The 71,346-nt window shown below is 45.0% G+C and overlaps 3 protein-coding genes and 2 long non-coding RNA genes across 7 annotated transcripts; 3 read left to right on the top strand and 2 right to left on the bottom strand.

The window, feature by feature from the left end:
- Positions 1-8,675: 8,675 nt before the first annotated feature.
- LOC128403830 (loricrin-like) lies at positions 8,676-10,177 on the top strand. Its single transcript, XM_053368928.1, has 2 exons — positions 8,676-8,808; positions 8,863-10,177. Exons 1-2 carry the CDS (start codon positions 8,697-8,699, stop codon positions 9,831-9,833), a joined length of 1,083 nt encoding a protein of 360 aa, XP_053224903.1. The 5' UTR covers positions 8,676-8,696; the 3' UTR covers positions 9,834-10,177.
- Positions 10,178-17,575: 7,398 nt separating this feature from the next.
- LOC128404012 (uncharacterized) lies at positions 17,576-18,888 on the bottom strand. Of its 2 annotated transcripts, none has more exons than XR_008328035.1 (2): positions 18,313-18,888; positions 17,576-17,808 (listed from the first exon to the last, which is right to left on the bottom strand). It is a non-coding gene; the product is annotated as an uncharacterized LOC128404012 (long non-coding RNA). The 2 variants fall into 2 exon arrangements; XR_008328036.1 differs by having other exon boundaries at positions 17,576-17,803.
- Positions 18,889-21,709: 2,821 nt separating this feature from the next.
- LOC128404011 (uncharacterized) lies at positions 21,710-26,937 on the bottom strand. The gene is made up of 3 exons (XR_008328034.1): positions 26,849-26,937; positions 24,072-24,190; positions 21,710-22,299 (listed from the first exon to the last, which is right to left on the bottom strand). It is a non-coding gene; the product is annotated as an uncharacterized LOC128404011 (long non-coding RNA).
- LOC128404009 (loricrin-like) lies at positions 26,925-49,641 on the top strand. 2 transcript variants are annotated; one of them, XM_053369254.1, is made up of 2 exons: positions 26,925-26,977; positions 48,538-49,641. In XM_053369254.1, exon 2 carries the CDS (start codon positions 48,566-48,568, stop codon positions 49,343-49,345), a length of 780 nt encoding a protein of 259 aa, XP_053225229.1. In that variant the 5' UTR covers positions 26,925-26,977; positions 48,538-48,565; the 3' UTR covers positions 49,346-49,641. The 2 variants fall into 2 exon arrangements, with proteins under 2 accessions (XP_053225229.1, XP_053225230.1); XM_053369255.1 differs by lacking the exon at positions 26,925-26,977 and adding an exon at positions 46,909-47,025.
- A 14,972-nt stretch (positions 49,642-64,613) lies between these two features.
- Positions 64,614-68,418, top strand: LOC128404010 (loricrin-like). The gene is made up of 2 exons (XM_053369256.1): positions 64,614-64,900; positions 67,334-68,418. The coding sequence occupies exon 2, from the start codon at positions 67,362-67,364 to the stop codon at positions 68,130-68,132; it is 771 nt and encodes a 256-aa protein (XP_053225231.1). The 5' UTR covers positions 64,614-64,900; positions 67,334-67,361; the 3' UTR covers positions 68,133-68,418.
- Positions 68,419-71,346: the final 2,928 nt, after the last annotated feature.

Here is a 71,346-nt window from a genome sequence, read left to right as displayed (position 1 = left end):
AAACCCAAATAGTGTTCTCTAATGGTTCCTCACCATCCTGGAAAAAAGTGACAAGTGGGGTGCCAAAGTGTTCTGTCCTGGGCCCATAGTTGTTCAGTATCTTCATATATAACTAAGATGAAGGAACTGAGGGAATACTCATCAAATTTGCAAATGACATCCAAGTGTAGCCAATGCCTGAAAAGGCAGAATCAGAATTTAAGTTGACCTTAACAGATTGGAGAACTGGGCCCAAACTAACAAAAATGAATTTCAATGGGGCAAATGTCAGGTTCTTCACCTAGGCAGGAAGAACAAGCTGCACAAATATAAAATGGGGGACAACTAGATTGCTAAGGGATCTTAGTAGGCCACAAGCTTCAGGGGAGTCAACAGTGTGAAGTAGCAGCAAAAATAAAAGCTAATGCTATTCTAGGCTGCATTAAGAAAAATATAGTGTCCAGATCAAGGTAAGTCATTGTCCCACTCAATTCTGCCTTGTTTAGACCACACCTGGAGAACTGTGTTCAGTTCTTTTTTCTTTTTTTTAAATGATTTTTTCTTATTTTCTTCATATAATCCTTTCCCCAACAATCCTTATTATCACAGTATAATCCCTTTGATTTCCCTCCCAGCAGCTAGTATATACATCACATACTTATTGCGTATATTATTGTCATAACTCTACTATTTTACATTGAAGGTATTATTCCAGTCCTGCTAGTGTCTTTAAGCTTTTACAGTTCTCCTTAAAATATTCAATAAATTTACTCCAGTTGTTATTGTATCTCTGGTCTTCTTGGTCCCGGATCCTCCCTGTGAATTTGGCAAGTTCCACGAAATCTGTCATCTTCACCTGCCGCTCCTGGATGATTGGTAAATCTTGCATTTTCCATTTTTGGGCCAGTAGGGTTCTCGCAGCAGCTGTGGCATACATAAACAAATTCTGATCTTTTATTTTAATCTCTCTTCCCACTAGACCTAGCAAAAATGCCTCTGGTCTTTTGGGAAAAGTGTACTTAAATATATTTTTAAGTTCGTTATAGATTAATTCCCAAAATCTTTTAACTTTGTCACAGGTCCACCACATATGAAAGTAGTCCCCGTCTACTTCCTTACATTTCCTACAATTTCTGTCTCTCTTTCTATACATTTTAGCCAGTTTTGTTGGCGTCAAATGCCATCTATACATCATTTTTAATACATTCTCCTTCAATGCCATACATCCTGTAAATCTCAAACCTTCCTTCCATAATTTTATCCAAGCTTCCAACTCAATGTTATGCCCAATATCTACCAATATGTACCAATCAAGTAATAAATCATACATTCTAGATAACATTTTTCCTTTACACTCAATAGAGTGTAATAAACTTGGAGTTAATAAACTTGGAATTTTGATTTTTTATCCTCAAACCCATTTGGAGAACTGTGTTCAGTACTTGGCACCACAATTTAAGATTTAAGGATTTAAGAAGGATATTGAGAAGCTGGGCTGTGTGCATGGGAGGGCAACCAAGATGATAAAGGTTCTGAAAACCAATCATTATGAGGAGCAATTGAAGGTATTGGTTATGTTTAGCTTGGAAAAGAGGAGTCTGAGAGGAGATTTGATAGCCATCTTCAAATATCTCAAGGGCTGTCACATGGAAGATGGAATAAGCTTGCTTTCTCCTACTGTGGAGGGTAGGACTCAGATCAATGGATTCAAAGAAAGGCAATTCTGACTAAACATCAGGAATAACTTTTGGGTGGTAAGAGCTGTTGGACAGTGGAACAGACTTCATCGGAAGGTGGTGGCCTGTTCTTCACTGGTGGTTTTTAAGCAGAGATTGGATAGCCAGCTGGCATGGATGCTTTAGTTGAGATTCCTGCATTGCCAGGGGTTGGATTAGATGACCCTCATTCTATGACTCATTCTAGGTGCTGATCTGTGGCCACACACCCAACAGCTGCAGAGGAATCTTCTCCTCAATCTTCCATCCATCCCAGCCACCTACTTGTGAGCTTGACTAAGAATGCCTTGGTCTATATTTCCTAATCCACAAACAAATACTAGCATGCAGCAAAAGCAAAATAAGGCTAATTAATGTCCTGACCTTTATCAACCTCTTTCTCTCTGTGTCCCAAGCTGTACTTTACAAACACTGACGGTGAAGATAATTGAACTCTCTTCCTTTAATTTGTGGAAATGAATTCTTAGCTGGTTCTTATTAGTCAATTATATCGCCTGGAAGGAATTAGAGCAGATTGATCGGGCCCTTTCCGTTAATAGCAGTTAACGTGTCTGGCTACAAGGAAATACCAGCCATCGTCTCCAAAGGTTCCGCTACGTACTTGGCTGGCCTTTGGTCAAGTAATATACAGATATAGCTATAGAAATGGCAAGGGGTTCTTGGTTTGATCTCAGTCTCGTGATCCACAGCTTAGCACTCATTTCCATATTTGCAAACATATATTTTTTCCCCTGGACACTGGAAATGAGCACTAAACATTTGCTATATTCCAGAAGTGGCTTTTATGTCATATGAAAACAGAAAACAGTTAGGGGAATGTTGGGAACATGGAATAAGCTTCTATGTGACTGAAGCTCAAGGCGGCGGGGAATGCACATTCTGCTATCTACCCCTACCTCTGTTTCTCTTTCCTTTCTCTATTGCAGTGCTGGGGAATCTTGGAGTCTCCAGATATTGCTGTATTCAAACTCCCATTGGCACCAAGTAGCATGGCCCATAGTCAAAGATGATTCCCTCACCCCTGCTCTATTGTCTTCCATCTGATCATTTCTGGATTATAAGCCTGACAGATCAAGGACAAGTTCTCTGATATGTTGTAAGGTGCATAGATGGCACAATATAAATTCATGATGATATCTGCAGCCATTTTCTTACCAGAAAGTGTACCTCAGGTACATTGTACATCCAAGTGTTCAACCATGTTGGTTATCAGTTGAAGGTAGTGGTGGTTGGAGGGGAGAAATCCCTTAAAGTCAGAAAACTTATTTTTTTAAAAAAATGTTCTATTTTATAAGGACTGAGGAAGCCCTTTGGGGGTGAAGCAAGGGAGATATCTGGAAACCTTGTTCTGCACAAGTTAGCAGTTTGTACCTGCACCAGCCAGCTTGTGCCAGCAGTCAACATCAGCTGTGTTGTTCTTGTTACCTTCAGGACTTTTCTATTTTTACTGAAGAAGAAGAAGAGTTTGGATTTGATATTCCACTTTATCACTACCCGAAGGAGTCTCAAAGCGGCTAACATTCTCCTTTGCGTGGACAGGCGGAGTCCCCAGATCCCGCGCGGTCCCCCCGTCATGTGGAATAACGACTCAAGACAACGTGCTATGGGATTAAATTGGCCACAACTTTATTAAATTTCAAATGTGGGTAGACCTTGGCTCAGGCATTGGGCGTTCTCCCTCCCCAGTCCCCAGCCAGGGACCTAGGGAGCATCAGGGTTATCCAGTGTGGGGGGGGGATGGGCCGGCTCTGGAGAACATATGTTCAAGCAGAGATAGCTGCCCCCGTTACGACGCTGCCGCAGGGGAGAGCAATGACGACCTTTCGGCGTACGGTCAAAGCTTCCCTTCAGAAAACCCCTTTAACGGGGAACCCTGGTATCGCCGCCGCAAAGAGGAAGATGGACTAAAGGATTCCGCCCAAGGCCTGATACCACCAAAGTTGTGACGTTTTGCTACGGGAAAGGCGAAACCTGCCAATGCAGGGAAATTCCTTTCCGGCCCTTTAACAGCGACCTTAACGTAGCAGTGCCCGCATACCTGTGAAGAAAAGTTAACCTGCAAAACCTGTGAAGAAAAGTTAACCTGCAAAATAAGACATTAACTGAGGGTTGGGTAGGGTAGGAGAAGCTCCGGAGGCAAGTGAGGATTCCCAGGTAAGATCCTCCCTCTATTGTGTGGGCAGGTAATCCCTCCCCTACCTGGCCTGGTCTCCTTGGCAACGCTTCCCCCAGGTGGGATTGGACAACTGACTGAGGTAGGCGGAGACCTCCAGGTATCCCACCTGAGGGAAGGCAAAGCCAAGCCTATGCTGTTGGAGCCACTCCAGATCTAGGGGCTGCGCATGTCCACACAAAGGGCGCCCCCCGTTTTAAGCAGGGAGCGGTCATTCCCTTCCTCCCCCACAACAAACACTCTGTGAGGTGAGTGGGGCCGAGAGACTTCAGAGAAGTGTGACTAGTCCAAGGTCACCCAGCAGCTGCATGTGGAGGAGCAGAGACGCGAACCTGGTTCCCCAGATTACGAATCTACCACTCTTAACCACTACACCAAACTGGCTCTTGAAGGATTGTGTTATACAGGAACTTACAAGAAGCAGAAATAAGAAAGCCTAAGGATGTGTTATACAGGAACTCACAAAAAGAAACAAGAAGAAAAGAAGAAATGTATTACCATAGGTTAAATACAGTATATATGAACTGTATAGGTTGCACATACTGGACTAGACCTATACGTTAGGAAATAACCAATAAAATGTTCGCAGATTATTATTCAGCCTGTTGTGCTTTGTGTTTTGTGATAACTGCATTTGCGTAGCAAGGTATTAAATTTCTTTTGACAGAGCTGTAATCAGGCAACGTTCAACCATGTTGATTATCAGTTGAATGTAGTGTTGGTTGGAAGGGGGAAATCCCTTGAAGTCAGAAAACTTATTTTTTTATATGTTCTATTTTATAATGTACAGTCGTTTACCTGGGTTTCCGAACAGCTCAGTTCTCGAAAGTTTTGGCTCCCAAACGTCGCAAACCTGGAAATGACTGTTCTGGTTTGTGAACTATTTTTGGAAGCCGAACATCCGACGGGGCTTCCGTGGCTTCTGATTGGCTGCAGGAGCTACCTGAAGCCAATCAGAATCTGCACTTTGGTTTTTGAATATTTTGAAAGTCAAACTGCTTCCAGAATGGATTCCGTTCAACTTCCAAGGTACGACTGTATATAAACAATTATAAGAACAGGTGAAAAGGAATTTAAAATGAATAAAGATATAAATGACCAAAGTAACAAATATAGATACAAATCAGTTAAGTAACAAAGTCCTGTTTATGAAAGAAAAAAAAAGTGGGAATAATTGTACTCTGCTAATTTAAATGAATTTGGCATGCTAGCAGGTTTTAAGGTTAATCATAAAAAAACCCAAGAATACAACATATGACAACAGAAGATCAAAAGACTTTAATGGAGAAAACTGAATTTCAAATTGGAACAAAGTAAAGTATTTGGGCATTACCATGACAAATATGAATTGTATGTTGTTTCAAAATAATTATGTTAAGACATGGATGGAAATTAAAAAGATATGTTAAGTTGGGAGAAATTAATATTGTCCTTGGTGGGTAGAATTTTTGTGATAAAGATGAATATATTGCCCAGAATGATGTTTTTGTTTCATTACAGCTAATGACTTACAGTACCATTCAAACAATGGCAAAAAGACTTATCAAGGTTTTGTGAAGGTGTGTGGGGGGGGGATGGACCACGTTTTAAAATATTACAAGATGCAAAGGAAAAGGGAGTATTGGGTGTACCAAACCTAAAACTTTATTTTTCAGCCCGTTGTATAGTGTGGATGCAGGACTGGATGAGATTGAGAAATAAGAGACTCCTGGAAACAGAAGGACATGACCTAAAGTTTGTATGGCGTGGATATTTGTGGCACCACAAAGTTAAAGTGGACTATAAAAATCACTTTATTATATGTGTCATATTAATAATTTGGAATAAATACAAGCCTAGATTGTGCCAAAAGACACTGTTATGGATGTCATCACAAGAAGCTTTCTACAGAAAAGAGATAAAATGGAAAGAGAAATATACAACATGCCAAGATTTTTAAATTTCTTTTCTCTCTTTTTTCCTTTTTCTTTCTTTCCTTCCCCCTCCTCTCCCCCTCCCTTTTCTTTGCTCCTGTTCCATTTTAGATTAGATTTTAAAATTATTTCTTTTATTCTGGTGTATTGGATATAAACTTTTGTATATCTTTTGGCAAGTAAATAATAAGAAAGAGAAAGAGAAACTGTATTTTGCTCAATTCTAGTAGCAATATTCTGTTGGGGGCTGCCCAAAATGACTGGGGCAACCTAGTCACATGGGTAGCATTTAAGTAATAAAATTATTGTTGTTGTTATTATGGAAATAAGGAGACTGGGTTTACACATTTCTGGCACACCTGCAAGGACTCTTTCACTGCCCCAAACAGGCTGCATTTAGCCAAGGAATTAGGTGGAGCTCATGATTAATTAATCATGTTTATTTATCAACAATTATAGCAATGACAGACGTCAATCTCTTGCCTTTGTTATGCATCTAAGACTAGAAAGTCCAGTCATTAGGCAGGGAGTAAATATGCAAGTCACCATGCCCAGGGGTGTATCATATCCCGTAGGAGAGGCCTTGAGATGGTATAAAAAGTTATCTGGACCCAATGATGTCTTCATTCACTCACTTTCAACTTCTCAGCTGGTTCCTGTCGCTGGAGAGGGTAAGTCAAGTCCGTATGCTTGCATGCATTTGACCGATAACAGAACTAAGTCATTCAGCTGGAGTTGAATATGGAAGATGAACTAATTATAAAACGATAGCTTCTGTTGTGCAAGAGGATGTTTTAGAGAATGGGTTTTGATGCAATCAACGACTGCTTAAGAGAAATTTATATATGATAATATATTTCTAGTGCAAAGTAAAGAAGCAGTTATGGATAGGGTTAGCAAATAGACACAGATGCACCACAGATTTGATTTTGAAACCACATTCAATGCTCCATTTAGAGGTTGCCGCCATAACTCTGTACAATGGTACCTCAGGTTACAGGTACTTCAGGTTACAGACACTGCTAACCCAGAAATAGTACCTCAGGTTAAGAACTTTGCTTCAGGAAGAGAACAGAAATCATGTTCTGGTGGCGCGGTGGCAGTGGGAGGCCCCATTAGCTAAAGTGGTACCTCAAGTTAAGAACAGTTTTGGTTAAGAACGGACCTCCGGAACCAGTTCTTAACCAGAGGTACCACTGTCTAGACATTTAATTTTCAATGAGTCAAACAGTAATCAATTTGCAGTAGCAGTTTGGTTTTGACACTGGAATTCATATTGCATTTCTTACATTCCTTTTTGTTTGGATTTGCATGCCCCTTTGAGATTTCGGTATATAAAACAAGCCAAGAGGATACAATTGGCTTTGCCATATTGCAATGCCACTACCTCCATTGTATGCTCCCTGTTGTTGTCTGGATGAAAAGTCTCCTTGAGCTCTGGGGATGCTTCTTGTGTGCCTGGATGAAGAACAGGGAGTGGTTTGGGAGTGTGTGCAGAAACCAGCCTACTGCACAAAGGTGAAGTTTGCCTTTGCTGCCACACCCACTTTTGCTCCTGTCTCCTCCTCCCACTGCCATGTGAACCCTTGGAAGGTTGTTGGTGCATGAAAGGCTGATTTTGTCTTATTTATCTTCCAGAGCTAAACCACCAGAAGGGAAACAAAACAGGAGAAAGAACACCCTACACACCAACATAGGAAGATGAGTTCTATGCAGCAGAAGCAGGGTGGTGGCTCCTGCTGTGGAGGAGGAGGTGGAGGAGGTGGCGGCGGCGGCGGTGGAGGTGGCGGCTCATGCTGTGGAAGTAGTGGAGGAGGTTCCATCAGCTATCAAGGCCAAGGAGGGTCATCAGGCTGCTGTTGCTGTTGTGGCGGAGGCAGTGGTGGAGGAGGCAGCGGTGGTGGAGGCGGCCAGAAGATCATCATTGTCTCAGGTGGCGGAGGCGGAGGCGGACAAGGCTGCTGCGGAGGAGGATCAAGTGGTGGAGGAGGCAGCATTGGTGGACAGTCTTCAGGATGCTGCATCGGAGGAGGATCTGGTGGGGGACAGGGGGGTGGAATGAGCCAGCAGAAGATCCCATACATGAGCGGCGGATCTGGTGGTGGAGGAGGGATATGCTGTGGAGGGGGTAGCAGTGGGGGTGGAGGAGGATCAGGAGGTGTTAAAATTATTGGTGGGGGATCTGGCGGTGGAGGGGGAGGGGGAGGAGGAGGGGGAGGTGGAAGCTCCGGTGGAATTAAGGTTATAGGTGGGGGATCTGGTGGTGGTGGAGGAGGAGGAGGTGGAGGAGGTGGAAGTTCTGGGGGAATTAAGATTATCGGTGGGGGATCTGGTGGTGGAGGGGGAGGAGGAGGTGGAAGCTCTGGTGGAGTTAAGATTATCGGTGGGGGATCTGGTGGTGGAGGGGGAGGAGGAGGAGGTGGAAGCTCTGGTGGAGTTAAGATTATAGGTGGGGGATCTGGTGGTGGAGGGGGAGGAGGAGGAGGAGGAGGTGGAAGCTCTGGTGGAGTTAAGATTATAGGTGGGGGATCTGGTGGTGGAGGGGGAGGAGGAGGAGGAGGTGGAAGCTCTGGTGGAGTTAAGATTATAGGTGGGGGATCTGGTGGTGGAGGGGGAGGAGGAGGAGGAGGTGGAAGCTCTGGTGGAGTTAAGATTATGGGTGGGGGATCTGGTGGTGGAGGGGGAGGAGGAGGAGGTGGAAGCTCTGGTGGAGTTAAGATTATAGGTGGGGGATCTGGTGGTGGAGGGGGAGGAGGAGGAGGTGGAAGCTCTGGTGGAGTTAAGATTATCAGTGGGGGATCTGGTGGTGGAGGGGGAGGAGGAGGAGGAGGTGGAAGCTCTGGTGGAGTTAAGATTATAGGATCAGGGGGTGGCCAGGGCAGTGGTGGCCAGAGCATGGGAGGAGGGTCTGGTGGTGGTGGTGGAATGGGTGGTCAATCTATGGGTTGTGGTGGCCAGAGCTCTGGCAGCAGCATTGGAGGAGGTTCTGGTGGTGGTGGTGGCTCAGGTGGCCAGAGCTCTGGCGGCTGCATTGGAGGAGGCTCTGGTGGTGGTGGCTCAGGTGGCCAGACCATTATAGTCCCATGTGGTGGAAGTAGTGGCGGTGGCCAGAGCTCTGGCGGCTACATTGGAGGAGGCTCTGGTGGCCAGAGCTCTGGCGGCTGCATTGGAGGAGGCTCTGGTGGCCAGAGCTCTGGCGGCTACATTGGAGGAGGCTCTGGTGGTGGTGGCGGTGGCTCAGGTGGCCAGACCGTCATAGTCCCATGTGGTGGAAGTAGTGGCGGTGGCGGCGGCCAGAGCTCTGGCGGCTACATTGGAGGAGGTGGTGGCTCAGGTGGCCAGAGCTCTGGTGGCTGCATTGGAGGAGGCTCTGGTGGTGGTGGTGGCTCAGGTGGCCAGACCATCATAGTCCCATGTGGTGGAAGTAGTGGCGGTGGCCAGAGCTCTGGCGGCTACATTGGAGGAGGCTCTGGTGGCCAGAGCTCTGGTGGCTGCATTGGAGGAGGTTCTGGTGGTGGTGGCTCAGGTGGCCAGACCATTATAGTCCCATGTGGTGGAAGTAGTGGCGGTGGCCAGAGCTCTGGCGGCTACATTGGAGGAGGCTCTGGTGGCCAGAGCTCTGGCGGCTGCATTGGAGGAGGCTCTGGTGGCCAGAGCTCTGGCGGCTACATTGGAGGAGGCTCTGGTGGTGGTGGCGGTGGCTCAGGTGGCCAGACCGTCATAGTCCCATGTGGTGGAAGTAGTGGCGGTGGTGGTGGCCAGAGCTCTGGCGGCTACATTGGAGGAGGCTCTGGTGGTGGCTCAGGTGGCCAGAGCTCTGGCAGCTGCATTGGAGGAGGTTCTGGTGGTGGCTCAGGTGGCCAGACCATTATTGTATCAGGAGGCAGTAGTGGAGGAGGTGGCCAAGGTTCTGGGTGCTGCATTGGAGGAGGTTCCAGTGGGGGCTCCATGCAGACAAAGCAAGCTGTTTGCCTCCCACCTGGTCTATCTCAGACCAAGCAATCTTCCCAATGGCCACCTAGCCACAAGTAAAGGGCTTCCACGTCCTTTGCTTCATTCTACAACAATGTGTTCTTCCGGAAGGAATATGAGACCGAAGTGCCAGTTTATTTCTCCTTGATGTGAAATCCCACCTTAATGTGGAACAGCTTTGCATGTTGCATGCCTTCTTCTCAGTCTCAGTCACAATCCCTTGCTTGTATCTTCTGCATTTCATTTTGTTGGTTTGTTATTGCATGTTCAATGTTTTATTGTCCAAGAAAGAAAGAAATGTTTATTTATGCTGAAGCGGTATTGACAGTATGCCCCTACAGTTTCCTGTTTCAGTCTCCACTACTGCATGGGAGATAATAAAGCTTTCTTGAGAACTAAAATAACCACTATTGAGTTTTTCCTTCTTTCTGTGTAAGAAGAGCCCTGCTGGATCAGACCAAAGGCCCAACTGTCCGGACAACCTGTTCCCTTCACTGGCCAATCAGATGCCTCTAGGAAGCCCATAGGGAAGGCACACAGAGACCAGCTGTCCTCTGTTCTTGTTTCTTGACATTTGTTGAACCCACCTCTGAACCAGGAAGTCACATATATCCATTGTGACAAGAAAATTTCTTTCATTTCATATATTTATTCTTAATAAAACCTAACAGACTGAATAATAACAGATGCAAAATAAAATTAAATAAAAGTAGAAGGGATTATCTAGAACAACATTTATAGGAACATATTTATAGGAACACATTTCCAAAGCAGAATCAGTCCTAAAGATTACTATCACAAGGTTCTAACAGACACAAATGGGCTTACATTATCCTGTATCTTATTACTCCAGGATGTCACAAAAAGACTCAATTTCTCAATGAACACATTATTTAGTTGATGCCCTCTCTGGTTCTCACTATATGGCAATAGAGCTTTAGTTGGTTAATTATGACTTTCACCTATCCGGCACATTCAGCAAAAGGAGATGGTTGACTCCTGAGACTGTAGTGCATGTTTCCTGTGTCAGCACAACTGCCTACAACAAAAATGGCTCTTCAGATATTGCCCTAGCCACAGTCAGCCACCTAACATTATATTAGTGTTGCCATATTTCAAAAAGAAAAAACAAGGACACCCCAAACCTTTGATTCTTTGATTGACTTGCCTAACATCCAGGACAAAGCACCGCCTTTGGAAAATTCCCCCCGGATGTATGGGTTGGATGTGGTATAGATCCCAGTTTGGCCTGTGGGGCAGGGCAGCTGTCTACCAGCTCCATCTGGTACACAGACTGAGACCCTACCTGCCCATGGACTGTCTTGCCAGAGTGGTGCATGCTCTGGTTATCTCCCGCTTGGACTACTGCAATGTGCTCTACATGGGGCTACCTGAAGGTGACCTGGAAAGTACAATTAATCCAGAATACGGCAGCTAGAATGGTGACTGGGAGTGGCCGCCGAGACCACATAACACCAGTCTTGAAAGGCCTACATTGGCACCAAGTACATTTCTGGGCACAATTCAAAGTGTTGGTGCTGACCTTTAAAGCCCTAAACAGCCTCAGCTCAGTATACCTGAAGGAGTGTTTCCACCCCCATCGTTCTACCCAGACACCGATGTCCAGCTCCTAGGGCCTTCTGGCGGTTCCCTCCCTGCGAGAAGTATACTTACAGGGAACCAGGCAGAGGGCATTCTCGGTAGTGGAGCCCACCCTGTGGAATGCCCTCTCATCAGATGTCAAATAAATAAACAACTATCTGACTTAGGGACGCGGGTGGCGCTGTGGGTAAAACCTCAGTGCCTAGGACTTGCTGATCGCAAGGTCGGCAGTTCAAATCCCCGCGGCAGGGTGAGCTCCCGTCGTTCAGTCCCAGCTCCTGCCCACCTAGCAGTTCGAAAGCACCCCTAAGTGCAAGTAGATAAATAGGTACCGCTTTATAGCGGGAAGGTAAACGGCGTTTCCATGTGTGGCTCTGGTGCTGGCTCGCCAGATGCCGTTTAGTCACGCTGGCCACGTGACCCAGAAGGGTCTCCGGACAGCGCTGGCTCCCGGCCTCTTGAGCGAGATGAGCGCGCAACCCTAGAGTCGGACAGGACTGGCCCGTACGGGCAGGGGTACCTTTACCTATCTGACTTTTAGAAGACATCTGAAGGCAGCCCTGTTTAAGAAAGCTTTTAATATTTGATGAATCATTGTATTTTAATGTTCTGCTGGAAGCCGCCCAGAGTGGCTGGGGAAACGCAGCCAGATGAGCGGGGTATAAAATATTATGATGAAGTGAAAGAATTTGTGTATGATTGGCTACACTATTTTCAAACAAATGAAATGTTTAAGAAAGATCTTAAAGAATATGGATATGCAGAGAAGGATTCTAAATTTCAAATAGAAATAATAAATAACGAATACAAAAATTTATCCAAAATGTACAAAATATTGCTGGAATGGCACACAAAGGATGAAGAAGTTAAATCAGTCATGATAAAATGGGCCAGAGATATTGGACATAACATACAATTCGATGATTGGATAAAACTATGGAATGAAAGTATCAAATTTACTGCGTGCACTGCATTAAAGGAAAATGTTATGAAAATGATATATAGATGGTATATTACACCAGTAAAACTAGCAAAAATGTACAAAACATGTAAGATGTGTTGGAAATGTAAAGAAAAAGATGGTACATTTTTTCATATGTGGTGGGAATGTAAGAAAGTGAAAAGCTTCTGGGAATTGATATATAACGAGTTGAAAAAAATGCTGAAATATACATTTGTTAAGAAACCAGAGGCTTTTCTCTTAGGAATAATTGGTAATGAAATAAATAGAAAGGATCACAAAATTTTCCAATATGCAGTGACAGCGGCAAGAATACTATTGGCCCAGAATTGGAAACAAGAACAAATACCAACGTTGGAGGAATGGAGAACGAAGCTGATGGACTATGCAGAACTTGATAAACTGACTGGGAAGATCAGATATCAACGAGATCAAAGGTTTATCGAGGACTGGAAAAAATTAGTGGACTATTGGCAATGCATAAGTGATAACGAAATAACGTTAGTGGCATTTAAAGAAGCTCTGTAATAGAATAAGAAATATTGCAAAAAAGCAAAATATAAGAGGGGGGTAAGCATAAAGGTAATATAAAAATTGGGAAATGTGTATTAAAAAATTAGAATTCGAACGATTGGCAGAGAAGCTGAAGGAAGTCTAAAAATTGAAAATTTATTGTAAATTGCTAACGTGATATGAATGTATGAAAAATTAATAAAATATATTAAAAAAAAAAATATTATGATGATTATCTCTAAGCCACACCCACACCTGCCTTCATATGTGATATCAGAGGTGGCACAGGCAAAGACATGGTTGCCTAGGAATAATCAGGCGTCTTCACATGAGCTCCCTGAGCTTGCTTCAAAAGCAGGGCTCTCTGACAGCACCAACCAGATGACCAGTGTCAACAGCAAGCTCCTGGGCACTTACTACTGCAGTCAATTGGAGTTTGCAGCCAATGCTGATCAGCTCATCAACACAGTCAATAAAAACCACTGTTCAGTTGCATCCACAGTATAGATTTAAGTCAAGTCTGAAAATTTAGCCCTCTCTGCGCACTCTTTGCAGTGGGGAGAAATGTCCATTTGCAGCTGCTATTTGAATCAAAACCACACCTGCAAATGGACTTCAAAGAGCTGCCACATATCCTGTTTCCCCCGGACACGTCCTCTAAAAGTGGTACCTCAGGTTACACACGCTTCAGGTTATAGACTCCGCTAACCCAGAAATAGTGCTTCAGGTTAAGAACTTTTCTTCAGGATGAGAACAGAAATCATGCTCCGGCAGCGCGACAGCAGCAGGAGGCCCCATTAGCTAAAGGTTAAGAACAGTTTCAGGTTAAGAATGGAACTCCGGAATGAATTAAGTACTTAACCCGAGGTACCACTGCATTTCAGGATTAAAATTTCTGTCCAGGCAGATTTTTAAAAAATTTGGCAAAATGTCCGGGGTTTCTGGTTTGTTTGCTTGGTTTATAGTAACCCAAGATTTTTTAAAATAAAAACAATTGTAAAAGCCCCATGTGTCATGCTTCTACCCCGACCATTTTTCATGAATGGAACGGGGCCAATGAGAGCAGCGGCTGTAGGCCAGTGTCATGGTCACATGAACATTTGTAGTTGTGGCACCTGCGACTCTACTCTGGCAGGCTCTTTGAAGTTAATAACATTGCTACTTCCAATATATCACAGCTTCTATAGCCTACATATACAGTGGTACCTCAGGTTAAGAACTTAATTCATTCTGGAGGTCCATTCTTAACCTGAAACTGTTCTTAACCTGAGGTACCACTTTAGTTAACGGGGCCTCCCGCTGTCGCTGTGCTGCAGCCACACGATTTCTGTTCTCATCCTGAAGCAAAGTTCTTAACCCGAGGTACTATATCTGGGTTAGCAGAGTCTGTAACCTGAAGTGTCTGTAACCTGAAGCATCTGTAACCTGAGGTATCACTGTAGTAGGTGTCAGGCTTGAGGGATTTTCTCCTCATCCCAGCAGCCTCCAGGATCAAAAAAGGAACAAGGAAGTTCGTATTTATGGTTTCATTCAGTAACTGTGGATCAGAACAAAGAATCTAGTTTTGAACGCCATTAGGATGTTGCTCACTCTGAGCCCCTCCCTCTCCTTCTCCAACAACAGTCTGTGATTCTATGGGACGCCACAGGATGCAAACTCCACAGCATCCTTTGTTCTTGAATTCTGAGTGATCGGTGAGTCCTTGGAGAAGGAGGAGTTCCCAAACTCTCTAAGGATGTGTCTGCGGACTGCTTTCCAACTTTCCCCCTCACTATCTTGCAGCTTGGTAGCAGGGCAGTCTTACCCATAGGCGCTAGGGGTGTGGGGCACCCGGGCACCAGGCTCTTGGGGTGCCAAGCCGAGAGTCCGAGGTCCGAGAGTTGAGTCCGGGGAAGAGCCCACCTGTCGGTCAGAGCGCCGTAGCCGACTCTTCTGCTGCGGCCGGCTCTGCGCTGCAAGTTTGGAGGCTACCAAGCCAGTGAGATGCTGAGGAGGCTAGCCAGCTCCGCTCTCCTGAGCACCTGGGACTGGGCAACCTGGGGCGGTGGCGCCGGGGGGATCTTTGCACCCCGGTGCTGCGTATGCTTAAGACAGCCCTGCTTGGCAGTTCTTCATACAGTTGTAAACCAACCCTCTCTCCTTCTCCTCTTGAAGCTGATGGAGAAAGGGGTGTGTGTGAATCTTCCCACTCACCTTCCTCTTCTGAAAGAAGCTGAGGGGACAATTCCCAGCCCCCCTCTTCAGCCCATTCCCTGACAGTAGGGGTATTTAAAATGAAAGTCGTCACAGCGATCCATAGTTCAAAGCAGAAGTTGGCAGATGTGTCCTCTTTTTTTGCTCTTCAAAATATGGCAGCCCTACTCTGTAACTGCTGATTGGTTGATTGGCACCAACAGCAAGGCTTTTTGAACAAAAGAAGCTGTGTTATACTGAGTCATGCCCTTGGTCCATCTAGCTCAGTATTGTCCTCATGGTCTAGTTTTCCAGGTTTGCAGACAGAACTGTTTCCCCAGAACTGAACCCAGGATGTTCTGCATTGAAAGCAAGTGATCTAACCTTGAGTGATAGCCCCTGTAGCTTCATGGCAGCAGCCACACCCACCTGCTAAAGTTGGCCTGCATGGACAGGGGGATTAAGGTTCTGGCCTGAAGGATGGATCCAATTCCTTACTCCTGATCTAAGTAATCATGCTATTTGATAGGTGTGGCCAAGGAGGCAACATTTCACACAGTAATAGTACTTAAATTGAAACCTGCTGCTAGCAACCCTCTTAAGGAATCCAGGACACTCAAGTTACTGTGACAGACAGCTGTCGAAATAAATTAATTATCCAATTCGAGTTTATGAAAACCAGACAGCTTTCCATAGATGTATGCTCCAGATGAAATCATTACAGTGGGAAGATTAACTCTTTATGCAAATCTCTGTACAAAGAGCAAAAAAAAGCAGGAAATGTTAATTTCAGATATGTTCACTCATAAACCATTACATCCAATCACTCAATCAATCAATCCCACTTTCTGTATATATAAACATTCATTTCAACTGTATGCACCTTACCCTAAAATACTCATTTTTGTATGATTTTGTACATGTTCCCATAATAAGCATTTTTGCCACAATTTCTGTGTAAAACATGCATTTCCGCAGGCAGTTGTTTGAAATGAATCTCCATTCCTAAAATTCAGTTGCCCACCTGCACTGTATCATACCAAAGAATCTTGGGAGCCGCAGTTTGCCATTAGGAGATCCCTGCTCCCCTCATAGGACTAGCATTGGCAGAGTGGCTTAACTATCAATCCATCTTCCCAGAGGCTCTGGGAATCATAGTTCCGTGAGGCAAACAAGGGTCTCCTAATAACTCTCATCACTCTGAACATGCTACTGCTCTCAGGATGGGGCTTCAGAAAAGTGTTGAACCCAGTTAACATGAAGCTTCTGATCCATGTACAGTGGTACCTCAGGTTACATACACTTCAGGTTACATACACTTCAGGTTACAGACTCCGCTAACCCAGAAATAGTGCTTCAGGTTAAGAACTTTGCTTCAGGATAAGAACAGAAATCGGGCTCCGGCGGCGCAGCAGCAGCAGGAGGCCCCATCAGCTAAAGTGGTGCTTCAGGTTAAGAACAGTTTCAGGTTAAGTACGGACCTCCGGGACGAATTAAGTACTTAACCCGAGGTACCACTGTACATACCCAGGACTGACAGACTTGATCTGGTTGCTTCAAAAAATGTCCTCCATCCCTGGTAGGAACAGCAACAAAAACTTGCTCTGTGGATCATTCCTGTTCAGGATGCCTGCCAGCCATGATCTCATGCAGGAAATTCCATTTTCTTCTCCCATCTATCCATTATTTCTTTTCTCTCTCACACTTCAACTGATAGTATTCACACCTGCAGAGCATTCTCGATCTTCACTGCATTATTTTTAATGTATTTTTTCTGGGGGTTTTCTTTGGGTCCCCCCTTTTTCTTCTAAAGTTTCTTGGGCACTTATCCAGACCTTTGGGTTCCCCTAACAGTAGTGTTGTTTCAGATACATAAAGAGAGGCATTAATCTCCCCCACCCCACCCCTCTCTGTGTGTCGCTGCCTCATGTGGCAAACCAAAGAACTGCAGAAGGCAGCCTTCTTAAGGGAGAAAGTTCTGACCCTCCTCTAACTCTTCACCAACTGGTGTTTCCCAAAGTAGCTGGTAGCTAGGGGCATGCTGAGGGATTGACCAAGTTGGCCCCCACCAAGGTCACAGGTCCAGGGGGTGCAAAAATCATTAAGGAAGATGGAGAGAGCCTTGCCAAGGGTACAAGGGACCAGTGGGGAATGGAGGGCACCAACACACCTCCTTGTAGAGGTTTCAAGGGAGCCTAGGTACTCCTCTGGTGGTAGCACCCTCCGGGGGGGAGGACGTGGGATTGGGTAGTGTGGTTTCAGATACATAAAGAGAAGCATTCAAGTGTATGCTTGTGTCTCTGTTTGTGTGTGTGTGTGTGTGACTGCCCCATTGTGGGAAAACACAGAACTGCAGATGGCAATGGCAATGAAGAACTGATGCTTCAATAAGTCATTCCAGACACAGAGAAGTGTTTGTTTGTTTGTTTATTTGTTTGTTTGTTTCTTTGTTTGTTTGATGAAGGGTGGTTTAAAGATTTCATAAAGGTCCATGGTGCTGTTTACGGTAAAGTAACATATCACACAAAAATGACTAAGGATCCATAACACACAAACAAGCAAACAAACAAACGTCAATTCATTTATTACACGTAGATATGCCCAAGCTTTCTGATTGGGCACTCAAAGTAGCCAATCTGATAATCTGTGTGAAAAATTGTAGGAGTTCGATGTAGGTCAGGTGTGGAGAACTTTTTGTTCCTCTAGATGTTACTGGATTGTGACTCCCATCAGCCCCAGGAAGCATGGTGGATCAGGCCCTTGAAGTGGAAGTTAAGCAATCCTGCCCTTACCCAACATAACAGAGATGAAAGTTGTAAAGAAAGAAATGAGATCTTGCCTGAATTAAAAGCATTTTCACTGTTGAAAATGAGTCAGTAGAAAGAAAAATGCATGAGTAGACCTACACCCAGTTTATTTATTTTTTAAAAAAATCAAGGCACCTTATTCCTTCAGCAGAGCAGCACATAAAACACTTAAAGATTGGTTTAGTGATTAGAACAGTGGTGGCTAATGGGGTGCCATGCAGAAGCTTTTGAATTCCAGCGCCCAACACCCCAAAAAGAGCACACTCAATGGTCAGGGATGATGGGAATTAGGGGTAACACCTGGATAGCCACAGGTTGATCTCCTGACCAATCAGAATCCAACTGGAGTTCCAATGCCCTTCAGGCCCAGCTGGCTACTAGGACACACAGGAATCTGCCTTTCACTGTACCAGACAATTGGTTAATCTACTTGTTACTTTCTTTGCTGGCTGGCAGTAACTCTTGAAGACCTACCTGAACACACCTGAACACACCAGAGATGGAACTTGGAATCTCCTTCAAGCAAAATAGATGCTTTATTACTAAGCTATGGTCTATTACCAAGTCTCAGAGCAGAGAGAGCTTTTCCACCGCTCTTCTTCACTGGGTCCTTTTAAATTGGAGGTTCTCAACGGATTGAACCATGTCTGCCCATTCTCACTTGGCCTCAACCTGCTTGTTCAGATGCATAATGCACCTGGTCATCATCCAGAGCACAGATCATCATCTGATGATCATCAGGAACCTGACCAAGCTTGCTCCAGTCTATGGAACCTCGTGCTACATTAAAACAAGTGACAAGTCGAAGTGTGACAAGGTCCTGAGTGAGATGGTGGCAAGTGCATTGTTGCTGTCACGCTGCCTCCTAACAAAAGGATTCTATTGTGATTTACACAGCAGTTAGGCCAAGCCTATACAAGTCATGGCACATTCTGAAGGACTCACATAGTGAGCTACAGGGTTAGAACAGTCACTACCCAGCATTCTCAGGTACCTTCTAGGGCCCACTGATGGTGAGGACTCTGTGGAGCCCCAGTAATAGGCCACCACTTTATATTTCCTACAAAGCTCAGGCACTCTTGGAATTTGAAGTGAAAGCTGTTTGGCACTGGTCATAAGGGCCACCAACCAGTTCTGAGTAGAAGACTGCTGAACTGCCTAATAGGACCATCCAGAGAGGGGAGAATGCCACATGCCCATGGATCAACTTAGGGGCTAGTCTCCCAACCTAAGAGAAAGTATAAACCTCTTAGCAAAAAGCTTGCCAAGGAAGGCAGAGTTTGAGATGCAATACAGTCCAAGGTCATTGTCATGGGGAGTAAAGGCAAGGTATTGCATGGCAAGGAAAGGGAGGGGAGTAGCACCAGGAGCCAGAGAGCCCTATTGTTTCCAGAAGTGAGAAGGGTCAAGAGGGAGACTTCATTTACTCTGGCCTCTTAGACCACACCATAACACCAGCTGCTGATGGAAAAGACACTTTGGGGATTCCTTACTCATGAATCATGTGACAACTCTCAGCCTGTAAACATGTTGGCAGTCTTCATTGATAGCTTTATGTACCACAGATTTTCTGGATCCTTTTCAAAAGCCATCCAAATTAGATATGTGACCCACTCCATCCTTCTGATTGTATATTCCTTTAACTGATTCTAATCCTGTGTTTTTAAAATCTTGCAATCTACCATGGTAAGGAGTGGTAAGGAATCCAATGGAAGAGGCGGTGGAGGAGTTGAAATAAACATGATAACAAATAAATAAGGCAGCTCCCTGTTCTCAGAAGCTTACACTGAGATTTCAAGTGGTGCAACTGTCCGAGATACAAGAAGTGTTGTTTTTGTTTTTTTAATGTGGTTGAGGAAGTTCTTCCTGATAGTTAAGAACACAGAGAGAAGATGCTTATCTCTAAACAGCTGGGGACTTGTAATTGGCTGTTGCTCAGCTTTCCATTCATGCATTTGACTTTGCCTTTCAAATGGAGAGCACTCCTATAATTTTTTGCCCATCACTACAGTGGTACCTCAGGTTACAGACGCTTCAGGTTACAGATTCCGCTAACCCAGAAATAGTACCTCGGGTTAAGAACTTTGCTTCAGGATGAGAACAGAAATCGCGCGGCGGCAACGGGAGGCCCCATTAGCTAAAGCGGTACCTCAGGTTAAGAACAGTTTCAGGTTAAGAACAGACCTCCAGAACGAATAAAGTTCTTAACCCAAGGTACCACTGTATTTTAAAAAGACCTGGTCAATATGTGGTTTGGTGCCTGCTCTGTTGCCTCTATCATAATCCCACATCCCCCGAATCAGTTCTCTCAACCCTTTTGCTGTCTTCATTCAACAATACTATGTTGTAGGCTTATGCTGAACAAATGTATATTTTCAAGACCCAACTTACTTTTGCAATGTTTCAGAGGTTTTAATATTTTGTGATATTATATATTAGTATTAATGTGGTACTTTAATTGTTGTAACTTGCCTTGGGACCTTACAGTAAAGGGCAGGTAATAAATTGTAACAGCAGCAGCAGCAACAACAACAGCCTACTGGAGCAACCCAGAGGCCCATCTAGTCCAGCATCCTATTTACACAGTGGCCAACCGGATGACCCATCAGGAAGCTCACAAGCAGGACCTGAACATAAGAGCTGTCTCCCCTCCTGCAGTTCCCAGCAGCTGGTTTTCTTTAAAAAAAATATATTAATTTTCCAAACAAGTTTTATACAGTCAACAAATTATTTTACACTCATGCTTCAATTTTTGACTTCCCTCAGTTTCTCTGTCAATCTTTTGAAAAATTTCTATTTATTGACGCATTTCTAAACATGATATTGCCTTTCCCCACTCCTTTTCCTCTTACTCTCTTTTTTGCAGTATTTCTTACTATTTCACAGAGTTTCTTCAAAACCAACAAGCGTTGTCTGTGTATCACATATATTTTTCAGATATTCTGTAAATTTTCCCCAGTCCTCAATAAACTTTTGGTCTTTCTGGTATCGAATCTTCCCAGTCAATTTGTCCAATTCTGCATATTCGGTCAATTTCCTTCTCCATTTTTCCACTGTTGGAATTTCTTCCTGTTTCCATCTTTGGGCCAGAAGTAACCTTGCGGCAGTCACTGCATATTGAAACAGTTTACAGTCTCTCTTATTGATTTCATTTCCTACCATTCCTAATAGAAAGGCTTCTGGTTTTTTAACGAACGTATATTTCAACATCTTTTTCAATTCATTGTATATCATTTCCCAGCAGCTGGTTTTCAGAAGCATTACTGCCTCCAACCATGAGAGAGGACCTTGGCCATCATAGCTAATAGCCATGAAAGAGGATGTCTGGCTCAAGGTCACTCAGTGAGCTTCATAACTGAGTGGGGATTACAACTCTGGATTCCCAGTTCCCAATTCCCAGTCCAACATCCTGGCTTGAGCAGGTTTAGTGTCAATTGAAGGAAAGTCCCAGGAAGACCATGGCCAACCCCAGAGTACATCAGAGTGGAAAAGCATGGTGTACGCAAACCAACCCCATATGGCAGGGGCTACAAACTTCATCCGTCCCCAGCCAGGATGGTCATCAGTCAAGACGGTAGGAGTTGTAGTCCATGGGCATCTGGTAGACACAGCATTGGCCACCACTGTTTTATGGTATACCTGCTTGAGGTAAGGGAATGCCCCATACCTGAAACCTTGTGAGATGCTGTTGATCTGTGTGATGGCCAAACCAGTGATGGCCAAACTTGGCCCTCCAGCTGTTTTGGGACTACAAGTCCCATCAACCCTGACCACTGGTTCTGTTAGCTAGGGAGGATGGGAGTTGTAGTCCCCAAACACCTGGAAGGCCAAGTTTGGCATCACTGGTGTAAACAATACAGTGGTACCTCAGGTTAAGAACTTAATTTGTTCTGGAGGTCTGTTCTTAACCTGAAACTGTTCTTAACCTGAGGTACCACTTTAGCTAATAGGGCCTTCCACTGCTGCTGTGCTGCCGCCATGCAATTTCTTTTCTCATCCTGAAGCAAAGTTCTTAACCCGAGGTACTATTTCTGGGTTAGCGGAGTCTGTAACCTGAAGCGTCTGTAACCCGAGGTACCACTGTACTGAGCTAGATGGACCATTGATCTGACTCTATAAAGCAGCTTTATTTGATCCGTGGAGGAAAGTTCTTCCAGCCCCTGTGACTCTTTTGATTGACTTTTCCTCCTTGGGTGCATTCATACCTGCTTTAAGTTTGGGAATTTTGCTTTGAACTAGTCAAGAATGCTGCATATCAGGCTTATGAATTTGTGGCCCATATTTAAATCATGCACTGTTGTTTTGTGTCTTCATTCACTGCATCTATGTGTGGGCAAAGCACCTATGTAGGTCATAATTCAAGTTCCAGTGTGGGTTGTCCTCCACTTGTTGCCTTCACCAGACACATTGCTGAGAGACGGAAGTTGTTTAACACATTCAACCATGCAATGAGCCAAGTTGATGGTGAGACCTGGGAAGAGAGTTGAGACTGAACTTATCCAAAAGCAACAAAGATCCAAGGCATTTCAAGGGAAGGAGAAACCATCAGAAAGGCTTCCCTAAATGTGGCAGGGCAAGTCTACTCCATGTAGCTCTAGATTGCCTTAAGATTTATCACTCCCTCTTTTTCCAAAGTTCAGGCTGCAAGTGCTGATCATTATTTAGCCATCATTCCTGGAGGATGGAGTCAATTGCTAAGACGATTAATCACTTAATCACTGATGAAGGTGGAAGTTGAGACGTTTTGCTATAAGAATTTAAAACTTCACATACAGATAAATAGATAGAAGATAGATAGATTAGATAGATAGATAGATGATAGATAGATGATAGATAGATAGATATATAGTAGATAGATGATAGATAGATGATAGATAGATGGATAGATGATAGATAGATGATAGATAGATAGAGATAGATAGGTGATAGATAGATAGATAGAGATGATAGATGATAGCTAGCTAGCTAGCTAGCTAGCTAGCTAGATAGATAGATAGATATAGATAGCTAGATCGGAAGGTTGGCCATTCGAATCCACGAGACGGGGTGAGCTCCCATTGCTCTGTCCCAGCTTCTGCCCACCTAGCAGTTCAAAAGCATGCCAGTGCAAGTACATAAAGAGATACAGCTGTGGCAGGAAGGTAAACGGCATGCTCTGGCACTTCTCACGGTCCTCTGTGCACTAGTAGCAGTTTAGTCCTGCTGGCCACATGACCCAGAAAAGCTTTCTGTGAACAAACACTGACTCCCTCAGCCTGAAAAGTGAGATGAGAGACGCAACCCCATAGTCGCCTTTGATTGGACTTAACGTCCAGGGGTCCTTTACCTTTTACCTTTACCTTAGAGAGGGAGAGAGAACAAGCTTGGGTGAACCACTCTTTGTTGATTTTATAACACTCTCAATCATATAGATGATATCTAGAGAGATATAGATAAGGATATATAGATATACGAATGAGATATTTAGAACATTGCTCTTTCCAGGCAATCTTTCAGGGGCCACTTGTCAGTTGGAAGCAGGCTCAGAGGTAAAAGTGGACAGAGGAAGAAATACGAATTTTATCTTTCTGTTCTCGGCTGCTTTCTACCGAAACACTTCCACTTGCCCCTCTCTACCCTCCATTGCAGCAAGTAAGAGGGCATGATCAGAGTTCAAGGACACATCACAACCAGGGGAAAACACTGAATAAAAGGTGTGGTCTGGGGAGAGTCCTGAGAGCCACATAGAGAGGTCTTTGTGGCCCACATTTGGTCCCTGAGTTTGATGCTCACCACCAGTCATTTAGATGGTTCCTACATGCCACAAACTCAGACGGCTCCATATCCACTGGCGTGTTGTTGTTTTTTAAGGAAACACCCTACCCTTCCTTTCTGTCCTAGGACCCATCTCCCCAAGATGACAGTATAGAAGTGACAACCTCTATACTTTTTATACAAACATTTTGGAGTAACATACTCATAATGTTAAATTTTGCTGCATCAAACACAATTTAAATACTTCAGATTTCAAAGCAATTTTCCATTGTTTAGGCTGTGTGGCACATTATAATTCCATGCCTCTCTGAGTTCCTGAACATGAATCTTTAAAAGATTCATAAAGCATTCATAAACTACAGATTTGGATTTAGCGTTCTAAAAGGATCCAATAATTCCCCCCAATACAGTGTGAGGTGGTGAAGGTTTTAAAGCAGATAGACCATAAATAGACCCCAGCAGATGTTGGCAATTGAATTTTTCACTCACCTGTCATTTATATTTAAGCCGCAAAATAGGAAAAGGCAATAATTCTCCATCTAAACAGGTGATCTAATGTATGCATCTCATATTCGGTCCGTTTCTTCCACAGCTCTTTATCTTCAAATCTGGATTACAGAATGAAGTAAATTTAGCATGACTATTTGGGCCAAATTGTAACTGCTGAGACAATATACTCCATATCTCTCTAGTTGCTAAAACTGAACGTGTTGGAGGTCCCTTGTTTTGTAGAACCCAATAAAAGTCATCCAAAGAGGGGATTTAAATAAACCATCTTTACAGTTACCCAAGTTGGGTTATTCATAGAAGAAGAAACTTGCCAATCATCTGTATGTGCTGAAAGATATGCTTTGTGTTATTCATTCATTTTATTCATTGTTTGTTTATCTATTGCATTTATATCCCGCTTTTCCTCCAAGAGCTCAAGGTGGTATATATACCCTCACAACAACATTGTGAAGAAATCTAGGCTAAGAATGAATGATTGGCCCGAGATCACCCAGTGAGCTTGATGACTGAATGAGGATTTGAACCCTGGTTTCCCAGGTCCTAGTCCAACACTCTAATCAATACACCACATTGAATAAACTAATAAACTATAAAATAATGTCTGGAATAACTGCCTTCTTAAATGGGCAGCTGCACTCTCCTAAATAAAAAACAAAGTTGACAATTATCCCAAACTATCTTCCTAAATATTAATCTTTTGAAAATATGCTTGGGAAACATGCAATGCAATACCACAAAGGACACATATTATCTGTAGCAATGTGAATAATGTTAGCAAAAACTCAATGTCCCAGCCTCTTCCCCGTGTTCACTTTTTCGTGGTTTGAAAGGTAGACACAAGCTCAGCAACACATCCCACTTCTCCTCCCAAGAGCCCAAGGTTGTATTGTAGTTCTCCCCATCCCCATTTTATCATCACAACAACCCTTCGAGTGATGAGCTTGATGACTGAATGGGGACTTGAACCCTGGTCTCCCAGGTCCTACTCCAACACTCCAACCACTACACCACACTGGCTAAACTAATAAAATATAAAGCAATATCTGGAATAACCTCCTTCTGTTATTGGCAGCTGCATTCTCTCAAATCAAAAGGAAGTGGACCATTATCCCAAATTAACTTTCTACATATCCCATTAATCTTTGGAAAATATGCTTGGGGAACATGCAATGAGCAAAATACATATATCTTTGATGACAATGTGAATAATGTAAGCAAAAACTCAATGTCCTATCCTCTTACCGCGTTCCCTTTTTGTTTTGTGGAAGATTAACATGAATGCAACAACACTCTCCCCTCCTGTGATTTTGAGCAACTGTTATTCAAAAGCATTAATGTGTGACTGTGATCCCAGATCTCGAACTGAATTGGATCAATTTGGGTCAACATGGGATTCAGCTAGAGCAGGCTGAGGAAACCACAGATCACCCTGGTTCAGATCATGTCCAACTAGAGTGATCCAGGGCTTTAAAACTGCAAGGGGGTCAGATATCGAGGAGCAGGCTGTGCCTGTCTGCTCACATGTTTAATTAGGGAGTTAAACCCAAATTAAAGACTGTGAAAGACTCCCAGTTTGTGTCTGGTCTGAGATCTGGATCAGGTCCGCCCCAGATTGCCCTGGTTCAGATTGGGGCCACTCCAAAGCCCTAAATCAGGCTGCAAGTTGTACCGGGGTGTTTGTGTATGTGTGTGTATGTGCACAGTCCTTAAAAAAATACTCCATTTAACAGTAGGTTCATATTATCTCACATTAGTTTCATACTATATTATAAATTGCCAAAGCTAGAAAATAATCCCACAAAATTGGCAGTCTATTTATTTTTACTATTTTCTTGGAATTATGTTGGAGCCACAAGGCCAGCCCTGCTCAAAAACTGAGGTGATATGGGGTGTCCACACATTACCCTCAACAACTGTACAATCTCTGGACCCGTGTACACAAACAGTCTCTACATTCACAAAATTATTTGAATGTAATATTCACCTATTGTACAGTCAATGTATCAATGTACACAATTGTTGAGTGGTACAAATTAACAAGTGTACACTCTTTCACACAGCCTGGTGTGTGCATGTAGAAACAGATTGCACTTGTCGGGACAGAGAATGCAGTGCTTGTCCTATTTACAATGAATTTAAATCCTCTGTTTTCAATAGATTGACTCTAGGTAGAACTTAGCTGGGTAAATATAAAAATAGCAGGGAAGAGACTTGATTGACTGACATATTGAATCCTTCCTTTATCTCCAGGAACTCCAGGTACCGTAGTATACATAGTTCTCCCCCTCCTCAATTCATTCCCACAACAATCCTGTGAGGTAAGTTAGGCTGAGAGGCAGCGGCTGGCCCAAGCTCACAACAGTGAGCTTCATCGCCAAAAGGGGATTTGAACCCCGATCTCCCAGGTTCTAGTCTAACGTTCTAAGCACTACACAACCAGTGTCTCTCAGCTTCTGGGTAAATAAGTGCAATCATAATTTGGACTGGATATAAACTGATTTGCCTATCAGGAGCCACCAACTCCCCTTAAAAAAGCCCATCCTTACATATGTCACCCATCAAGAGCCCCCACAAATAGGTGAGGCACCGCTACAAAGCAGGAACTTACTCATCAGGTGGAGCACCTTCATTAAGCTGTTTACATTCCATAAAATAACTAGTGATACAAAAGTGAGATATGGATCTCATATGACTTGTCAGGCATCTTGGGCTGGAAGAGGCCACCTGTTCAGGGAGATTGTAACTATGTCACTCACCATTCCTGGGGTGCCTCACTTCCCATAGGAGTGGCCAGAAGATGGGTATAAAGAGGATCTCTGGTCCCCAAGCTCATCATTCGAATCCATTGAGACTTCTCCATCATTCCAGCACATCTGCTAAACAAGGTAAGTCCAATGCTCAGATAATCCTCCTTCCTTTGAATGGATGGAAACATCTTCAGCTATGCACTGATGCAATGATAATGCTATTTGGTTAGGAGGCTGCAAAGGGTTGATTTGGCTTCTTGATACAGTGTGCAATTCCTTGCATTCAATGGAGGGAGAGGGGCATTCTTATAGATGTAAACGAGGAATGGAGAACCATTCGGGAATGGGTGATGGTACCTGAGCAGCTGAGGTCATAGCAAATGAACTGGTGTGTCCTCCCCAACAGCAATGCTTGAATGATAGCTGCAGCTAAGCCAGAGATTGCATCCTTACCTAAACCTGTTCCAAGAGGCACCTTAATCCTTTATGATTATCAAGGGATAAATCTGTCAGACAAAGGTTCACTGAGGAATTGTTCCCAGAAGAAGCCTTATGCATCCATGCCCTGCTTGCAGGGCCAGACCTGCTTAGCTGGTGCAGGGGAGTCATGTCATTCATATTATCTGTCCTCCATATCTACACCAGATATATGGTTTGGCTTGCTAGCTGGCAGCCAACCAGGTAGCACTGAGGGAACAGATTCAAGGCAGAAAGTACAGGAAACAGAGAGATGAAGCTAGGGATTCTGGAGGCGGTCAATCAGTCACTGGTTGCCCCATTTCAAAGCACCAGAGCAAGATCACCTAATGAAAGGATCCTCCGCTATAAAAAATCATTTAATTTAGACATTGCCTTTCATGTAGGTTGCACAGAAAATAACAATACCAATGGCAAAAAAATGTTTTGAACCCTTAGTATATATTTTTAAACAAAATATCAGAATGTTGATAAAACTCTACAAAAGAGGGGAAAATGCAGCAGTGATCTAGGACAATAAAATCAGAGAAACATAGCAGGCCAGGGAGTTAATTAGAACCTTCCACCCTGACATGCTGATTTTTAAAAAATGTGTGAGATTGATTGATTGATTTTGCACTGCCTGCATATGCTTACATGACAGGTGGAATCATATCAATCCACTCGTCCATCTATCCATAGCTCGCAAAATTTACATACCATTTTATCATTTACAAAAAAGAGGTTTACAAAAAGAATGAAACAGTAAAGCTATCGGGGGGGGGGGGAATCTGTTAAAAAACATTTAAAAAACATTTGAAGAATAATAAAATAATCATGGGTAAACTAAATCCAGATTAAAACACACGCCAATCTTCTATGCTTCAGGATAGGCTGGCTTAAACAATGACATTTAAGGCAGGGGCAGACTATACTACAGTGAGGATGCTCATCTGAAATCAGTTGGAGGGAAAACCCCATTTCTTACAAATGTGCAATGAGTATTATATGGTACCTGGAACAGTGCCAGGTTCACAGATCAAAGCTGTTGAGTGGATATATACAGAGGGAATCTCACAAGGAAACTGGTCCTGAGCTATATATATTATTCAATCATGGGATCCAGCACAAGTGACCACCACCTGATGCTGCAGCCTCAGTGACACCCTGAGGACCACTAGGCCCTTTCAGAAACGAGCACCGCAGTCATCAGTGTGCCATAACCATTCTTTGCCTTGTTTCAGGCTTAATTCACAGAAACAACTGCCACAGCGAAGCCGAAAGATGAGCCAACAAAGACAAAGCGGGGGCTGTTGCGGCGGTTCAGGCGGCGGTGGCGGCGGTGGCGGCGGCGGCGGTGGCTGCTGCTCTGGAGGCGGCGGTGGAGGCGGAGGCCAAAGCCAAAGCTCATCCTGCTGTGGAAGAGGCGGAGGCGGAGGCCAAAGCCAAAGCTCATCCTGCTGCGGAAGAGGCGGAGGAGGATCTGGTGGCTGCCACGGCGGTGGCGGTGGCGGTGGCGGTGGGATGATGCAAATCCGCGGAGGAGGAGGCTGCTGCGGAGGATCTGGCGGTGGAGGAGGAGGAGGCTGCTGCTGCTGCAGTGGAGGCGGCGGAGGCGGCGGACAGTCCGGCGGAATCATCATTATTCCAAGTGGAGGCGGCCAGTCTTCTGGGTGCTGTGGTGGAGGCGGATATGGAGGTGGCCAGCAAAGGATCCCCATAGTTATTGGCGGAGGATCTGGAGGGGTTTGCTGTGGAGCTAGCGGCGGCGGTGCAGTATGCTGCGGATCATCCGGCGGTGGTGGTGGCCAGTCTTCTGGGTGCTGCGGTGGAGGTGGATCTGGTGGTGGCATGGGCCAGCAAAAGATCCCCATAGTTATTGGTGGGGGATCTAGCGGCGGCAGTGGGGGTGCAGTATGTTGCAGCTCGTCCGGCGGCGGCGGCGGCGGTGCCGTTTGTTGCAGCTCGTCTGGTGGTGGAAGCTCAGGTGGGGTTAAGGTTCTTGGAGGAGGATCTGGTGGAGGAGGTGGAGGAGGTGGAGGATCCGGTGGGAAAACCATCATCATAGGTGGAGGAAGTGGTGGGGGATCTGGTGGGGGAGTATGTTGCAGCTCGTCTGGCGGCAGTGGCGGTGGTGGTGCCGTTTGCTGTAGCTCATCTGGGGGTGGAGGCTCAGGTGGGGTTAAGGTGATTGGAGGAGGATCTGGTGGAGGAGGTGGAGGAGGTGGAGGATCAGGTGGGAAAACCATTGTCGTATCTGGAGGAAGCAGTGGTGGTGGTGGTGGGGGAGGAGGAGGAGCTGTCTGCTGCAGCAGCGGCAGTGGCGGAGCTGTCTGCTGCAGCAGCGGTGGATCTGGTGGTGGATCCTCGCAGACCAAGTGCCCCATTGTCGTCCCAGCATGCATTGGGCAAACAAAGCAGCCCTGCTCCATGCCAAGCATCAAGTAAAATGCAACATATGCCAAGCAACCCAAGATAAGCTAACTTTGCCAGTTCACATCAGTGTCCTGACAACATCATGTTAAGCCCAAAACACTTCTGCATGTTGCTTTGCCCTTCCATTATTCAATGGTGTTTTATGTTTGCATGTTCAATGTGTGGCTCATTCTTCAATGTAATTTATGAATGTGTGTGTGTTTGTGGTGGATGAGAGTTTCCTCATCCACCCACTGCTGCTGATTTCCTTGTTTCAATCTCCCTTAATGCAAGGGATTAAATAAAGCTTATTTAGAATCAACACATCTGTCGTGTCTTCTTCCATCACCCCTCTGCCATTATCACAATCCATCTGCCACATGCCTCTTTTAGGTTCAGCTTTATAAAATTTGCATACTGCTTCCCACTAAGGTTGTCCCACAATTGTCCCAACCAAAGTTTTCTTTTTTTAAAAAAAGAACCAACCCAAAGCAGTTATAAAATCACTATCAGGAGCAGCTGATGCAACATCTAGAGGAAAGGTTTTCCCCCTCTCTCGATGCACAGAGAAGCTGAAGATTCAGGGCAGCATAGTTGAACTCTAGAATGCATTCCCAGAAATGGCAGTGATAGCCACCAACTTGAATGGCTTTCAATGATGACTGGGGAAAATAATTGTGGAAGAGAAGACTATTAATGGCTCCTGCCATGATGACTGTGTTCTCCCTTCAAGCTCAGAGGCAGTACTGCATCTGAATACCAACTTCCTCAAACCACAAATGAGGAAAGGGGTCTTCTGCTTGAGTCCTTCCTGAGGGTTTCCCATGGTGGCATCTGTGGAACTTAGATAACAGGATGGTGGACTAGATGAGCCATTGCCCTGATCCAGCAGGCTCTTTTTATGTCCTTATGATCTTACGCTCATGCTGCTCTGAAGACCCTTAGGATCCATAGTGGGTGGCTGTAAGCTCTCACAAACACATAGTCTTTCCCAGTGTAAGGTAGCTAGATATATTCAAATTGACCCACAGTCACTTCCAAGCATCATTCTGGTAGGAGAGCTCACAACTCAGTGATCAGACTCTGAAAGTGCAATGTCCCAGATTCACTCTCTAGTATCTCTAGTGGAATAATAATAATAATAGCAACAACAACAACAACAACAACAACAACAACAACAACAACAACAGTAATAATAATTTATTTGTATCCCACCCTCCCCGGCCGAGGCCAGGCTCAGAGCAGCTAACACCATAAAAACAACACAATATGCATAAAAACAGACATCAATTAAGTAAAATACATCTTAAAATTAATTCAGACAAGTTAAAAATCTAGGCACGTGGCAATTATCAGGTTGGAATTGAGAGTGGTTAATACTTGCCAGGACCAACTGTTTCCACTGATCATACAAGGACCTGTGAGTGGGTTGGGGGCCTCCTTCAGGCTTGTTTTATACAAAGGAAAGTAAGTCAAACTGCATCCTGCCCAAAGGCCTGGAGGAACAGGCCCTGTGGAAAGATGTCAAATCCCACAGGGCCCTGGTCTCTTGTGGGAGAGCATTCCACCAGGCTGGGACCATGGCCGAAAAGGCCCTGGGTCTAGTTGAGGCAAGTCTAATTTTCCTGGGGCCCAGGATCTTCAAGTTGTTGTTGTTAGCAGACTGCAAGGTCCTCAGTGGGGTATACCAGGAGAGGTGGTCCCATAGGTACGAGGGCTTTAAAGGTTAAAACCAGGACCTTAAACCTGACCCTATACTCCACCAGGAGCCAGTGCAGCTGGTATAGCACTGGGTGAATGTGATGCCGCGGCAAGGATTCCGTAAGAATTCTCGTTGCGGCATTCTGCACCCGCTGGAGTTTCTGGGTCAGTCTCAAGGGCAGCCCCACGTAGAGTGAGTTACAATAGTCAAGCCTGGAGGTGACCGTTGCATGGATCACAGTGGCGAGGTCAGGGCGAGAGAGATAAAGGGACCAACTGCTTAGCTCGGTGGAGATGAAAAAAATGCCGCCTTTGTCATAGCTGTTACCTGCGCCTCCATAGAAAGGGAGGCGTCAAAGATTACACCCAAACTCTTGACGGAAGGCGCTGGCACTAATTGTGCCCCTGCAAGGGATGGAAGTTGGCCCCCCAACCCCATATCATGTCAACCCAGCCAAAGGACCTCTGTCTTCAAAGGATTTAACTTCAACAGGCTCCCACGTAGCCATCCAGCCACAGCTTCCAAACATCTGATCAATGTGTCTGGAGCCAAGCAGGCATGGCTGTCCATCAACAGATAGAGTTGGGTGTCATCAGCATACTGATGGCAATCCAAACCAAAATTCCAGACAAGCTGGACAAGGGGGCGCATAAATATGTTGAAATGCATTGGGGAGAGAATTGTGCCCTGTGGTACTCCACACACCAAGGAGTAGTGTGACGACAGCTCCCCACCCCCCAGTGCCACCCTCTGTCCCCAACCAGAATGGAATGAGTGCAACCATTGAAGGACTGTGCCCCGAAACCCCACGTCGGTGAGACGGACTGGAGTACTTAGAAATGGGCCCAAAAGTCATAGGCATAAGCTCATGCTAAGGTCCCATGTTCTGCCTACAATTGTGCTGTCTGCTTCCAGAGGTGCTGTTCCTTCAGCTGCTGTGCATCCTAGAAATGGAGTGTAATAATTAACAAATGAGTCAATTTCAGTCCTTCCTTCCTTCCTTCCTTCCTTCCTTCCTTCCTTCCTTCCTTCCTTCCTTCCTTCCCCTCTCTCTCTCTGAAGGTCCCTGAAGACAAGAAAGGCTCTATGTTCCTCTGAGTGTAGAGCTCACCAGGTTTGTCGTTGTTGTTGTTTTCTGAAGGCAAGAGAAGCCTCAAGGCTATCTGGAGCCATAATGGTAGAGTGAAAGCTTTCACAATCACATAAACATTAAAAAAAAAAAAACCAGCTCCTAGAATGGGACTGGTGGGGCAGAAGGCAGGAAGGACACCAGTAGGTGGAGCCAGAGTCAATGGCAAGAAGAGTCCATTCATCCTAAATTTCCCCCCACCCTCTTCTTTCCAGGACAACATAGAGACTAAGGAGGAGGAAGCTTACACGCTAGGCAATCTCCTGTATATGTAGGCAGACATGGGGGGGGGGAGGGGGCTGGCTGAATGGAAACTGAGGTTGTCAATGTCCCATTCACCCAAATAGACCAGCCTCCACTGCCAATCAGCATGACCAATGGGACTGATGGAAAATGGAATGCAACAACATATGGTGGGCCAGTGATTCATTTGACCAATGGAAGAGCATAGTAGAAGACACAACTGGTTTTTTTTTGGGGGGGGATAGAAAGGTGTTGTTAAGGATAGCTATCTGCTGAAACTATGTTCTTAAAGACAATAGGATGGATCCTTTTCGCAGATGACTACTGAACTGAGTCTTGACCAGAACCTCCACTCCACCAAGTCAGATCTTCTGTATATTTGTTGTCTTGGTTGGCAACTAAGAATGATCTATAAGCAGTGGTCAAGGTGGTTCTTCAAGGTCATGGCAGAGAGCCTAGTTAACAAAAGTTGGGATGTTGCTGTTCCAGTTTTTTAAAAAGGCAGTTCCTTGCGGTCCTAAGTTAAGAATACATTTATTTCATGGGTGGCAGTTGTATTTTTCACATGGCTCAGTTGCATGGTGGCTTGTGCTCACTGGGACAGGTGAGGCTGGATTTGCAGTAGATGCCACTGGAGCTAATGACAGGCAGAGCCAGCCAATTGTCTCTTCCTCCCTGTTGTGGTTGGGGAAAAGTTCTCCCCATTCCACCCCTCAAAACTTGTGGAAATCCAATAAAGCTGAATGTTGAAAGATTCAGGGCAGATGAAAGGAAGTCCTTCTTCACGCTGCACATAGTTAAACTGTACAACTCACTCTCCCAGGAGCAGTGATGGCCACCAACTTGGATGGCTTTAAAAGAGAATTGGACAACCTTATGGAGGAACAGGCTATCAATGTCTCCATCAGCCCCACTGTTGCCTGAAGTTAAGCCATGTTAATGACAGGGGTGATGAGGCCGGAAATGAAAGTGATAAGCATCTGATGTGAGAGACATGTGTTGACATCACACTTCTCTTCTCCAAGCTGATCCTTGACCTGATCCAACAGAGCCAGGCTGTTCTTATGTTCTTAGAAAGATCCATCAGCAGGATTGTTGAGTGAGCTCATAGGACAAAAGAGAATCAAAGGACAAAGTAGGACCATGTAGAAGTCAACGCCAAAGAAGAATCAGAGATATAGGCATACGCCAGACCTCAGGAGAACCATGTTTTCCAAGCAAGAGTTAAGTAGAGTAGGAAGCCCTCTTCTTCTCCTTCCAGCCCAGAAGTGCTCAATTATCAGTCTGTGTGGGCAGATTTAGCCCAGGGCCTGAAGGTACTTCCTCAAGGATGCTGTCACCTGCAGTTCAATATATCACCACATAGGGGCAGGCAACAGGGCTTTGCTTCATTCATGTGTGTGTGATTTGCACTTTGTAGGGTTGCCTTACATCCGGGAAATCCTGGGCATGTCCTCTTTTGGGGGGGGCATCCAGGGGGATTTTTACAATTTTAAGCAAATGTCTGGGGGTTGGTGGGGTTAAATTTTTTTTGGGGGGGGCATACCTTTTCTGTCAGGATTTTTACCTTTGGAAATATGGCGACCCTACAGTTCCTGGAAGCTGTAGTTTGTCATTAGGAGGTCCTTGCTCCCCTCGGAGAGCTACCGTTCCCAGAGAGTTTTACCAATTTATCTACCTTCCCAGGAACTCTGCAAATCGTAGCTCTGTGAGTGATATAGGGGCCTCCTAGCAACTTTCAGCACCCTTAACAACCTAAAATTCTCATGATGGAGTCTCAGAGAATTGTGGAATCCAGTTGTTATGGAGCTGTTGACCCATGTATAAACCCAGGATTGACAAACTCGATCTGGCTGCTTCAAAAAATGGAAAGAAAAAAAAAGTCCTCTGTGCCTAGTATGCACAGCAACAAAAAGCTGTTTTGTAGATCATTCCTGTTTGGTGTGCCATCCAGCCATGATTTCATCCAGGAGACTCCACATTTTCTTTTCCCCTCTACCCCACTGTGTTGACTTATTTTCTCTCTCTCTTGCACACCAACTGACGGTGTTCACATCTGCAGTGCATTCTCTGTCCTCACTGGGAATTTTTTAAAAATTGTTTTCTGAGGGGTTTTCTTTGCATACCCCCTTTTCTTCTTTTAAAGTTTCTTCTCCAGGACAGAGGAAAGAAAGAAAGAAAGAAAGAAAGAAAGAAAGAAAGAAAGAAAGAAAGAACTTGGGATTTCCTTGACAATGATGATAGCGCCATCTTGTGCTTGGGTAGAGCTGTTTCAGATACATACAGAAAGGCATTCATTTGTGTGTGTGTGTGTTTGTGTGTCTGTGTGTGTGTGTGACTTGCCCATTGTGGCAAACAATTATCCACAACATACAAACAAGCAAACAAACATTGATTTGTTTATTTCAATTATATACAGTGGTACCTCAGGTTACATACGCTTCAGGTTACAGACTCTGCTAACCCAGAAATATCACCTCGGGTTAAGAACTTTGCTTCAGGATGAGAACAGAAATCATGTTCCAGCAGCGCGGCGGCAGCAGGAGGCCCCATTAGCTAAAGTGGTGCTTCAGGTTAAGAACAGTTTCAGGTTAAGAACAGACCTCCAGAACGATTTAACTACTTAACCCGAGGTACCACTGTATACACTAACTTCTAATAACGCACCCGCTGTAGCCAACCTGATAGTCTTGTGAAAAAACTGCAAGCATTCAATGCAGATCTGAGGTGGGGAAACTTTGGCCCTCCAGATGTTGTTGTTTAGTTGTTTAGTCATGTCTGACTCTTCATGACCCCATGGACCAGAGCACAGCAGCCACTCCTGTCTTCCACTGCTTCCCGCAGTTTGGTCAAACTCATGTTGATAGCTTTGAGAACACTGTCCAACCATCTTGTCCTCTGTCTTCCCCTTCTCCTTGTGCCCTCCATCTTTCCCAGCATCAGGGTCTTTTCCAGGGAGTCTTCTCATGAGGTGGCCAAAGTATTGAAGCCTCAGCTTCAGGATCTGTCCTTCCAGTGAGCACTCAGGGCTGATTTCCTTCAGAATGGAGAGGTTTGATCTTCTTGCAGTCCATGGGACTCTCAAGAGTCTCCTCCAGCACCAGAATTCAAAAGCATCAATTTTTCAGCGATCAGCTTTCTTAATGGTCCAGCTCTCACTTCCGTACATCACTACTGGGAAAGCCATAGCTTTAACTATACGGACCTTTGTCAGCAAGGTGATGTCTCTGCTTTTTAAGATGCTGTCTACGTTTGTCATTGCTTTTCTCCCAAGAAGCAGGCGTCTTTTAATTTCGTGGATGCTGTCACCATCTGCAGTGATCATGGAGCCCAAGAAAGTAAAATCTCTCCAGATGATATTGGACTGCAACTCCCATCAGCCTCATTAAGCATGGCCAATGGTCAGGAATGATGGGACTTATAGACAGTGCTATTTTTCTAGAAAAAAAGGGTGCCTGAACTTACAATGAACACCTCCCTTATTCTCTTATACTGGCAATGGCGCCCACCTAAGAGGTGCCGGAACTGAGTTCCAGTAAATTCTGGCTGATAAAAGCCCTTCTTACAGTTCAGGAACATCTAGAGGATCAATGGTTTCCTACCCTTGATACAGACTCTTAATTGCAAAGTAAATTGGAAGGCAGGATAATAAGAAGATAAGGAAAACCCCTAATGTTTGACTCCTGGTATCTCCAGGTGGGAATGTCCCTGTGCCTTAAACCCTGTAGAACCACAGTTAATCAGGATAGACAATACAGAATAGGATGAACCAGGGTCCTGGCTCAAAATAAGGCATCTTCCTGTGTGCTTACTTTTCTTTTTGACACCATTGCCCAAATTGGTCTTTGGGAGTGGGGAATGATCAGGCAATTGAAGTGGGAGTTTACCATTCCTGCCCTAGCTCCACATAAAAAAGGTGGAAGCCACAAGGAACTAAATGAAACATGACTAGGTGGACATTCAAACCTTACTTGAATCAAAAGCATTTCCAGTGTTGAATATAAGTCAATAGAAAGATGTATGCATGGGTGAGTCCATACCCAGTTTATTTTTTAAAAAATGCAAGACACCCAATTCCTTCAATGGGGTGGCACATAAAACCCCCAAAGTCTGGATGGAAAGTTTACAACAATGAGGAGCAGCAGTGTGGTCTAGTGATTAGAACAGGGGTGACTAATGTCACCTTTTGGAGCCCAGCTTCAGCCTCAGAACAGCCAATGGTCAGGGATAATGGGACTTGGGAGTGGCATCTGGGTGGTCACAGCTCACTCTCCTGACCAAGAAGAATGTAATTGAACTTCTAGTTAACCACTTGGTCACACAGGAATCTGCCTTTCACTGGACCAGAAAATTGGTTAATCTACTTGGTACTGTCTTTGCTGACCGGCAGTAACTCTTCAGGGTTGAAGACCCACCTGAACACATCAGAGATGGAACTTGGAATCTCCTTCAAACAAAGTAGATGCTCTACCACTAAGCTATGGTCCATCACCAAGTCTCAGAACAGAGAGAGGTCTTCCATCACTCCTCTTTCCTGGACCATTTTAAACTGGAGGTTCTCAGGAATTGAACCATGTCTGCCCATTGTCACTTGGCCTCAACCTGCTTGTTCAGGTGCATAGCATACATGATCATCATCCAGAGCACAGATCATCATCTGATGATCATCAGGAACCTGACCAAGCTTGCTCCGATCTATGGAGCATCATGTTACATTAAATCAAGTGACAAGTCAACGTGTGACAAGGTCACATGGAGGCAAGTGCATCGTGGCTGTCATACCTCCTAACAAAAGGTTCTGTTGTGATTAACACAGCAGTTGGGCCAAGCCTGTACAAGTCATGACACATTGTCAAGGACTATGATCTACAGGGCTAGAACCATCAGAACCCAGCATTCTCAGGTACCTGCTAAAGCCCTGTGCCCTGGCATGGGGCCACTGATGGTGAGAACTCTGTGGAGTTCCTACGAAACTCCAGAATGACGCAACTCTGAGAAATTGAAGTGAAAACTGTTTGGCACAAGTCTTAAGGGCCACCAAACAGTTCTGATTGGAAGAAGTGCTGTGCTGCCTAATAGGACCATCCACAGTGGGGAGAATGCCACACTCCTATGGATATAATAATAATAATAATAATAATAATAATAATAATAATAATAATTATTATTTCTACCCCATCCATCTGGCTGGGTTTTCCCAGCCACTCTGGGCAGCTTCCAACAAAAGATTAAAAATTCAATAAACATCAGTCATTAAAAACTTCCCTAAACAGGGCTGCCTTCAGATGTCTTTTAAATGTCATATAGTTTTTTACTTCTTTGACATCTGATGGGAGGGCATTCCACAGGTTGAGTGCCACTACCGAGAAGGCCCTCTGTCTGGTTCCCTGTAACTTCGCTTCTCGCAGTGAGGGAACCGCCAGAACGTCCTGGCACTGGACACTATTTGACTTCGCTGCAGATTCATTCAGTTTATCTTATGGGTTATTGCAAGTATTTTTCATCTTATTGCTTTATTTTCATTTTGTTGTCTTATATTTGTAACTTGCTACGAGACTCCTTTGAGAAGGCCCTCAACGCTGGACCTCAGTGTCTGGGCAGAACGATAGGGGTGGAGACACACTTTCAGGTATACTTAGAGGCTAGCCTCTTAGAAAGTATAAACTTCTTGGCAATAGGCTCGCCATAAATGCAGAGTTTGAGATGCAATGCAGTCCAAACAAATCAACATCAAGCGCAGAGAATCAGTCCAGGTCAAAATCATTGACATTGTCTACCAAAAACTTCACTCTTGTGGCCTATCCCCACAACACCTACTCACTATGGGCCCCACTAAAGCAAACAGTCTAATTGGTCAACGTCTAAAAGATATCGAGCATCAGAACAACCTGGCCACTATAAGGAAATTCTGCCCTTGGTATGTTCATTTTCCACCTTTCCATTTTGATTCTCTGGCCCCATATCTGCACAAACCTATTATCCCAAAATAGGTTGCTAAGTTCATAGCAGGGGCAATCAGAATAAGGGCCACTAACTGACTGCTGATTCAGGACTTGTGCTCTTATATCAAATTTCCCTTTCTGCTTACACTGTAATGTTTTATTGTTGCTATGGCCATTGGCTAATGCGAATAAAGTTTCATCTATCATCTATCTATCTATCTATCTATCTATCATCTATCTATCTATCTATCTATCTATCTATCTATCTATCTATCTATCATCTATTTATCTATCTATCATCTATCATGCTATGTTGGCAGTCTTCATTGATAGCTTTATGTACCATGAATTTGCTGGATACTTTTCAATAGCCATCCAAATTGCATATATGACTCCAGCTGTCCTTCTGATTGTATATAAATTTTTAACTGGTTCTAATCTTGTGTTTTTTTAAAATCATGGAAATCATCATGGGTAGGGTTGCCATATTTTAAGGAGTAAAATTCCTGACATCTACAAAGTCGTTGAATGCTCCCCCCATTTTTTAAGAAAACAGCAAAATTGTGGAGCTCTTTTCCCTGCTTTTTGCATTGTGTTGCCATACACCTGGGTTTTTCCTGACATTTTTTCTGATTCGGCAACATTCTCCCCGATGACATTTTTACACCTGAAAACCAGGGCATGTCAGGAATTTTCCTGGCGTATGGCAAGCCTAACCATGGGGTTTTATGGTGAAGGAGTGGTAAGGAATCCAATGGAAGAGGCGGTGGTGGAGTTGGAATAAACATGATAACAAATAGATAAGGCAGCACCCTGTTCTCAGAAGCTTACACTGCAATTTTAAGTGGTGCAACTGTCCGAGATACGGGAAGTGTTTCTTTTGTGGTTGAGGAAGTAAGTTCCTCCTGATAGTTCAGGATACAGGGAGAAGATGCTTATCTGTAAACAGCTGGGGAGTTATAACTGGCTGTTGCTTAGCATTCCATTTATTAATTTGACTTCAACTTCCAAATGGAGAGCACTCATTATACAATTTGATATCCACCAATATTTCATAAACACCTGGTCAAACTATGGTTTGAAACCTGATTTATTCACATCTTTACACTTGAGTTAGGTTAAACGGATTGTAGATGTCAGAGGCGCTGGGCCTGTGATGTCACACGCAGCACACAGTGTGACATCATACATCATACGGTAGGAGGAGGCCCAGTGGGACCCATCAAGGCCTCTAGAAGACCTGACAAGACCTGTTGTGGCCTCCAGAAGGCCCAATGGGGCCATGGGAGGATGCGACAGGGCCCACCACAGCCTCCGGAAGGCCCAACGAGCCTCGTCAGGCCTTCCAGAGGCCCCAACAAGCACCTGTGTGCCTTCCAGAGGCTGTGGCGGGCCCCCGTTTCACAGTAAAGGCACCCCATAGTGGCAGTGTAGCAACAGTGTGGGGGTAGTGGCAGCAGCAGTACACAGCCACAGGTGGAGCTACCTGTCCCAGCACCCAGAGCGGTGCGGAGGTGGGGCTAGCCGACCCACGGGGGCAAGGCTAGCCACCCACACGGCGAGCATCTTTAGCCGCCCACCACCCATGTGGCGAGCGTGGGGGGCTCTGCTAGCTGCCCGTGCAGGGAGCGTCCCTAGCAGCTCCCTGCCCATGCAGCAAGCGTCTTGGGGTGCTGCTAGCGTGGCGAGAGGGGTGGGTGTGGTGCAGCGATATCACCCTCCCTCACAGTTGACACCTGGTGCGCACCGCACCCACCGCACCCGCCTTCCTCTGCCAGTGTACACAGCAGCAGCGGTGCACAGCAGATGGCAGCGGAGGCTTGTGGGTCTGAGCACCCACAATAAAAACATTGTGGGTGCTAGAATAAGGTTACTAGACGTCCCCGTTTCCCGGGGAAAGTCCCCGGATTTACAAATCAGTCCCCATACAAAATTCATTGAAGTTGAAAAGTGTCCCTGGATTCATTGAAAAAAATCTGGTAACCTTATCACTAGGACTCCTGGGGGCCCCTAGAGTTGGCGCCACTGGCAGATGTTATAGCAGGCATAGGGAAACTCCACCCTTTCAGATGTTTGGAATTACAATTCCTATCATCCCTGACCACTGGTCCTGTTAGCTACGGATGATGGGAATTGTAGTCCCAAACATCAGGAGGGCCAGAGTTTGCCTATGCCCGTGTTATAGCATGGTCATATCAAGAGGGGTTGTACTTACAACAGTGCAGCTCTGGAGTCCATAGTATGTCTCCCCACCTGCCTTCAGCCAACAAACCAAGATCATTCTGTTTTTGTTCTCCTGTCCTAAGCCTTGTGCTAAAAAGGCCCCAAACTTTTCATATGACATCATACCCAGTTACTCTAGGAAACTTCCAGATCTCCTTTCCCTCTTTACACCCCAGAACAGCAGGGAGGGACAGTTCTCTGGCATTGCCAAAGGCTTTCAATGGCCCTTTATTTTTCCTTAACGGTCCTAACCCAGCCAGGTTGTTTTACATAGGCTAGAGGAGGAATTTCTTTGCAGGTTGGGTTTTTCCTTCATATCCCAAATAATCAAAATCCAATTAGTATCTGGGATTTAGAGCATCCCCTCAAAACCTATAACACTATAAATATATGTCTAGCCAGTCATTTATTTGATCCATTCAATCCATCTGATTTGCATTAACTGCATTGCTTGTTAAATACATTAATGAATCAATTAATTTTAATGGATAAAGGCAACAGCCGAAGTCCATGATAAAACAAAAGCTAGTTAGGATGGTAAAATTGTGTATGTGTAGAAAACCTCTGATGTGAATGTATCCTATAGAACTAATCATAATCATAATCATAGTCATAGTCATAATTTGTTATTTATACCCCACCCATCTGGCTGGGTTTCCCCAGCCACTCTGGGCAGCTTCCAACAAAATATTAAAAATTCAATAAAACACCAGACATTTAAAACTTCCCTAAACAGGGCTGCCTTCAGATGTCTTCTAAACATCAGGTAGTTGTTTTTCTCTTTGACATCAGATGGGAGGGCGTTCCACAGGGCAGGTGCCACCACCAAGAAGGCCCTCTGCCTGGTTCCCTGTAACCTCAATTCTCACAGGGAGGGAACTGCCAGAAGGCCCTGGGTGCTGGACCTCGGGGTCCAGGATGGACGATGAGGGTGGAGACTCTCCTTCAGGTATACTGGGTCTGTAAATTTCACATCTAGTCTTGCCTCTGACCCTGCTCACCATTGGCATGTGGTCCCTGAGAAGTTCTCCAAGAGGAAATGTAGCTTTTGGGCTGGATCAAGTGGCATTTAAAAAAGAAAAGGGAAATATATGATGTCATTTAATTTGGGCAGGTAAGGAATCCAATGAGAGAGGAGGAAGAGGAGGAGGAGGAGGAGGAGGAGGAGGATAAATGTTCTGGAGAATAGCCATCAAAAGTCTTTCATATGTGATGAACTAGTAAAAGGGTAAAAGAGTATTGGGAAATGATATATAATGAATTGAAAAAAATGTTTAAAAGTACCTTTCCCCAAAAAACAGAGTCCTTTTTGTTGGGGATAATTCAGAGGGAAATTTCCAGGGGTCAAAAAATACTATTTATGTATGCTACTACTGCAGCCCGTGCTTTGTTACCCACAAAATGGAAAACGAGCAAGGTTCCAACCAAAGAAGAATGGCAACTTATACTGATGGAATACACACAAATTGCAGTTTAAACATATAGAATAAGAGAACAAGAATATACATTTAAAGAAGACTGGAAAATGTTTACTGAATATATGAGTGAAAATTGTGTTCATTTGAAAATGCTGGCAGCATTAAGATAAATTCAACAGTATAAATAAGTTTTTATGGATGAAACAATGGTACTGAATGGTTTAGTTTATGTAAAATATGCGGGGATGTTTGATATGCAAAAAGAACCACGGAAAGAGAAGGGAAGTCACTGATTTAAGATTGTTTAAATGAATATTTCGAAATGTAGAACAATTACTTTAAAAATTGTGTGTGTGTGTGTGTGTGTGTGTGTGTGTATTTTGATATTCCACATTAATACCATTTTTTTAAAGGCCTGAAAGTCGGGGGTGTGAAGACCTGTGTGCATTTTTGGGGGGTGTTTCCATCACCCACAATTTGTCTGTGTTATTGGAGACTCCTGCTCTCAGAATTTTGAAGAAGGGGATATTTTTGTTGTGAGAAATCTCCCAACCCACCAAAGTCTGTTTTCCAGGTTGGACTATACAAATAGACAGAGCCCAAATCTAAAAAAAAATGAAGGCACTCAAGAGGGTGATCTTTATTTCACTGCTTTAGTAGAATCCCTCACCCACCAGGTAAGGTGGGGGCCAGAGATGCCCATGGCATAGTACAAAGGACTCTTTAACATCTTCTCAAACAAAGAACTTTAAGCTAATTGGTTCTATTTTGTCACATCATTGCTTACATTGCTCATGCACACTCATGAAAAGCAACGTTTTCGTCTATCAGGTTACCTTTAAAGTAGACTCAGTTCCATTGCCTCTACAACACCCCTTCTCTCTTATTTTCAACCTGCCTTGCCATGTCTCTCAAAGCCATCAGTTCACATAAATAATTGGCATTCCACATGTCCAGTCCACCCTTGGTCATGCTCAAATGCAAGCATTGTTCAAACAGCTACATCGTTTTGTTGCAGGAATTTATGTAAAGGTTGCGGGGGTTGCCCCTCCAGCAGATATTGTGCACACACAACCAGACTACCAAGATTGGCGCAATCACTTCTGCAGGTGTCCCCACAGAGCACTTCATCACAGTCTTTCCTATCTATTCAAGGCGCTTTTGCTGCACATTATCAGATGTGACAATTCACTGATGGACGTATCTACGTGCTGGCTCACTGGGAAAACTTTTGTTGTTGTTGTTTAGTCATTTAGTCGTGTCCGACTCTATGTGACCCCATGGACCAGAGCACACCAGGCACTCCTGTCTTCCACTGCCTCCCGTAGTTTGGTCAAACTCATGTTGGTAGCTTGAGAACACTGTCCAACCATCTTGTCCTCTGTCTTCCCCTTCTCCTTGTGCCCTCCATCTTTCCCAACATCAGGGTCTTTTCCAGGGAGTCTTCTCTTCTCATGAGGTGGCCAAAGTATTGGAGCCTCAGCTTCAGGATCTGTCCTTCCAGTGAGCACTCAGGGCTGATTTCCTTCAGAATGGAGAGGTTTGATCTTCTTGCAGTCCATGGGACTCTCAAGAGTCTCCTCCAGCACCATAATTCAAAAGCATCAGCCTTTGGCGATCAGCCTTCTTTATGGTCCAGTCTCACTTCCATAAATCACTACTGGGAAAACCATAGCTCTAACTATACAGAAAACTTTGGAAAGTCATATAAAATCGATCCAGTATGGATTTGCACCATTCCAACTTTGTTCTGTTCAGGAAAGGAGTAGCTACTAAGGGGAGAGTCTCTGATATGGGCAGCCATAATCCCTGAAACCTGGGATCACGTGCACAGCAGCCTCTTGCACAAGAGATAATCACTGGCATCCTGGCATCTGGGTGCCAAACAGACAGTCATCCCATGGAGAATGGCAAACTGTCCAAGAATGGATTAGGTCCTCAGTCAGGACAAAGAGGTGTGATTAACTTGGCCTGGGAAACTAGGAACTTGTAAACTTGGGTGTATGGTGGAGGTCAAGGGAAGGATGGGGGCAAACCTGACATTCATGTTTCTGTCACCAGACCCTCTCAATTTGTGATGTATGCATGAAGTAATTTTAGGGGTGTTGTGGGTATCTTTTTAAAACTGATAAATATGGGAGCCATTCTTTGTTCTGGGCTTCCATCTTGCTCCAATGGTCATCAATAGAACAATGAACAGAGTGGTGATGCAAAGGCTATCGCAATAGACCCCATATATTATCTCCAAGGCAACTATCTGTAAACAAACAATAAATGTCCATAAAAATGGCAAAAGTAGTTTCTTTCACAAATAGTTTTTATTTTAAACAATAGCAAGTGCAGTAATAAAGAGCCCACTTGTGATATAACAGTGGTTCAGTACTCAGACGTCGTTCCGGTAATCCAACATTTCGTCGCTAAAGAGCTTACTCATCAAGCTTTGTAGTAAATAATATACAAGTGAAGACAGTGTGTAAATGACTTAAAGCAGGGGTATATCTGTCCCCGTCTGCATGTTTCCATTGGGAGGAGCATAGAAAGAGGACGATATCCTTCAGATTGATAAGCCTTCTTAGGAAACGTGGGTAGGGTTAACTAATTGTGTTTGCAATTGTTCAAGATAAAAGCTATTTTGGAAAGAGAAGAAATGAGCACTGAACCACTGATATATTACAAGGGAGATCTTTATTTCATCCTCTTTTGTCCTCAGGGCCACTTGGATGCTTGTAAGAAAGTTTTTTGGGACTCTGCTTCAAGCTAATTGAGAGGCAGAATGAAAGTTCGTGGGTTGTATTACTGGGACCCAACAGGAAAATTAGGGGAGGTGTTGCACAATTAGCAAGCACATTAGCAAGCTGAAACAGGAGGAAGATGTTGGGGTTCTCTGTGCCTTGTGTTTGATGAGGATGGAAGGGGACATATGCCATTCACCCCCACTTTGGGGAGGGGAGGGTTGGAAATGTAGGTAGGGTAGTGTAGGGTAGAAGATGGGGAAAGGGGGAAGGTGATGAGTAGAAGGGTAGAAGGGTAGAAAGGAAGGAAGGTGGAGAGGGGAAAGGAGTGGGTAGGGGAAGGAATGGTAGAAGGCTTGGAAGGAGGGAGGGCAGGGTAGAAGGGTAGGAAGTAAAGAGGGAGGGAAGGGAAGGGGAGAAAGGGGGAGGAGGGGAGGAAGGAGGTAGTGGAGGGGCAGTGGTGTGGGAGGAGCTGTCTGGAGCGAGAGAAAGCCCAGTGTCCTTATTTTCATCTGAGGGATGTTGGAGGGCATCTAACAAGTGTACACTCCTTCACACCAACTGATGTATGGTGTATAAAAAGCCTCCACTTCAACATCATGTGTGTACACATCCATTGCTACAAAGAACCCAACGTTAGTCCTATTCAGAGCAGATCCATTCGCAACTAATTTAGGCTGCTGGTTTCCAATAGGTTTACTCCAAGTGAAACTTGTTGTTGCTGTTTAGTCGTTTAGTCGTGTCCTACTCTTCGTGACCCCATGGACCAGAGCACGCCAGGCACTCCTGTCTTCCACTGCCTCCTGCAGTTTGGTCAAACTCATGTTCATAGCTTCAAGAACACTGTCCAACCATCTCATCCTCTGTTGTCCCCTTCTCCTTATGCCCTCCATCTTTACCAACATCAGGGTCTTTTCCAGGGAGTCTTCTCTTCTCATGAGGTGGCCAAAGTATTGGAGCCTCAGCTTCACGATATGTCCTTCCAGTGAGCACACAGGGCTGATTTCCTTCAGAATGGAGAGGTTTGATCTTCTTGCAGTCTATGGGACTCTCAAGAGTCTCCTCCAACACCATAATTCAAAAGCATCAATTCTTCGGCGATCAGCCTTCTTTATGGTCCAGCTCTCACTTCCATACATCACTACTGGGAAAACCATAGCTTTAACTATACAGACCTTTAACTATACAACCCTGTGTGTTTATCAACAAATCCACACCCTTAAAAAAAAATCCATTCAACATAGAAATGACAGGGAACAGACTTAATTGATTGATATAGTGCATTTATATTCTTCCTTTTTCTCCAGGAACTCAAAGTGGCCTACATGGTTCTCCCCTTCCTCATTTTATGCCTACAACAATCCTGTTAGATAGGTTAGGCTGAAAGGCAGTGACTGACCCAAGGTCACAACAGTGAGCTTCATTGTCAAAAGTGGATTTGAACCCTGGTTTCCCACATCCAGTCCAACACCCTAAGGACTGTACCACAACAGTCTCTCAACCTATGGATAAACAAGTGCAGCAGCAATTGGGACTGGATATATTCTGATTTGCTTATCTCTAGCAAAAGCCCACCCTTGAATACATCACCCATCAAGAGCCCCCACAAATATGTGAGGCACCGCTACAAAGCAGCATCACAGGAACTTACTCATTGGGTGGAGCACATTCATTAAGCTGTTTATGCTCTTTAAAATGACTAGTGATACAAAAGTGAGATATGGATCTCATGATTTGTCTGACATCTTGGGTTTGATGAGGCCGACAGTTAAGGGAAGTTGTAACTGTGCCACTCACCATTCCTGGGGTGCCTCACTTCCGATAGGAGTGGCCAGAAGATGGGTATAAAGAGGATCTCTGGTCCCCAAGATCATCATTCGAATCCATTGAGACTTCTCCATCGTTCCACCACATCTGCTAAACAAGGTAAGCTCAATGCTCAGATCATCCTCCTTCCTTTGAATGGATTGAAGCATCTTCAGCTATGCACTGATGCAACGATAATGCTATTTGGGTAGGAGGCAAAGGGTTGATTTGGGTTTTTGATACAGTGTGCAATTCCTTCCAATCAATGGAGGGAGAGGGACATTTTTCTCGATGCAAATGAGAAGTGGAGAATCCGTTGGGAGTTCTCCCTTTGTTCTCTGGGTATTTGCTGTTAAGGTTTGGGGTGAAATATTGGTGCTCAGTGTAGCTACTGTATCCACAAACATGCAGAAGCTTGTTGTAATTGGAGTTGGGCGATGGTACTTGAGCAGCAGAGGTCACAGCAGATGAACTGGTGTGTCCTCCCCAACAGCAATGCTTGAATGATAGCTGCAGCTAAGCCAAAGTTTTCTTCAAGCCATTTTAATCCTTTTAAATTAAAGGATTAATCTGTCAGACAAAAATTCACCGAGGAATTGTTTCCAGCAGAGGCCTTATACATCCATGCACAGTTTGCAGGGCCAGACCTGCTTAACTCGTGTAGAGGAGCAATGTTATCCCATTATCTGACCTTCATATTTACACCAGATAAATGGTTTGGCTTGTTAGCTTGCAGTCATCCAGGGAAGCACTGAGGAAGCAGATTCAAGGAAGATAGTACAGGAAACAGCTGAAGATAGCGATTCTGGAGGTGGGCAATCAGTGCCTGAGTTCCATCACTGCAAAGCAGGAACAAAATAGAAAAAAGGGGATACAGGACAATAAAGTCTGAGAAATATGGCACGTCAGTGAGTAGACTAGATTACAACCTTCCGCCCCAACATGGTTATGTTCTACATGTGGGGAATTCTTTTGCACTGGCTAGATACGTTTACATGACAGCTAGAATCATATCCATCCATCTACCTACCTACCTATAGCTCTCAAAATTTGTATGCTATTCAATTGTTTGCAAAATAAGGTTGTTATTTTTTTAAAAAAAGAAACAGTAAAACTTTCCAGGTTTTTTTTTTAAATGAAAACATTCAAAGGATAATTAAAATAACCAATAAGCTAAAAGCCACATTAAACCATCATTGTTTCTCAATAGGCTTGATGACAGAAAGATATTTTAGCAGAGGCAGAAAATACTACTGCAACCTGATATCAACTGTCAGGAAGTTCTGAAATGTGGGTGGTGCAACACGAAAATATCAATTTCTTAGAAATGTGCAATGAGTACCATGTAGCATCCGTAAGCGTGCCAGTTTCAGAGATCAAAGTGTTTAAATGAGTAGACATTTATGGAGAAAGGAAACTAGTCCTGAACTGTTTCTCCTTCCCGACACACGCACAAACAAACCAACACACAAACATGCATTCAACCATGTGATCCAACACACTGCCAGTCACCACCTGTACTCCCTGGTGCTGCAGCCTGGACACAAGTTGACCACCATGAGAATGAGGCCCTTTGAGAAAGGAGCATTGCAGCCAGCAGTGTGCATTAACTATGCTTTGTCCACTTTCCAGGTCTAACGCACCACACGAAAGCCGAAAGATGAGCAAGCAAAGACAAAGCAGGGGTGGCTGTTGCTGCTGTGGCAGTTCAAGGGGCGGCTGCTGTTGCTGTTCTGGAGGTGGAGGATATGGCGGCGGCGGACAGTCCAGCGGAGTCATCGTTATACCAAGCGGAGGTGGATATGGAGGTGGATATGGAGGCGGCCAGCAAAAGATCCCAATGGTTGTTGGCGGAGGATCTGGAGGGGTTTGCTGCGGAGCCAGTAGCGGCGGCGCAGTGTGCTGTGGATCATCCGGCGGCAGTGGCCAGTCTTCTGGGTGTTGTGTTGGAGGTGGAATGGGTGGTGGATATGGAGGTGGATATGGATATGGCCAGCAAAAGATCCCCATCGTTGTTGGTGGAGGATCTGGAGGGGTTTGCTGTGGAGCTAGCGGCGGCCGTGGTGGTGCAGTATGTTGCAGCTCGTCCGGCTCCGGTGGCGCAGTTTGTTGTAGCTCATCCAGTGGTGGAAGCTCAGGTGGGGTTAAGGTGATTGGAGGAGGATACGGTGGAGGAGGATACGGTGGAGGAGGATACAGTGGCGGCAGTGGGAAAACCATTGTTGTACCTGGTGGAAGCAGTGGTGGTGGCAGTGGCGGAGCTGTCTGCTGCAGCAGTGGCAGTGGCGGAGCTGTGTGCTGCAGCAGCGGCAGTGGCGGAGCTGTCTGTTGCAGCAGCGGCGGATCTGGTGGTGGATACTCGCAGACCAAGTGCCCCATTGTCGTCCCACCATGCATTGGGCCAACGAAACAGGTCTGCCCATTGCCAAGCATCAAGTAAAATGCAACATTTACCAAACAACCCAAGAAAAGCGAACTTTGCTACCTCGCATCAGCATCCTGGCAATGACATGTTAAACCCAGGACACTTCTGCATGTTGCTTTCTTTGCTCTTTCATTCTTCAATGGCATTTTATGCTTGCATGTTCAATGTGTGGCTCATTCTTCAATGTAACTTATGAATGGCTGTGTGTGTTTGCGGTGGATGGGAGTTTCCTCATCCACCCTCCCCTGCTGATTTCCTTGCTTCAATTTCCCATAATGCATGGGAGAGAATAAAACTTATTTCAGAATCAACACATATGCAGTGTCTTCTTCCATTACCCCCTTGCCATTGTCATAATTCATCACACCTCCATGGTTTCCCCAAAATTTCAAATGTTGCTGCATAATATATTCTACACCTTATCTTCAACACAGTTTTCTCAGGTAAGATCTTCTGCTGTTCTCATTCAAAGCATAAAGGTAAAGGGTAAAGGGAGCCCTGACTTTTAGGTCCAGTCGCGGATGACTCTGGGGTTGCAGCGCTCATCTTACTGGCCGAGGGAGCCAGTGTACAGCTTCTAGGTCATGTGGCCAGCATGACTAAGCCGCTTCTGGTGAACCAGAGCAGCACATGGAAAGACAGTTTACCTACTTGCACTGGTGTGCTTTCAGACTGCTAGGTTGGCAGGAGCTGGGACAGAGCAACAGGAGCTCACCCCATCGTGGGGATTCGAACTGCCAAAATTCTGATTGGCAAGCCCTAGACTCTGTGGTTTAGACCACAGCGCCACCCGTGTCCCTATTCAAAGCACACTTGTGTTTTGACAAGTTTACAGTAGGTTTTTTAAAAATAAAAATAAAATAAATAATAATCTATGAACATTCCCACAACTCCTTAAAGTTTGCCTCATTCTTATCTCTAATTCTACTTGTAAAACTTGCCAATTCTGCATATTCCATTAATTTCAGCTGCCAATCTTCTATAAAAACAAAAACAAACCTTTACTTGGTACAAAAAGGAAGACAAAGAGCTGCCAGGTTGGAATCTATAGTCAAAGAAATCCATAAATGGAGGACTACCACAGAGAAGATCCATTTCCTCGTACCTTCTCATGGACTTCTCTCAGAGGTGGCAGGAAAAGGAGGACGTCAGTTGATGATCTCAGTGTCTGGATAGCTGCACATGGGGAAAGCTGGGGTGTTTTAGGTGATTCCTAAACTGTATAAAATTATAAAGTTTGGAACCAAGTCTGACGGATTTGAAGGAACCTTTCTTTGATCCAGTTCCAAACTCAGGAAGTACAGCTAAGGTACACACACAACTCAGACAGTTTCAATCTATTCCACACAAGAATGTCCATCACTCAATAACACAACGTGTGATAAAGGAATACATCTGGATGTTAAAGGTCAGTGGAGCGGCTTTCACTATAGGGAACTCCCATCAACCCTAGACAGCAGTGGTTATTGGTCCCCAGTGGGACTGGTAGGGCAGAAGGTTGGGAAGCCTCCAGTAGACTGTGTCAGAGTCAGTCAGGAAGAGTCAATTCATCCTAGTTTGGTCCTCTCTCTCTCTCTCTCTCTCTTGTATATAATTTTTATTAAATTCTCTGTTTTACAATTTAAAATACTCATTTTTACAGCCCTAAAATATTAATGACTTCCCTTCTTCTCTTCCCATGGTTCATTTTACATATCATAAATCCCTGCATATTTTACAAAAACTATACCATTCAGTATTCACTTATTGCATCCACCAAAACTTTTTAACACTATTGAATTCATCTTAATATGGCCAATGTTTTCAGCTGTACACAATTATTTCCCATATATTCAATAAACGTTTTACAGTCTCCTCTAAATGTATGTTCTTCTTGTTCTTTTATTATATTTGCTAAGTCTGCAAGCTGTGCATATTCTTTCAACAAGTTGCCATTCTTCTTTGGTTGGGACCTTTCTCATTTTCCATTTTGGGGCTAGCAAAACACAGGCCGCAGTAAGTTAAAGGTAAAGGACCCCTTACAGTTAAGTCCAGTCGCGAATGACTGTGGGGTTCCGGCACTCATCTCGCTTTACTGGCCGAGGGAGCCGGCGTTTGTCCGCAGACAGTTTTTCCGGGTCATGTGGTCAGCATGACTAAGCCGCTTCTGGTGAAACCAGAGCAATGCACAGAAATGTTGTTTACCTTCCCGCCGGAGTGGTACCTATTTATCTACTTTCACTTTTTGGCATGCTTTCAAACTGCTAGGTTGGCAGGAGCTGGGACCGAACAACAAGAGCTCACCCCGTCGCGGGGATTCGAACTGCCAACCTTCCGATTGGCAAGCCCAAGAGGCAAGCCCAAAAATAACCTTTTTGACACCTGGGAATTTCAGTCTGAATTATTCCCGACAGAAAGGACTCCAAATTTTGGGGGGAAAGTACTTTTAAACATTTTTTTTCCAATTTATTATGGATCATTTCCCAATACTCTTTTACCCTTTTACAAGTTCACCGCATATGAAAGAACGTGCTAGTTTGGTCCTCATTCTCTTCCTTGTTGTGTCCTACAAAGATGGCACTGATGGCTAAGGATGAGGAAGCTGATAAGCAGGACAACCCCCTGGACTTGTAGGCAGACATGTGGGAGACTACAGAGACTGATCGGCAAGCCCTAGGCTCTGTGGTTTAGACCACAGCGCCACCCGCGTTCCTTATGTTCCTAGTTACCACAGTTAATTCCACATTACACGTGTCATTACATCCCTGCCAGTGATTTTAACTGTTTACAGTGGTCTTTTAAATAAATTAAAAAATGACTCCAGTCTTTTAAAAATACTTGATCTTCCTGGTTTCGGATCTTCCCCGCATTAGTGAGCACCCTTTGTGTCAGTCAACCAGCTATAAATCTACCTAACAGTTACCTCACCCAGAGTTCCTCTTGGGTCTTGCTTGTGGGATTCCAATAGATTTGTAGCTTACCACTGTGAGAACAGGATAGGGGACTAGATGGACCTTTGGCCTCATCCTATGCGGCCTAGGACCCTCGTACCTACGGGACCGCCTCTCCTGGTATGCCCCATGGAGGACCTATAAGTCCATAAATAACAACACTTTGGAAGTCCTAAGCCCCAAGGAGGTTAGATTGGCCTCAATCAGGGCCAGGGCCTTTTCAGTTCTGGCCCCGGCCAGGTGGAACGCTCTATCACAAGAGACTAGGGCCCTGTAATATTTGACATCTTTCTGCAGGGCCTCCAAGATGGAGCTGTTCCACCTGGCCTTTGGGCTGGACTCAGTCTAACCCCACCCCTACCCCCAATTTATTTTTTTTTTGATGGAACCCCTTTTGTATATAAATTTTCCCTTGGCTCTTTTTGCCGGCCCATGTAGGACCAGCATGGATAGTTGGTCCCAGTGAATATCTGATGTTTTCTTCCATTATGGCTTTGATCTATGGGCTACCACTAAAATGAGGCTGCATTTTAAACTGCATTCTAACTTATATTTTAATCAACTGTTTGTTTAGTTTAGTTTGGTTTGGTTTGGTTTTCAATGTTTTTACTGTATTTATATTCAGTGTTAGCTGCCCTGAGCCTGGTCTTGGCAGGGGAGGGAGGGGTATAAATATATTATTATTATTATTATTATTATTATTATTATTATTATTATTATTCTTTCCAGCAGAGATCTTCTTGTGCCATTTTACATTGTGAACTGTCCTGAGATCTTCTAATATTCAATTCAATACAAAGTGAATAAATGACCCATAGGGTCCCTTCTAATTCTACAATTCTATGATTCTTTACAGTGGTACCTCGGTGTCAGGGAACTGCCATCAGTGCAGGAGGGAGAGAGCAAAAGCAAGATGGATTATAGAGAGCCTCCAGGGATCGTGGGAAGTAGCTCCTCTTCCGCGGAAGAGAATAAATGTGGCTCCAGTGGAGAGGAGGTGCAGGAGTTGGAAGTGGCGAGGCGGTCCCAGGACTCCTTGCCTGGGAGAAGCGGGGAGGGAAGGTGTCCTCCGCTGCCCACGCCCTTGTTGTGCAGAAAGCATTCGTGCAGAGAGGGGAGGCGCTGACTGGGCGTCAAGGAGCTTCTTTGCTGGGGTAAGTTTAAGAACCGCCCACTCACGGATTCTGCCAGCGATTGAGCCAGCCATGGGAGAGTGGCTCTCCGGACTTTGGCAGCCAAGCCAGGTCTTCACAGCCAGGCAGGGAGATATTTGCCTGCTTGCTCCCGAGCAACCCCTTGGAAACATAACACTCGGGTTACAGACGCTTCAGGTTACGCGTTTTCAGGTTACGGACACACTGAAACCTGGAAGTACCGGAACGGGTTACTTCCGGGTTTCGGCGCTTGGGCATGTGCAGAAGCTTTGCGCATGTGCAGAAGTGCCAAATTGCATCACGCACATGCACAGACACGGCGCTGTGGGTTGTGAATGCTTCAGGTTGCGAATGTGCCTCCCACATGGATCACATTCACAACCTGAGGTTCCACTGTACTTCATTGTTTCCTTTCCCCTCTAGTGGCCAAAAGGAGGAACAACCTCCACCAACCAAGAGGTGGATGAAAAACGTACATCATTTAGCAGCTTAAGGCTTGTCAGGAGTGGGAATGGAATGTCCCAGCAACCAGGCAATGGTGCTGGCTTCTCGTGTTTGGAATGCATGACTCATCCAGCTCCAGGCCAAACTGTTCTTGGATTTGGATGTTCCACTCAGGTACTCTGCGGTGAGGTGCCAGGAAGCCACAGGCTTAAGTGGGGCATGTTGAACCTCACCTGTTGGAACATCCCAGAATCCAGAAGCAATTGGCCAATGACACTCCAGCAGCTGGAAGAAGACTGAGGAACTTCTTCTTTCCAGGTTTGGAGGAGCATGCTGGATGCTCAGGCAAGAGGAGACCCATGATCAGTTAGTCACAACATCAAACAAAGCTCTGCATGCCCATAAACAGAGAATTGTTACTTGGGAATGAGGATAGATCTGTCAGCAAGACTATGGACATATCATCTTAATATCTATCATTGGGCTTACAATAGGCATGATCACTAACTAAGCTACATTCCTTCTCTATTAACTTCTCGTGACTGCTGGTCACAGTCGCTATGCTCCACCTGCACAGTTGGGGACAATATGTCTCTAAATATTAGTTGTGAGGAATCCCAAGTGTAGAGAGTGTTGGCATGCAGAGGGCCGGGAGGCCAGCTGGCTAGCCCTGGCTGGGCTGTCTCCTTCCACCGGTGCCACTGCGAAGACCATCGCCTCTGCTCCGACGTAAATAAGTGACCTGGGCTTCTGAGCCAGGGCACACTATCAGCAGATTGAACTGCGAACACAGAATAGGCATGAGGCTTGTGGAAGCATACTATAACTACAGATTTATTCATCATAAATCAGGACAAAGAAACATGTCATCTCTCTCTCTCATGTCGTCTCAGAGAGAACAGCTAAAACCAAAAGCTTTACACAATGGAAGGTCCCAGCGTACTGTGCTGGAATGTAAACAGACATGCGACACGCAACAATCCCATGCCTGTTCCTTAAGGTGGAATGGCAATGTCAACAGAGAGTTGCTATTATTAATAAAAATAATTAATTTTCTACACCACCCTCCATCTGAAGATCACAGGGCACTTTACAATATAAAGGTAAAGGTAAAGGGACCCCTGACCATTAGGTCCAGTCGTGGCCGACTCTGGGGTTGGGGTGCTCATCTCGCTTTATTGGCCGAGGGAGCCAGTGTACAGCTTCTGGGTCATGTGGCCAGCATGACTAAGCCGCTTCTGGTGAACCAGAGCAGCGCACGGAAATGCTGTTTACCTTCCCGCCGGAGCGGTACCTATTTATCTACTTGCAAGTAGATAAATAGGTACTGCTCTGGTGAGAAGGTAAAAGGCATTTCCATGCGCTGCTCTGGTTCATCAGAAGCGGTTTAGTCCTGCTGGCCACATGACCCGGAAGCTGTACGCTGGCTCCCTCGGCCAATAAAGCGAGATGAGCACCGCAACCCCAGAGTCGTCCGCGACTGGACCTAATGGTCAGGGGTCCCTTTACCTTTACCTAAGGAGCCCCACAATACCATAGCACCAAGTGCTGGTAAGAGATGGCACTTTAGAGATTGCTTACTATGAGGTGTGTCGATTCTGAATTTGTAGACACATGCTATGTTGGCGGTCTCCAGTTTGTTGGCTCCAGAATTATCAAAGACTGGGGTATGCGGCTGGATCCAGTACCTCCTCTGACATCTCCAAGGGCCCTTCAGCAGGTTCCTTTCCCAAGGCGGCCCTGGATACTGGTTTTATGGGATCCTGAATGCTACTCAAAGTCATCGATCTTTGTCAATGTGAGGTGTCTGGTTCATCCTCTGAGAATTCTGTGTCCATTACCAGGTCAAGGCTAGGCATCAGGTTCTTAGGCTGAGATCCAGTGGAGTGAGAGGCCCAGGATTCCCTAACACTCTTTCCCAGGTGTATATTCAACATCACAGTTAGCACCTTGGGTCTGGGAGACAGTACAGAATGTTTGGAATGGACAGGTCTGATATAAAATACCAGGAGCATTGATTTTTGCTTTTGCTAAATGATTGCTGACTGCTCCAACTACAGATTCCACACCACTCAAGCACACACAGTGCATTTAAACAGATATTTTAAATGCCATCTTCTCTCAAAACAAGGAATACTTGCAATTTTCAAAATTTCAGAAAGTGGGGAGTTAAATTTGGATTCACCCCTTAGTCTGGGAGGTGCAGATCAAGTTGGTACAGATCAGAAGCCATGAAGAATCTCAAGCATCCACTCAAGTTTACCTCAACCATAAGACTGGAAGGAACAACACTGAAATGTATTGAAAAGCATTTTGCCTTCTGGCTTGTTATGAGCCAGGGAAACACACCAATTAAGTGAATCTTAAAGAAAAACATTCTGTTGGCTTCTTTGCCCAAGTGTGTTAGTTTACCTGAGGACAGCAGTCTTTCAAACAATTGACCAATTTAGCTTATGGCTAGCTATATTTCCAAGACCACTTATAAACCCCATCTCCAACTCCTCGAAAGATTCCATCAACAGTGTCTCCAAAAAAATTGACACATCACTTGGGAAGACAGTCGAACTAATGCCAGTGTACTCAAAGAAGCAAAGATCACCATTCTTAAATATCAACTTCGCTGGACTGGTCATGTTGTGTGGATGCCTGATTATCATCTTCCAAAGCATCTTAAAAATGGAAAGCGGAATGTTGGTGGTCAACAAAAGAGGTTTAAAGACTCTCTCAAGGCAAATCTTTAAAAATGTAGTATAAACACCAACTTTCAGGCTGAGGAAAGTGATAATCAGCAACTTGGAAGGTTTAATATTCCAATAAACATCAATACCATTTTTGGGGAGGCCAATAAGTCAAGGGTGTGAAGGCATGTGTGCATTTTTGACATGGAAATATCACTGCAATATATGAATGTCATTCAAACATAGCAGCAGTGTCACGACAAACACATTTTTTGACGGAGGAACCAAAAAAAAATTTGTGGAATGCCTGAGTGTACATGACATCTACTAATGGTCCAATTGAAATATCAGCACCAGGTGAGCGTAATATCAGTAGGAAGAGGGAGTTCACTGCTATTATCCCACTTGTCCTTCAAGTCAGATCTCTCCACCCTTTCACTGTCCTCATTCAAGAATATTATGTTGAAATATAGCCTGAATGTATATAAACCTTTTAAACAAGGACCATTTATAAACAGGGATCATAGGAATAAGAAATGATAAATAGTCTTCTATGTCATTTGTACATCACAAAAATAGCACAATAAATTCGCAGTGATATCTGCAACATATTGTTCCTTATTAGTGGTCAATGTACAAGTTCTTCATTCATAGAGTTGCTTGAATTTTTTCAAAAGGAAAGCAGGGCAGAAACAGGATAGGACAGGGCTAACAGAAAGCATTCAACATTGCATAGCTGAAATGCCTAATTAGAATCCCTTGTGCTTCGATTAAGTATGAGTAATAGTCATTTTCCCTCTTACGTTACCAATAAAGCATTGTAATGATGAAATATAAAATGGAAACGATATAAAGTGTTGATAATATGAGGAATGTGGAAGCCGGGCTCAAAGAGAATTATTTATGTTTAAATTTAAATGTAGATCAACCAGACAAAATTATCTACTACCACAAGTGTGTGGTCTCCGGCAGTGATGTGTGGAGTGCTGGCAACGTCCTGACCCAGGATGTTGGTTTTTGCCATGGGCTCAGCTGTTGCCCACTTCACTTTACACTTTGTTTGGTTTTGACTGGAGAAAGCACATTCCCCCTGTGGGAGGTACCCTTACTGTGAGTTGAGGACCCGCCACCCGCCAGGGATAAATAAGACACAGGGACACATATATTTTAGGTTAAAGGGCTAAAGAAGGCCACAACTTTATTGGTTACAGCATGTGAGCGGTATTGGCTTAGGCACTGGATCAAACAATCTATACGTGACTCCACCCCGCTCGGCAGGGAGTCATTCAAAAGTTAACAGCCAGTGGGAGGAGCTTGTTGACGCAAATAAAACTGGAAGCTTCCCCTGATGTCACCGGGGGTCGTGCCACGGCCCTAGCTGCCAACAGGGCATTGGACAGGACCCACAACCACCAGATTCCTTTAACAGAATACCAAAAAGGGGAGGAGTAGGTGATGGCCACAACCTGTCCTCCAACACACAACACATATTCCAATGCCTAACCGCCAATACTCAAAAGTTGTGACGAATTGCTATGAGGTAGGCGGAAAACCAAGATGCTGGTGCCAATTCGCCAAATGGGTAAAAATTCCTACAAGGCCCCCCCAGGCAACCAGGGCAACCAACCAAAGTCCATCGCAAGGTCAGAAGCATAGATATTACCTAAGGGACGGAGAGCGGGTGATCCGTCGACTTCTGGGCACATGGGGCTGCCACGGCTGCTTGAATGCAGCTAAACCCCGCCCCCAAGCCAGCCCTATTGGCTGGCCTATGGGCATGGCGCCGCAGCCAGGTAAGCTGACACAGGGGCTGAAGATGCCCCCCCCCCTGCAGATGCAGGAACTGGCTCACAACCCCTCCGCTCTTTTAGGGAGAGAGATTTTTCAGAACTAAGCAACTGGTGTGATTTAATATAGTGCACTACAGTACAGCATAGCAGAGTATGGCTTGAAGGATAGAAAAAACAGAAGTCCTTCTTTTGCAAGAGGGGTGGGGGGGAGGGGAGGGAAGGAGGGGAGGGCTTAAAGGAATGCAGAAGTGGGAGATATGGGTTGGGATGGGGACTTGGGAGGAGAGGGCTGGGTGAAAGGGAGTCAAGGAAATAGGAGAGGGGTAGAGAAAGGACTGGATCTAGACACATCAAAGAAGTGATTCAGTTAAATGCATTGTAAACTCATACGGGGAAATCCAGTAGGGAAAGATGGGACTCCACAGCACCATCTGGTGTCACAGTGTTATATTGCATATACAATGCATATAAAACACTTTTTATTTACCAATCTAGCTGAGTCACCTGAGCATTGCGTTAAAAGCTAAGCTGTAACCAGAATACTGTTCTCCTTGAGGTTGGTAAAAGTCACAAGTGAAGCGTTTCAGTAATATCTAGAAGGTGAAGGATGTAGGAATCTGCTTGGTGTGCTTTAGTGCTCTCCTCTGTGGTTATGCATCAGGTGTTTGTGAGATCTTTTGCTCCTGTTTGTATCCCACAACCTCCATCAGAAAGTTAAGTGTGTTCAACTTCAATTGCCTCTCCTTACTGCCATTCCTGAGGCAATTCCAAGAATCTTGAGGAGATATGTTGTTTCCAGTCTATCTGCTACTTTGATCTGTGTTGATAAGATGGAAAGGAAAGTCATTAACACACACATACACACTAAAAAGGGAGTTCACTATTATTATCCCACTTGTTTGCCAAGTCAGATCTTCCCACCCTTTTGCTGTCTTCATTCAATAATATTATGTTGTAGGCTGAACATCTGTATATTTTCAAGACTCACCTTATTTTTTCCAATTTTAAATTGTTTTGAACTGAGATTTTTTTTAAAAAAATATGTAATATTATGTTTTAATATTAATGTTGTCTTTAAATTGTTGTAACCTGCCTTGTGACATGAAAGTCAAGTATGAATTGTAACAACAACAGCCGCCTAGTGGATCAGGCGAACGGCCCATCAAGTCCAACATCTTCTCATAGTGGCCAACCAGATGCCCCATCAGGAACTGGCAATCAGGATCTGAATAAACGAACACACTGCCCTCCTGAAGTTTCTAGCAGCTGGTGTTCAGAAGCATTACTGCCTCCTACCATGGAAGAGGACCTTGGCCATCATTGCTAGTAGCCATGAAAGAGGATGATTGGCTCAAGGTCACTCAGTGAGCTTCATGACTGAATGGAAATTACAACCCAGATCTCCCACTTCGCAGTCCAACATGCTGGCTCAAGAAGGTTTAGTGTCAACTGAAGGAGAGTCCCAGGAAGACCATGGCTAATGCCAGAGTACATTAGAGTGTAAAAGCACAGCTTACGCAAACAAACCCCATATGGCAGGAGCTACAAATCTCATCAGCCCCCAGCCAGGATGGTCATCAGTCAAGATGGTAGGAGGTGCAGTCCATGGACTTCTGGCAGACATAACATTGGCCACCACTGTTTTATGGTATATCTGCTTTAGGTGTGGGGATGCCCCACACCTGAAACCATAGGGAGATGCTGCTGATCTGTGAAACAATACTGAGATAGATGGACCAGTGACCCGACTTTATAAAGCAGCTTTCTATGATCCTTGGGGGAAAATTATTCCAGCGATTCCTGTGATTCTTTTGATTGTCTTACTCCCTGGGAGTAAGCATACCTGCCCTGAGTTTAGAAATATTGCTTTGAACTAGTCAAGAATGCAGCACATCAGGCTCATAAATTTGTGGCCCATATTTCAATGCATGCGCTGTTGTTTTGTGCCCTTGTTCTCTGTGCCTATATGTGGGCAAGACACATATGTAGGTCATTATTCAAGTTCCATTGTGGGTTGTCCTCCACTTGTGGCTTTTACTAGATGCATTACTGAGGGACAGAAGTAATTGAAAGCACTCACTGTGCAATGAGACAAGCTGAGATCTGGGATGAGAACTGATATGCACATTCAGGAAAAGCAACATTTTGAGACATAAATTTCCAAGGCATTTCAAGGGAAGAGGAAGCCATTATTTAGCTGCTGAAAAGCATCCTGGCAGGCACATTGGGGTGAATGTTGACCAACAGGGCCATGGTGCACCTGTCAAGTTTGTGCACTGAAGGAGCACACAGGGATGGGGGAGATTTTCCTTGGGCCTCACTGCATGGTCATAGAATACAGCTGGTAGTTGGCTCAGGAGTGGGGACTTTGTCTCGCGTCTTCTTTGGTATGGTGGCAATGGTACTATCCACAGACAAGAGGTGGGCATCAGCAGCCTTAAAAACGTAAAGGGACCCCTGACCATTAGGTCCAGTCGTGACCAACTCTGGGGTTGCAGCGCTCATCTCGCTTTACAGGCCGAGGGAGCAAGCATACAGCTTCCAGGTCATGTGGCCAGCATGACTAAGCCACTTCTGGCGAACCAGAGCAGTACATGGAAACGCCGTTTACCTTCCCGCCGGAGCGGTACCTATTTATCTACTTGCACTTTGATGTGCTTTCGAACTGCTAGGTTGGCAGGAGCAGGGACCGAGCAACGGGAACTCACCCCGTCGCAGAGATTTGAATCGCGACCTTCTGATCGGCAAGTCCTAGGCTCTGTGGTTTAACCCACAGTGCCACCCGCGTCCCAAAATCTGCAAAAGATTTGAGAGCCACCACCTCTGAGACTTAGACCACATTGACACCATTAGTCTAAAGCAGCATGATATCACTTTAGACAGTCATGGCTCTCCCCTCCAATAATTCTGGGAACTGTAGTTTATTAATGGTGCTAAGAATTGTTAGGAAACTCAATTCCCCTCCCAGAGCTACAGATTCCAGAGTGATTTAACAATTCTTCTTTCTTCACAGGAAACTCTGGGATTGTAGATCTGGGAAGGGAATTTATACTCAAAGTATAAATCTCTTTGTTTCTTTTTGTTGTCCTGCCATTACTAGAGGAATATCATTTACAAGAACATGAGCACCTGCAAACACTATGGATTTCACCAATTTAGGCAACAGTATTAGTACAAAGAAGAATATATCAGTGAACAAGCCCCACATCATATTCCTCAACAAGTCAATACCTCCAACATTTATCTGTATTGGACAGTGGATTTCTATACAAACATTTTTGAGTCTAATATGCTCATAATGTTAAATTTTGCTGCATCAAACTCCATCTCAAGTCTTAGGAAATATTTCATATTCTTTAGATTCCAAAGCAACTTTCCATTGTTTAGGCTGTGTGACACATTATAATTCCCTATTCCACACCTTTCTTTCCTGAACACAAACCTTTAAAAGACTCATAAAGCATTTAAAACTGTAGATTTAGCTTTCTGTAAGGATCCAATAATTCCCTCCATAATGTAGGAGGTGGTGAAGTGCTTGAAGCAGATGGTCCATAAATAAACCCCAGCAAACATTGGTAATTGGAGATATAGTGGTACCTTGGTTTACGAACTTATTCCGTTCCGGAAGTCTGTTCTTCAACCAAAGCGCTTTTCAACCAAGGCGGGCTTTCCCATAGCAGCAGGGGACTCAATTTACAAAGGGAACAACTCAACAGGAAGTGAAGCATGTTCTTATTCCAAGGCAAAGTTCACAAACCAAAACATCTACTTCCGAGTTTGCAGCGTTCTTAAACCAAGTTGTTCATAAACTAAGCTGTTCTTAAACCAAGGTACCACTGTATCTCATATTCAGCCCATTTCTTCCACATAAAGGCTGTCTCTCTCTTCAAATCTGGATTACATTTTCTGGATTACAAATCCAGAATTACAAATCTGGATTAATTTAGTGTAAGCATGTGGCTCAAATGGTAGCTATTGAGATCTGCCAAATCCCTCTAGTTGCTAAAATTGAAAGTGGTGAAGGTCCAACAAAGGACCAAAGAGGGAGGGTTAAGTAAGCCATCTCTAAAGTTACCCAATCTGGGCCATTCATAAAAGAAAGCATTTGCCAATCATTTCTATATGCTTTGTGGGATATTTTTTATTCCATTTATTTATGTATAGCTTTTACATCCCACTTCTCCTCCCAAGAGCTCAAGGTTGTATGTAGTTCTCCCCATCCCCATTTTATGATCACAACAACCCTTCAAGTGATGAGCTTGATGACTGAGTGGGGACTTGAACCCTGGTCTCTCAGGTCCTATTCCAACACTCCAACCACCACACCACACTGGCTAAACTAATAAAATATAAAGCAATTTCTGGAATAACCTCCTTCTGTTATTGGCAGCTGCATTCTCTCAAATCAAAAGGAAGTGGACCATTATCCCAAATTAACTTTCTACGTATCTCATTAATCTTTGGAAAATATGCTTGGGGGACATGCAATGAGCACAATACATATATTTTTGATGACAATGTGAATTATGTAAGCAAAAACTCGATGTCCTATCTTCTTACCACGTTCTCTTTTTGTTTTGTGGAAGATTGACATGAGTGCAACAGCACTCTCCCCTTCTGTGATCTCGAGCAACTGTTATTCAAAAGCATTAATGCGTGGCTGTGATCTCAGATCTCAAACTGAATTGGACCGGTTTAGATCAAGTTGAGATTCAGCCAGAGAAGGTTGAGGAAACCACAAATCAGCCTGGGTCAGATCATGTCCAGCTGGAGTGATTTAGGACTGTTAAACAGCAGGAGAGTCAGAGACTAAGAAACAGGCTCTGTCACCACCCTCACATGCTTAATTAGGGAGTCAAACCCTAATTAAAACTGTGTAAGACCCCCCCCCCAGTTTGGTTCAGCTTTAGGATCTGGATCTGGTCAGCCCCAGATTATCCTGGTTCAGACTGGGGCCACTGGAGGCTCAATCAAGCTCCAAGTCATACCCGGGACTGGCACAGTTCTAAAAATACCCAATTAAACTGTATGTGTCCATTTCATATTATCCCACTTCAGATTCATACTATATTAGAAGTAGCTTGACCTGCTATGTCTTTTTGAGGACATTAGGATTGTCCACACAATCTTTGTATCCACGCACACAAACAGTTGGTCTGCACATGAATATGTAACATTTAATCAGTGCACAGGCAATATATCTGTGTACACAGTTGCTGAGCCCTACAAATTAACAAGTGTACACTCTTTCACACAACTGGTGTACGCGTGTAGAAGCAGCTGGCACTTGCGCTCTGTGAAATGTGTGAACATATCCTTCAGAGAATCCAATATTAGTCATATTCAGAGTATACCAACCGATATTAATGACTAAATTTATGCCCTCTGTTTTCAACAGGTTTAATCTAAGCAGAATCTAATAGGGTACAACCTAATGTGTTTAACAGCAAATCTACTTTTTCTTTTTCCTTTCTTAATGCAGATTAGCATAGAAATGGCAGGGAAGAGATTTGATTGATTAGTTGGTTGCAGCTATAGCTCTCCTTTTTCTCTAAGGAACTCAAGGTGGCCTACAAGGTCCTCACACTCCTCATTCCATCCCCTCAATAGCCCTGTGAGGTAGCCTAGGCTGTGAGGTGGTGACTGGCCCAAGGCCACATTTACTGAGCTTCAGAGTTGTGCGAAGTTATGAACCGTGGTCTCCCAGGTCCTAGTCCGACATTCTAAATATCACACTACTGCTGTCTCTTAACTTATGGAAAAATAAGTGCAGTACAGTGATACCTCGGGTTAAGTACTTAATTCGTTCCAGAGGTCCGTACTTAACCTGAAACTGTTCTTAACCTGAAGCACCACTTTAGCTAATGGGGCCTCCTCCTGCCGCCGCACCGCCGGAGCCCAATTTCTGTTCTCATCCTGAAGCAAAATTCTTAACCTGAAGCACTATTTCTGGGTTAGCGGAGTCTGTAACCTGAAGCGTATGTAACCTGAAGCGTATGTAACCCAAGGTACCACTGTAATAACCAGTGCTTTTTTTTTCTGTAAAAAAGAGGTGCTGGAACTCGCCACGAACACCACCTTCGTTCTCTTAGAATAGCATTGGCACCGACCTGAGAGGTGCCGGAACTGAGTTCCGATGAGGGAAAAAGACCACGTTGGTAACTTGCCTAATTTGCCTGATTTGCCTAAACCTGTCGGAAGACACCCTCTCTCATAAAGAAAACCAGTCCTTGCATATGTCACCCATCAAGAGCCCCCACAAATATGTGAGGCACCGCTACAAAGCAGGAACTTACTCATTAGGTGTAGCACCTTCATTAAGCTGTTTACGTCCCATAAAAATAGCGAGTGATACAAAAGAGAGATATGGATCTCCTATGACGTGTCTGACATCTTGGGATTGATGAGGCCGGTTGTTAAGGGAGATTCTAGCTGTGTCACTCACCATTCCTGGGGTGCCTCACTTCCCATAGGAGCGGCCAGAAAATGGGTATAAAGAGGAGCTCTGGTCTGCAAGCTCATCATTCGAATCCATTGCGACGTTTCCTTCATTCTGCCACATTTGTCCAACGAGGTAAGTTCAAGGCTTAGATCCTTGATAATCTTCCTTCTCTTTAATGCACGGAACCATCTGCAGCTTTAACCAATATACTATTCATTTTGTAGGATCGTGGTGCAAAGGGTTGATCTGGATTCTTGATACTTTGTAGATTTCCTTAAAATCAATAGAGGGAGAGGGTCATCCTTCTAGATTTAAATGAGGAACAGGAGAATCTGTTGAGAGTTCTTCTTTTGTTCTCTACTCCAGGCAGGGAAATACCTAGTGGTTGGCTACGTTGCCCCCACCCAGGGCCCAGACTATGGGTGCGCAAAATTTCGCCTCCGTTGGCGCTTCGGCGGACGAATCTGGCTGCTTGCACGGGCCATTGCAGGAAGCTTGTGGAGTCCCTTCCCCAGTTGGCTGGCAAAGCTGGTGGTTAGCTTGTGCAGTGTGGGTTTCCATTACAGGGCCATACATCTTAGAATGCCTGCTTTTCCCACACTCCACTCTCCCTACTTGCCTTGAGAGCAGCCTTTCAGTTGATGTGCTGGCTGAGAAATGTCGGGAGAGCCTTTTAATTTACCATAGCTGAGTCGCTTTCCCTTGTTTCTTTCCCGCTTCGGCCAATTTCCAGTACACACACACCATTGCAAGTTTGCCAGTGAGAAAGGGACCGTAGATTTAAGTGGGACGTTCTTCTGAGAAAAGTGTGGAATCTCAAATTTAGTGCCTTTCCGCTGGCATCTTGTCAAAGGTAACAAAGAGGCAGTTGAAATATGGCCAGAAGTTCTGTCTCTGGCTTGCCAGATTTAGGCTGCAGTCCTGTGTACCCAGTTTCCTGGGAGTAAGCCCCATTGAACTCTGTGAGGTTTGCCTTTGAGTAGTCATTTCTAGGCTTGTTCTGTTAAATGTCCCATTTGAGAGTTATTTATGATGACAACATGGTTTTTTTCTTTTCATAAGGGCGCCAATACAGTTCCATACCTAGGGCACAAAGGAGCCCAGATTTGTTTCTGGGTACAGTGGTACCTCGGGTTAAGAACTTAATTCATTCTGGAGGTCCGTTCTTAACCTGAAACTGTGCTTAACCTGAAGCACCACTTTAGCTAATGGGGCCTCCCGCTGCCGCCGCGCCGCCGGAGCATGATTTCTGTTCTCATCCTGAAGCAAATTTCTTAACCCGAAGTAGTATTTCTGGGTTAGCGGAGTCTGTAACCTGAAGCGTATGTAACCCGAGGTACCACTGTATATGTATTTGCTGCTAAGGTTTGGAGGTGAAATACAGGCATGCAGTGTAGCTACTGTATCCACAAACATGCAGAAGATTGTTGTATTTGGGGGTGGGTGATGGCACCTGAGCAGCTGAGATCACAGCAAATGAATTGGTGTGTCCTTCCCAACAGCAATGCTTGAATGATAGCTGCAGCTAAGCCAGAGATTGCATCCTTACCTAAACCTGTTCCAAGAGACAATTTAATCCTTTATGATTATCAAGGGATAAATCTGTCAGACAAAGGTTCACTGAGGAATTGTTCCCAGAAGAGGCCTTATACATCCATGCCCAGTTTGCAGGGCCAGACCTGCTTAGCTGGTGCAGGGGAGCCATGTCGTTCACATTATCTGGCCTCCATATCTACACCAGATATATGGTTTGGCTTGCTAGCTGGCAGCCAACCAGGTAGCACTGAGGGAACAGATTCAAGGCAGAAAGTACAGGAAACAGAGAGATGAAGCTAGGGATTCTGGAGGTGGTCAATCGGTCACTGGGCTGCACCAATTCAAAGCACAGGGCCAGGATCACCTAATGGAAGAATCCTTCATGGTAAGAATCCTTTGTTTCAACAGTGACTTTCATGTAGGGGGAACCGCCAAGTAACCTGAGAAGACGTGGGGGAAATAATTTGGGTCCCGGGGCGAGGCATGGAATCCATGAATGAGGGAGGGGAAGTGGTCTGCTTGAAAAATGGCCCTGGGAAAGAAGGGCACACTAGGAAATAAACAGCCTTTTATGGCTAGTTAGGGAACAAGAGGGATAGCAGCAGAGCTGCGGCTGAGGCACAGCACGAGTGCAGGTGGCGGGGTCTGCTGCTTGGCTGAATACCAGTAGGGGGCAGTGTCTCTTCACATGTTGAGTTTCAGCTTATGGCCTTCTTCCCCTCACTTCCTGTTTTCACCTGGGTCAGGCTCCTTGTTCCACCTGCACCCTCTTTGTGACCATTACCCAAATGGCCTACCCTCCAGCATTCCTCAGATGAAAATATGGAGTAAGGTGGTGTGTTTGTGTGTGTATTTATTTATGTATACATGCATGCATTCAACCATGTGATCCAACACACTGCCAATCGCCACCTGTACTCTCTGGTGCTGCATCCTGGGCACAAGTTGATCACCATGAGAATGAGGCGCTTTGAGAAATGAGCATTGCAGCCAGCAGTGTGCATTAACTATGCTTTGTCCACTTTCCAGGTCTAACGCACCACACGAAAGCCAAAAGATGAGCCAGCAAAAACAAAGCGGGGGCAGCTGTTGCTGCTGCGGCGGTTCAGGGGGCGGCTGCTGCTGCTGCTCTGGAGGTGGTGGCGGAGGCTGCGGCAGAGGAGGATATGGCGGACAGTCCGGCGGAGTCATCATTATACCAAGCGGAGGTGGATATGGAGGCGGCCAGCAAAAGATCCCAATGGTTGTTGGCGGAGGATCTGGAGGTGTTTGCTGCGGAGCCAGTAGCGGCGGCGCAGTGTGCTGTGGATCATCTGGCGGCAGTGGCCAGTCTTCTGGGTGTTGCGTTGGAGGTGGAATGGGTGGTGGATATGGAGGTGGATATGGAGGTGGCCAGCAAAAGATCCCCATCGTTGTTGGTGGAGGATCTGGAGGGGTTTGCTGTGGAGCTAGCGGCGGCAGTGGTGGTGCAGTATGTTGCAGCTCGTCCGGCGGCAGTGGCAGCGGTGGCGCCGTTTGTTGTAGCTCATCTGGTGGTGGAAGCTCAGGTGGGGTTAAGGTGATTGGAGGAGGATCCAGTGGAGGATGTGGCGGCAGTGGGAAAACCATTGTTGTACCTGGTGGAAGCAGTGGTGGTGGCAGTGGCGGAGCTGTCTGCTGCAGCAGTGGCAGTGGCGGAGCTGTGTGCTGCAGCAGCGGCAGTGGCGGAGCTGTCTGTTGCAGCAGCGGCGGATCTGGTGGTGGATCCTCGCAGACCAAGTGCCCCATTGTCGTCCCACCATGCATTGGGCAAACAAAGCAGGTCTGCCCATTGCCAAGCATCAAGTAAAATGCAGCATTTGCCAAGCAACCCAAGAAAAGCTAAATTTGCTACCTCGCATCAGCATCCTGTCAACAGCATGTTAAACCCAGGACACTTCTGCATGTTGCTTTGCACTTTCATTCTTCAATAGCATTTAATGTTCAATGTGTGGCTCATTCTTCAATGTAATTTATGAATGTGTGTGTGTGTGTTTGTGGTGGATGGGTGTTTCCTCATCCACCCACTGCTGCCAATTTCCTTGTTTCAATCTCTCTTAATGCATGGGAGAGAATAAAGCTTATCTCAAAATCAACACATCTATGATGTCTTTTTCTGCCACCTGAATTCCATTGTCATAATCCTTTTGGCACATGCCTCTTTTAAGTTCAGCTTCATTAAATTTGTGTACCACCTCCTGCTAAGGAAGTCCAAACATTATCCCAACCAAAGTTTTTTTAAAAAACAACCTCCCACAATGCAGTAATAAAATCACTGTCAGGAGCAGCTGGCTGGTGCAGCAGTTAGAAAAAAGTCCCTCCCTCCCCCCAGCACTAGAACTCATGGACATTCAATAAAGATGAATGTTGGAAGATTCAAGGCAGCATAGTTAAAATCTGGAACAGAAGGAAAAGATGGCCAAGAACCTGGATGGCTTTAAAACTCATGGAAAAATTTGTGGAGGAGAAAGCTACCAGTAGTTGCTAGCCATGATGACTGTGCTGTACCTCCACGCTAAGCGGCAGTTGGCATCTGTGTGTCTTGAGAGTGCACCTCCGGAGTGAAGTTAATCTGCTGTGTTAGCAGCACCAAAGTGACCTCCCTGGGGTGCAAGCCTGGGCAGTGCGTATTGTGCTCTCAGGCTGCCCAGATGACAAGACTCCCCTGTCTGCCTCACTGATGTGGTCCAAAGGAAAGCAGAGACTTATGTTTGGCACCAGCTTGGCTGCTAGAAGAGGCATACTAGGCCCCATCCTATCATCTAAGGGACTCCAATCTACAGCACATGCGGAAACAGCCTTCTTGACCACTGGACCCACTATAGGTCTCCTTCATCTGCTGGAGCCTGTCTTTGCATGCCGGATAAGTCCCTAACTCGCAGAGGGTTAGAGCACCAATAGCCACTCTCACCTGGCTTAGCCAGTAATATTTCTGCATTTGCCAAGTAATACTTAGCCAGCAGTAATACTTCAGCTTCAGGGACCACAGATGTGCTGGAGTCCTTCTTGAGGGTTCCTTCTTGAGGGATCTGGGGAACTGTGAGAACAGGATGCTGGACTAGATGAGTCATTGGCCTAATCCAGCAGACTACTTTAAGTTCTTCTGATCTTATGCTCATGCTCTAGAGGTGAGTTGACCAGAAGAGTCTGGGCAGGGCGGGTCCAAAGGAAAAACCCACACATGCTGAACCAGCTGGAAGATCAAAGCCGGCACATTCCAATCAGAGAGGAAGGAATGCATGATAGAGGAGAGGTAAAAGGAAAGGGAAAGAGCAAAGAGCTAGGCTATGGGAAATCCCAGCAATTTAGGAGACAGCACAGGGGGAAGGAAAAGGCAGCACGTCTGGTGTAATAATAATAATAATAATAATAATAATAATAATAATAATTTATTATTTGTACCCCACCCATCTGGCTGGGCTTTCCCAGCCACTCTGGGTGACTTCCAAAAAAATATTAAAATCCTCTAATACATCAAACATTAAAAGCTTCCCTAAATAGGGCTGCCTTCAGATGTCTTCTAAAAGTCTGATAGTTGCTGTTCTCTTTGACATCTGGTGGGAGGGCGTTCCACAGGGAGGGCGCCACTACCGAGAAGGCCCTCTGCCTGGTTCCCTGTAGCTTTGCTTCTCGCAATGAGGGAACCACCAGAAGGCCCTCGGTGCTGGATCTCAGTGTCCGGGCAGAACGATGGGGGTGGAGACGCTCCTTTAGGTATACTGGGCCGAGGCCATTTAGGGCTTTAAAGGTCAGCACCAACACTTTGAATTGTGCTCGGAAACGTACTGGGAGCCAATGTAGGTCTCGGCGGCCGCTGCCAGTCACCAGTCTAGCTGCCGCGTTCTGGATTAGTTGTAGTTTCCGGGTCACCTTCAAAGGTAGCCCCACGTAGAGTGCATTGCAGTAGTCCAAGCGGGAGATAACCAGAGCATGCACCACTCTGGCAAGACAGTCCGCAGGCAGATAGGGTCTCAGCCTGTGTACCAGATGGAGCTGGTAAACAGCTGCCCTGGACACAGATTTAACCTGTGCCTCCATGGACAGCTGCGAGTCCAAAATGACTCCCAGGCTGCGCACCTGGTCCTTCAGGGGCACAGTTACCCCATTCAGGACCAGGGAATCCTCCACACCTGCCCACCTCCTGTCCCCCAAGAACAGTACTTCTGTCTTGTCAGGATTCAACCTCAATCTGTTAGCCGCCATCCAACCTCCAACCGCCTCCAGGCACTCACACAGGACCTTCACCGCCTTCACTGGTTCTGATTTGAAAGAGAGGTAGAGCTGGGTATCACTCAGTGTATCGCTCAGTGTATTCATGTGGCACTGGGAAATAATAAAATAATAACTAAATAATTGAATTCAAACCCAGAAATTGTGGAAGCGAACTGGAGAGTCCTTGTGGTTCATGAGGAGACCTTCCGCAGAGCCCGAAGAGTATGTCAGTGAGGGCAAAGGAAGCCCCAAAGAGACCTGAGGTGCAGCGGGGCTTTGTTTAGGCTGCTTCGCCTCCCCGCCTAGCAGCTGATGTGTGGGGTGGTGCAGCAGCAGCTGCTTTCCTGCACATTCTCCAGCCTCCTGCCAACCCCAGAGTTTCAATTCTGGTTGTGAATATTTTTGGATACAATATTTTTGTTGTGGATTGAAGAGAGAGCTGCAGAGAGGGTGTTTAAAGGGTTTTTAGAGGGTGCTCACCATTTTACATGATTTCAAACTGGTCCTGTTAGCTAGGGATGATGGGAATTGTAGTTCCAAAACATCTGGAGGGCCGGAATTTGCCTATGCCTGGAATAAAATATAATAAAATTGGGATTTAGGGTTTTTCCTGAGAATTGTGGAGGGCATGTGTCCTATGTCCTGTTTGCGAAGCAGTGTCGGCACTTCTTCTGACAGGAAATGCTCTGTCGGGGGGGGCACACAGAAGAAAATGGTGAGTTGAGGAGAGTCAATTAGGGGGGAGGGAGAAATGCCCCTATTTTCATCTGAGGAATGTTGGAGGGTATGGAATACAGGACTAGATGGACCCT

Source organism: Podarcis raffonei, chromosome 16, assembly GCF_027172205.1.
Source record: "Podarcis raffonei isolate rPodRaf1 chromosome 16, rPodRaf1.pri, whole genome shotgun sequence".
NCBI lineage: Eukaryota > Metazoa > Chordata > Lepidosauria > Squamata > Lacertidae > Podarcis > Podarcis raffonei.
This window is presented reverse-complemented; position numbering and strand designations above follow the sequence as displayed.

What these genes read in the sequence shown, in the direction of transcription:
- LOC128403830 (XM_053368928.1), top strand. Translation starts at nt 8,697, where the DNA reads ATGGGAGGAGGGTCTGGTGGTGGTGGTGGAATGGGTGGTCAATCTATG. An exon ending in TGGTGGTGGTGGTGGCTCAG is followed by an intron (nt 8,809 to 8,862) that starts GTGGCCAGAGCT and finishes GTGGTGGCTCAG; the next exon opens with GTGGCCAGACCATTATAGTC.
- LOC128404009 (XM_053369254.1), top strand. Translation starts at nt 48,566, where the DNA reads ATGAGCAAGCAAAGACAAAGCAGGGGTGGCTGTTGCTGCTGTGGCAGT.
- LOC128404010 (XM_053369256.1), top strand. Translation starts at nt 67,362, where the DNA reads ATGAGCCAGCAAAAACAAAGCGGGGGCAGCTGTTGCTGCTGCGGCGGT.